Source organism: Thalassophryne amazonica, chromosome 7 (genome assembly GCF_902500255.1).
Source record: "Thalassophryne amazonica chromosome 7, fThaAma1.1, whole genome shotgun sequence".
NCBI classification, from domain to species: domain Eukaryota; kingdom Metazoa; phylum Chordata; class Actinopteri; order Batrachoidiformes; family Batrachoididae; genus Thalassophryne; species Thalassophryne amazonica.
Genome location: NC_047109.1, coordinates 59,292,889 through 59,364,977, shown reverse-complemented (window position 1 = coordinate 59,364,977; position 72,089 = coordinate 59,292,889). Strand labels below are relative to the sequence as shown.

At 40.7% G+C, this 72,089-nt stretch overlaps 2 long non-coding RNA genes across 2 annotated transcripts in view; one reads left to right on the top strand and one right to left on the bottom strand.

Moving 5' to 3' along the window:
- Positions 1-12,304, bottom strand: part of LOC117514009 — a 16,605-nt gene extending 4,301 nt beyond the window's left edge. The window contains exons 1-4 of the long non-coding RNA XR_004561769.1: positions 11,905-12,304; positions 11,312-11,497; positions 11,059-11,216; positions 10,852-10,934 (exon numbers count right to left, since the gene is read on the bottom strand). This is a non-coding gene — a long non-coding RNA (uncharacterized LOC117514009). The remainder of the gene's footprint in view (positions 1-10,851; positions 10,935-11,058; positions 11,217-11,311; positions 11,498-11,904) is intronic.
- An 18,523-nt stretch (positions 12,305-30,827) lies between these two features.
- On the top strand, positions 30,828-41,809 carry LOC117513301. Its single transcript, XR_004561545.1, has 2 exons — positions 30,828-30,868; positions 41,706-41,809. It is a non-coding gene; the product is annotated as an uncharacterized LOC117513301 (long non-coding RNA).
- Positions 41,810-72,089: the final 30,280 nt, after the last annotated feature.

Below are 72,089 nucleotides of genomic sequence, written 5' to 3'. Positions count from 1 at the left end.
TGTTGTGACAAAAAGGGAGCTGAGCCAAAGGTGAAGCTCTCAATCTACAGGTCAATCTTCGTTCCTACTCTCACCTATGGTCATGAGGGTTGGGTCATGACCGAAAGAACTAGATTGCGGGTACAAGCGGCCAAAATGGGCTTAGAGATAGGGTGAGAAGTTCGGTCATCCGTGGGGAGCTCGGAGTAGAGCCGCTGCTCCTTTGCGTTGAAAGGAGCCATCTTAGGTGTTTCAGGCAGCTTGTAAGGATGCCCCCTGGGTGTCTCCCTGAGGTGGTGTTCCATGCACATCCAGCTGGGAGGAGAGCCCGGGGAGGACCCAGGACTAGGTGGAGAGATTATATCTCCACACTGGCCTGGGAATGTCTCAGGATCCCTCAGTCAGATGTGGTCAATGTGGCCTAGGAAAAGGAAATCTGGGATCCCCTGCTGGAGCTGTTGCCCCCGCAACCCGATCCCGGATAAGCTATGAAGATGAGTGATTTATGTTTCATTTCTTTTTCTTTTTTAAATCATCAGTCATTTGTCAGTTGTTCCAGGATCACTGTTCATACAGTAGTGTTCAGAATAATAGTAGTGCTATGTGACGAAAAAGATTAATCCAGGTTTTGAGTATATTTCTTATTGTTACATGGGAAACAAGGTACCAATAGATTCAGTAGATTCTCACAAATCCAACAAGACCAAGCATTCATGATACGCACACTCTTAAAGCTATGAAATTGGGCTATTAGTAAAAAAAAAAAGTAGAAAAGGGGGTTTCACAGTAATAGTAGCATCTGCTGTTGATGCTACAAACTCAAAACTATTATGTTCAAACTGCTTTTTTTAGCAATCCTGTGAATCACTGAACTAGTATTTAGTTGTATAACCACAGTTTTTCATGATTTCTTCACATCTGCAAGGCATTAATTTTGTTTGTTTGGAACCAAGATTTTGCTCATTTACTAGTGTTCTTGGGGTCATTGTCTTGTTGAAACACCCATTTCAAGGGCATGTCCTCTTCAGCATAAGGCAACATGACCTCTTCAAGTATTTTGACATATCCAAACTGATCCATGATACCTGGTATGCGATATATAGGCCCAACACCATAGTAGGAGAAACATGATGCTTGCACCACCATGCTTCACTGTCTTCACTGTGAACTGTGACTTGAATTCAGAGTTTGGGGGTCGTCTCACAAACTGTCAGTGGTGGGCACAGTTCCAATAATCCGATAACAGATAATTATCGAAGATAACATTTTCATCATCGGATTATCTTTTCAGATAAATTTTAAAACCATTATCGGACCAATTATCTTCCGATACATTAAGTTCCGATAACGTTCAGTCCGATAACATTTTTTTTGGTGGTGAAGTGAGTAAGGTTTAACAGTCAAAAAGGTTTGTAAACAGCTAAAATCGTTCCTGTCTCCTCCAGGCTGTGTGCAACAGTCAGGCCGCTGTTGGAGCTCAGAAGGGGGAGGGCACGCTCACTGTGCCTTCACTGCACGTGGGTCTTTTCAGTTCTTCAGCAACAAGGTTATTGCCTCGTTTCTGCTTAAAACTGCGCTTCAGTCATCATCTATCTCAGCGACAGTTATCTGAAGCTTTTCTACAACAATCACTTCCCCATAAATTCATAATAACAGACGTGAGCACTCTCAGAGGCTGAGAGTTATAAATTTTACCATTCACATTGAATGCAACATGGGTGACGTTATACAGAGATAAACTGTGACTCCTGCGATTTACTGTTTTTTTTATAGAAATGGTCTTTAAGTTACATATATATATATATATATATATTGATAGATTAAAAACAAAATTACAAAATAAAAACTTCACTGCGCTCTGCGCATGCTCTGACTGGCTGTTGATGGCTGATGACGTCGACAGCCTCGTGTTTAGTAGTTAGTCTTCGTGCTTTTCAAACGTGACTAGCAGCGAGTGAGTGAGTGAGCCAGCCAGCCAGCATTATTATTTTTTCTGATCTTACAGTGGTTTTTTGGGGGGGAAATGAGTGAGGAAAACATTGTTTGTGTTCCACGGCCTGAGGATGACGTCCAAGAGGAGCCTGGATCGAGTGGGGAGGTGTCTGGAGCAGCTCAGGCTGAGGCCCAGGCCTGCCACGAGGTCCAGAACCCGTGGCCTCACCTGGAGGATTTCTTTGTTTTCCAATCGGTGGACAAGAAGAACGCTAGCGTCCTTTTTTTCCAGTGTGTCCTGTGTCACCCAAAGGAGACAACAATTAAAGGGCACACAACCCGCCTTTGTAATTTAAAGTCCCATGTGAAGAGGAACCACCCAGGCCATGCAATCCAATTTGAAGAAAGGATCAAGGCCGGTTCTTCATGTGGGAAACACAGACGTTCGTCAGCTAGCAGCAGCAGCAGCAGCCAGTCTTCATTTGGTGGGCAGCCACCCGCAAAAAAAAAGTCAGCTGTCCCAGTCTACTATTCGGGGGGCCTTTGCACAGTCGGCTGCTGGCACTGGCGTCCGCCTGTCTGTGGTGGACTCGAAGATCTTCGTATGCAACATGCTGCCGCTGCATGTTGTGGAGTCCCCCACATTCATCAGTTTGGTCAAGACCTTGAACCCCAGCAAAACGTCGATGACCCGCCGCACCCTGGGGAGGAAGATCTTAACCAGCCACAAACAGCTGGAGGAGTATCTTATAAGGTATTTTTTGCAAAACAAAGTGTATTGTATCTTGAAATTGAGGTAGAAGCTTGCTTAACAGTACATGATGATGAAATTGAAATTGTAAAAGATACTAAATTTCTTGGGAGTTATTGATGTTAAATTAATTTTGAAAACACACAAATTGTTAAATCCAAAATGTGAAAGTCCATTGCAATTGTGTACAAAGAGTACAAAAAGTGTACGAGATGTGCACTACTTGTTAAGATGAGACATTTAAGTTTATTAATATCTTCAAATGTTTGTGTTTTGCTTGTTCTGCTCTCTTTTTGCTTCTGTTGTGAGGAGTAAAATGCAAAATGGGGACTGAAAAGTGAAAATCACAAAATGCGATAAAATGTAACGAAACTGCGCAGACTACCCAGCTAACAATGGAACGTTGCCTGAACGTTGCCTGAATGTTACATCAAAGTGGCAGTAATGTTGCATCACAACGTTGTAGGAACATTCATTTGTAGACTCTCCAGAACGTTACTGGGATGTTGCCAAGAACGTTGCCAACCAACCAACCTAGAACGTTCTCAGGAGGTTGTGACACAACATTGCTGCAACGTTGTTGCAATGTCCCCCAACACAAAGGAACACTGTGAACACTGCATGAGTCTGTAAATTGCAAGTTTATTACTTTAGAAGTATTATTACAATAGCAATGCATTAAGCCATGGACAAGTTCTCAGTAACTTGATTAGTTCTCATCCGCCCTCCAGTATTATTACAATTACGATAGCATTAAGCCATGGATCAGTTCTCATCCGTGATGTGTGACCCATGACTAAGGTTCAAAGATTTTGTTATTTTCACTGTGCAATTGTATACACTAGAAAACGAATTTTCTTTTCTCAATCAGTGACTTCAGTGCAATAAAACTTCAATAGAATAATTTACCTTATATAAATAAATAAACACATAAAATAATACAGTCATTGAAACAGGTAAAATACACTCCAATCTCTCAGGTACTAAGCCAGGTGACATCATCCACTATTATTACAGTTACAATAGCATTAAGCCATGGATAAGTTCTCAGTATAAAATGAACTAGAAGGGTCAACGTTAAACAAAAACTGAAGATGTCTCCACTGCCCACCCTTTAAAGCAGCAACATCAGTCCCAGATCCAGACCGGTTTGGACCGATGTAGTTGCATCGGTCAGATTTTTTTTTACGCATTGTTCGTCATCGGTAAAAAACAAAAACAAAAAAAAAAAACTCAAATAATCCTGAATAGTGCCAAACGTGTCCCCGTGATGAACACAGCTTTTGATTTGTTCCTACAATGGTGGGTGGATCACAAAGGTGGATCAAAACAAACATAGCGTCAGTCCAGTCGAGTTGATGATCGTGGCATCCAGGAAAAAAGTTGTTGTGCAAGGAAAATTGGGCACTTATTTCATGTCTCCCCCGCACCTTACAGAGGGGGAGACATAAGTTCTCAGTATAAAATGAATCACTTCTCATCTGACCCATGACTAATTGTGGCATCATCACTCATGGCACTGCCGTCCATGGTGTCATCATTCACTACACAATGGTCCATGGCATCGGCATCCACATCGTCGCCCATGGCATCGGCATCCACATCGTCGCCCGTGGCTTCATCCACCCCAGCATCTGAGTCAGCATTTGTTGGGTTTGCACCCTGTTCCTGTTCTGAACTTCAGCACAGTGAAGTTCAAGGGCGCTCAACCAGTCCATGTATTAATATGCAGAATCCTTAATTCAATATCTCAGTTTTTACAATTCATATTTTAATTTTTCAGAAGATACTATTCAATGGTTTCAATCCTATCTTTCGAACAGAAAGCAGCGTGTTGTTGTGGATGGTGCCACATCCTCGTATCTCCCTAGTTATGTTGGTCTTCCACAAGGCTCAATATTAGCCCCTCTATTATTCTTTCTGTATAGAAATGATCTCCCCGATGTGTGCTCTGAACTAAATATGCAAATGTATGCAGATGACGCAGTAATCTTTACCCAGGGAAAGAGTGACAAAATATCTGTAGACCTCACAAATGCACTATGTAAAATACACAAATGACTACATAAAAATTGTCTTCTGCTGAACACCAAAAAACTGTATGTATGATGTTCACCAAAAGACCAATTAAGCTAGCCAGATCCCATGTTTTCTTGGAAGGGGAAGAACTGTGCTTGTGAACCAATTCAAATATCTCTCAGTGATATTAGACCCAAATCTTACATTCAAAAAACATGTCAAAAAGGTAAATCACACTGTAAAGTTCAATCGATCTAATTTTAAACAGATAAGACCGTTTATTACAATAGATGCGGCCAAATCTTACTTACATGTCACATATAGAGTATTGCATTACAACATGGTCCTTTGCAGGAACAACTGTACTGAAACCAGTAGAACAATTGTACAAAAAAGCCATAAAAATATTGGACCAAAAAAAAAAAAAAAAAAAACAAAAAAAAAACAGATTTCTCATCACTGTCCAATCTTACAAAAATATAAGCTTTTAAGTTTTGAGAATTTCATGCTATTTAAAATGTGTTGTGCTGTGTACAGGTCCCTACAAAGTTTGGCCCCACTCCCTCTGAGGAACTATATTAACAGGAAAAGTAACAATGAAATTAACACCAGATCCTCCGCTAGGTGTGATTGCGAGATCAAATTTTGAAAAACTGTCTTTGCTCAAAATGTACTCTCTATTAGGGGCAATAGCACATGCATTACTCTGCCAACAACAATCAGGTTCAGCCAGACATTTGCTTTATTCAAGACACAGCTTAAAACATGGCTGAAAGAAAACCAAACCTGTAATCATTACGAGTTAAAGACATGCAAAAGCAATATACTTTCATATACACGTACACAACAACACATAGGTAAGCTTATGCACACCAGCACTTTAAAGAGATACTGCATCTGTATCTAGCACTTTACTATTGCGACAAAGCACTTTAATTCAGCATCTTATAATAAAACTGACTGTACCTGTACATACCTACAACTGAATTCTACCTCAGTACTTTCCTGCACTTTATATTGAGACAACAGCATTTTAACCTCCATCTTGACCGGAACAGATAACTCCTCCTTTATATGGCTCTGGGTTATATTAAAATATGACAGTGTATTATATTGTAAAATTATCAATGTTTTTATGCTTGTTAAATGCTCTGTGTTTTATATTTTATATCTGGAGACTACGGATGGAAATTAGTATTATGCTAAAACTGGCATATTTACGTTAAAGTGTGCGCCCTATATATATATATATATATATATATATATATATATATATATATATATATATACTCTAAACTCTGTAAGGGAGATAGAGTATCTCGTCAATAGTTTACATCCTCATTGAAGACAACTTTGGATGCTGTAGCTCCTCTGAAAAAGAGAGCTTTAAATCAGAAGTGTCTGACTCCGTGGTATAACTCTCAAACTCGTAGCTTAAAGCAGATAACCCGTAAGTTGGAGAGGAAATGGCGTCTCACTAATTTAGAAGATCTTCACTTAGCCTGGAAGAAGAGTCTGTTGCTCTATGGAAGGGCCCTCCGTAAAGCTAGGACATCTTTCTACTCATCACTAATTGAAGAAAATAAGAACAACCCCAGGTTTCTTTTCAGCGCTGTAGCCAGGCTGACAAAGAGTCAGAGCTCTATTGAGCTGAGTATTCCATTAACTTTAACTAGTAATGACTTCATGACTTTCTTTGCTAACAAAATTTTAACTATTAAAGAAAAAATTACTCATAACCATCCCAAAGACGTATCGTTATCTTTGGCTGCTTTCAGTGATGCCGGTATTTGGTTAGACTCTTTCTCTCCGATTGTTCTGTCTGAGTTATTTTCATTAGTTACTTCATCCAAACCATCAACATGTTTATTAGACCCCATTCCTACCAGGCTGCTCAAGGAAGCCCTACCATTATTTAATGCTTCGATCTTAAATATGATCAATCTATCTTTGTTAGTTGGCTATGTACCACAGGCTTTTAAGGTGGCAGTAATTAAACCATTACTTAAAAAGCCATCACTTGACCCAGCTATCTTAGCTAATTATAGGCCAATCTCCAACCTTCCTTTTCTCTCAAAAATTCTTGAAAGGGTAGTTGTAAAACAGCTAACTGATCATCTGCAGAGGAATGGTCTATTTGAAGAGTTTCAGTCAGGTTTTAGAATTCATCATAGTACAGAAACAGCATTAGTGAAGGTTACAAATGATCTTCTTATGGCCTCGGACAGTGGACTCATCTCTGTGCTTGTTCTGTTAGACCTCAGTGCTGCTTTTGATACTGTTGACCATAAAATTTTATTACAGAGATTAGAGCATGCCATAGGTATTAAAGGCACTGCGCTGCGTTGGTTTGAATCATATTTGTCTAATAGATTACAATTTGTTCATGTAAATGGGGAATCTTCTCACAGACTAAAGTTAATTATGGAGTTCCACAAGGTTCTGTGCTAGGACCAATTTTATTCACTTTATATATGCTTCCCTTAGGCAGTATTATTAGACGGTATTGCTTAAATTTTCATTGTTACGCAGATGATACCCAGCTTTATCTATCCATGAAGCCAGAGGACACACACCAATTAGCTAAACTGCAGGATTGTCTTACAGACATAAAGACATGGATGACCTCTAATTTCCTGCTTTTAAACTCAGATAAAACTGAAGTTATTGTACTTGGCCCCACAAATCTTAGAAACATGGTGTCTAACCAGATCCTTACTCTGGATGGCATTACCCTGACCTCTAGTAATACTGTGAGAAATCTTGGAGTCATTTTTGATCAGGATATGTCATTCAAAGCGCATATTAAACAAATATGTAGGACTGCTTTTTTGCATTTACGCAATATCTCTAAAATCAGAAAGGTCTTGTCTCAGAGTGATGCTGAAAAACTAATTCATGCATTTATTTCCTCTAGGCTGGACTATTGTAATTCATTATTATCAGGTTGTCCTAAAAGTTCCCTAAAAAGCCTTCAGTTAATTCAAAATGCTGCAGCTAGAGTACTGACGGGGACTAGAAGGAGAGAGCATATCTCACCCATATTGGCCTCTCTTCATTGGCTTCCTGTTAATTCTAGAATAGAATTTAAAATTCTTCTTCTTACTTGTAAGGTTTTGAATAATCAGATCCCATCTTATCTTAGGGACCTCGTAGTACCATATCACCCCAATAGAGCGCTTCGCTCTCAGACTGCAGGCTTACTTGTAGTTCCTAGGGTTTGTAAGAGTAGAATGGGAGGCAGAGCCTTCAGCTTTCAGGCTCCTCTCCTGTGGAACCAGCTCCCAATTCAGATCAGGGAGACAGACACCCTCTCTACTTTTAAGATTAGGCTTAAAACTTTCCTTTTTGCTAAAGCTTATAGTTAGGGCTGGATCAGGTGACCCTGAACCATCCCTTAGTTATGCTGCTATAGACGTAGACTGCTGGGGGGTTCCCATGATGCACTGTTTCTTTCTCTTTTTGCTCTGTATGCACCACTCTGCATTTAATCATTAGTGATCGATCTCTGCTCCCCTCCACAGCATGTCTTTTTCCTGGTTCTCTCCCTCAGCCCCAACCAGTCCCAGCAGAAGACTGCCCCTCCTGAGCCTGGTTCTGCTGGAGGTTTCTTCCTGTTAAAAGGGAGTTTTTCCTTCCCACTGTAGCCAAGTGCTTGCTCACAGGGGGTCGTTTTGACCGTTGGGGTTTTACATAATTATTGTATGGCCTTGCCTTACAATATAAAGCGCCTTGGGGCAACTGTTTGTTGTGATTTGGCGCTATATAAAAAAATTGATTGATTGATTGATTGATATATATAGAGACGGTTTCTGACAGTTTGTGCAGAAATTCTTTGGTTATGCAAACCAATTGTTTCAGCAGCTGTCCGAGTGGCTGGTCTCAGACGATCTTGGAGGTGAACATGCTGGATGTGGAGGTCCTGGGCTGGTGTGGTTACACGTGGTCTGCGGTTGTGAGGCTGGTTGGATGTACTGCCAAATTCTCTGAAACGCCTTTGGAGATGGCTTATGGTAGAGAAATGAACATTCAATACACGAGCAACAGCTCTGGTTGACATTCCTGCTGTCAGCATGCCAATTGCACGCTCAATCAAATCTTGTGACATCTGTGGCATTGTGCTGTGTGATAAAACTGCACCTTTCAGAGTGGCCTTTTATTGTGGGCAGTCTAAGGCACACCTGTGCACTTATCATGGTGTCTAATCAGCATCTTGGTATGGCACACCTGTGAGGTGGGATGGATTATCTCAGCAAAGGCGAAGTGCTCACTATCACAGATTTAGACTAGTTTGTGAACAATATTTGAGGGAAATGGTGATATTGTGTATGTGGAAAAAGTTTTAGATCTTTGAGTTCATCTCATACAAAATGGGAGCAAAACCAAAAGTGTTGCGTTTATATTTTTGTTGAGTATATATATACAAGGTCTATTAGACAATAAACCGACCCTTTTAATTTTTTTTAACTATATGGATTTGAATGACGTGCGATTCCACCAATCATGCTTGAACCCTCGTGCGCATGCGTGAGTTTTTTCACGCGCGTCGGTGACATCATTTCCCTGTGGGCAGGCCTTGAGTGAGATGTGGTCCCGCCCTCTCGGCTGAATTCCTTTGTTTCACACGCTGCTCGAGACGGCGCGCATTGCTTTATCAAAATTTTTTCTGGACCTGTGAGGAATATCCGAGTGGACACTATTCGAGAAATTAAGCTGGTTTTCGGTGAAAAGTTTAAGGGCTGATGAGAGATTATGGGGTGTTTCTGTCGGTGTAAGGACTTCCCACAGAGCGGGATGTCCTGCAGCGCTTCCAGGCGCCGTCGTCGGCCTGTTTCGACCTGAAAACATCCTAATTTAAGGCTTAATTCACCCAGGACATCGTGAGAGAACAGAGAAGATTCAGAAGAGGCCGGCATGGGGACTTTATGCGGACATTCCACTGTTTAAGGACATTTTTTAATGAAAGACGTGCGTGCAAATTCGCCAAGTCATTTCCATGACGACTCGGCGAATCTGTGTGCGCCGCGACAGGAAAAACACCTCCGTGTTGAAAACCATTTGTAAAATTCAGGCGGCTTTTGATGGCTTTCAACAAGTGTGTAACTGAGAAATTGTTTAACAGCTTGGGCATGTTCCAACTTGCCTGTTAAGGTTTCCAACGGAGGTGTTTTTCCTGTCGCGACCCCCCGCGGTCGGGTCCGGCCCGACATGCGACTCTGCCCGCACGTTCTTTCATTACAAAATGTCCGTTAACAATGGAATGTCCGAATAAGCTCCTCATGCCGACTTCTTCTGAAAGTTCTCTGTTCTCTGACGACTTACTGGGTCAACAGAGCCTGAAATGTGGAAGTTTTCAACTTGAAACGGCGAGACGCTGCCGCCTCGAAGCACAGATTGCCGTCAGGCACCATGGGCCATCCTTAAAGCGACACTACCAGACCAAAATCTCTCATCAGCCGTTAAAATTTTTACCGAAAACCAGCTGAATTTATCGAATGGTGTCCACTCAGTTGTGCCTTATAGTTTTGAAAAAATTTTGATCAAACAAAGCAGCAGTCTCTGAGCCATTCCTAAACAATGGAAAAAACAATGAGAGGGTAGGCCACTCCTCACTCAAAGACTGCCCACAGGCGAATGACGTAACCGACAGGCGTGAAAAAACTCTCGCATGCCCACGAGGGTTCAAGCATGTCTGATGTAATCACACGTGACTCAAATCCATATGGTTTTTGAAAAAAAATAATAAGGTCGGATACTTTTCTAATAGACCTCGTATATATATATATATATATATATATATATATATATATATACTGTCCATAAACAATTGTACGTTCATTAATATGCACTGTCCCTGTCAAATAAACCAATAATGAATGAATGAATTCCCAGTCAACACAGCCGAGTGACAGTTACACTATGGAGGGAAGGTGAGCCCAAACAGATAGGTTTTAAGATGTTTGTGGAAACAGAATACAGAATGTGAGGAACTGATTGAGAGAGAGAGATTGCTCCAAAGAGCTGGGGTGCATGTGAGCCGGTCACGGTCTTCACTCTTGAAACAGTCACCAATGGACCAGGATTTGATTGAAGGGAATGACTAGGTGTGGCCATGGTGCTAGTACAAGTCACCAGTGAGTTGCTGATGCCATAAAAGTTTAACTCCTTACCCTCTTTGCTGCATGGCACAGTGTTTCAGTTAACGCATCATCGATAGCATCTGGTAAAATTTCCATCTTGTTGCTGAAGGCTTCTGTCACAAAAACAAAATAAAAAACGGTCTTGTATTTTCCTCTTTTTTAACTGGAGAAACGATAAAATTCTTTTTAATTGCTAACTAAAATTAAATGATGCAGTGAGACACCTTGATAACTTACTCTTCAAAACTCTAGAGAGTGAGAGGCTGCGGGGCTTTCTTCCCTTTCTATCCTTTGAGGCTGACACCAGCCTACAACCGCCACATCCCAGTTTCACCGAGCATCGTCCTGGCAAAGGAGTTCAGCATTGATCCAGATAGCTGTTTCAGCAGATTCACCTATGACAGAGTAAAAAGAAGTATGTGTGCAATGGCAATATGCAACTTTTATGAAAATAACCACTTCTGCAAAAGTGTTAGGAACAATAATTTACCACTGTCCTCCTAAACTCCTGGTCCTCCAGCGTTTTGCTGAATTGGTCCAGCTCCTCCGTTGTTTTAAGTCTGGCCTGCATTATCTCCAATGCAGTCAGCTTCTTCAGCAGCCTGATTCCTCCACAGTAGTTGTAGTATGCGGTCCACCTTTGACTCCAGTCTGTCGAGTCGTTGCTGCGTACCATCTGTTACAAAGTTGCTTCAAGTTTAGTATACATGAAACAGCTACAATGCTGCTGAAAGCAGGAACACATATATAAACACAACAGAACTACTCAATCAGTTAATAGGCCTCTTATGCAATGAAATTTGATGACATGGTTGTTTGTATAAATACATTATTAAGATGGCATCGAGCTGGCAGCTCGGTTATAGAAATGAGTTTGTAGAGGGGCAGCTGGCTCTTATTAACAAATTCCATAAAAACCTGAAACATATCTGTGCCTCTCGTGTGGCCTTTCAAAGGTAAAATGCTCAGCAGTTCTTCTTTTACATTCATGTTGTCAAAAAACATTCTAATAAAAACACAAAGCTGAGCCACGTCCACAGTATCAGTGGATTCATCGAATTGCAGAGAAAAACACTCACATACCTCAATATCATTCCTCAGTTGCCGATCAATATCCTCCGACATTAACTCACATCGTTTCACCATCCTTGAATGATTTCTTTCTTTTTCCCAGAACACGGCTGGCACGATAAGAAGCTGTGGTTGCAGCCTTACTGGTGGTATTTGTCCGGGGGAAAACGGCCTGTTGTGCTGCAAGCTGGCTTTTAGCCGGGAAGCTAGCATTGTAGCTCTTGTGGATCGTCTTAAAATGCCGCTCCAAATTCCCTTTCTTCGGTAATGCCACGTTTGCGTTGCAGGTAAGGCAGATGGATTTGCCATTTGAATAAACGAAAAAATAATCTTCCTCCCACTCTGGATGAAAATGATAAGTTTGGGATCGTTTTCCTCCGCCATTATATGCTTGCGTCACTCTCCACTGTAGCTTCTCACGACCTCTTGACCCTGCGCATGCGCAGATAGAATGAACCGCGGGAGTTCCCCCAATGCGATCGACCGGTCAATCCGGACTAGACCATCATCGGGACGGTAGGCCTACTAAAGTATCCCTGAGAATGAAAACTTTCGGAAAATTAAGTAAGTTATAAAATATAAGTGTTAAGAAAGAAAATACAGGAATCACTTTATTTAAATTTACAACAATACCAATTCACAATTCATATATAGTAGTTAATAGAACGTCCCCTCAACGTAAGTACAACGTTCCAAAGAAACGTCCAAAACTGTAACAAGTAAACGTTCCTGATGGAAGTTGCCAGGAGGTGGACAGAACGTTCCCAATTGTGCAACGAAAATGTAACCTCCCAGCAATGTTGCAAGGACGTTCTGTGTTAGCTGGGTGAGTCCAAATAAGCACTTTTATTCAATTGTTTGGTCTTTATTTTGCGCCCACTATAAATTGGGCCAGATACTGGTCGGTCTCTCTCTCTCTCTCTCTCTCTCTCTCTCTCTCTCTCTCTCTCTCTCTCTCTCTCTCTCTCTCTCTGTGATTGGTTGGTGGTTGAGACGCTGACGTCAGCGTTAGTGGGCCTCACTTTGGGCAAGTTTGGGCAAGTATGTGGCCCAATTCTGGGGTGGTTGTCAGTCTAATGTATTTGAGGCAGCAGCGCCATCTGGTGTTCAAGAGATAAAAGTTCAGCCACTGGGTCAGTCTGCTCCATTTCGTGATCAGCCCCCGTTTTGCTCCATTGGGTACTATTATTTTAGTATAGCTGGTAAAATTTACTGAGGTAAAATGGGTAGTATAAGTGTGTATAAGCTTTTTGCTGCCATATCGTTAATTAGGTCAACTGAGAAATCAGTTTGTGTATTAATTTTTATATATTTTTTAATATTATCATGTTTTCCTAATCTTCCTTTTTATCCAGATTTTTCGCATTTAGAAATGCAGTTTCATTACACTTAGGTTGATTTGCACACTTGATTTGCATAGTAAAGGTACTACAATAATAATCCCAAAATAATTTTGTATGATTGTTTTATTATTGCTATTCACCTTATTGACGTTTCAAATCCTGCAAAACCTCTGAGAGGTCACCGCACTGTGAGATCTCAGTAACACTGAGAACTGCATTGAGATGCTTTGATCACGCTGCACTTTAACCGCTGCACATGGACAACACCATTAACATCGCAATATAAAACTATTTTTATATTGTGTCTAAAACTCTTGTGAATATATTCTTTGCGTTTATAGACGTTGTTATTGTTTGTTTTATGTAAACATGCGAGAATCACAGTCTGTCTCTCCGTTATTTTCAATGGGAGCTGCTGAGCTACGCTCGCTTCCTGATCATGTCGTTGTGGGGGAAAGTGAAGTTTGCTCTTTGTCTTGATTATTGTTCTTTACAGCACTGTTTGTCCTCTTTGTTCCAGACTAATATATATATAATATGTCTGAAATTCGGTTTGCGTTTATTAAATTCCACGCAGATTAAACTTAACAGACACCGATTATTTGTTATAATTGTTTTAGCAAGTTTTCAGGGTAGCATGCAGCAGTCGCTTATTATAGACGTGATGAAAACAAAAGCATTAAAAAAATAAATTTTTGTAGTATAATATTATTTACAACTGTCATTGTGTTGATTCTCTATATTTGACTGCAGCGACTCTCTGGCACGCAAGGGATTATGGGATACGTCAATAGGGCAAATTCATTGTAATGTTGTCTAATGCTAAATTTCTTGTTTCAATTATTAAAAATAATTGATACAGATAGTCATTATTACATTTTAAATTTTACAATTTGTTTATTTATGATTTATAATTTTTAATTACAGATTGTTCGAGGATGTCCCCTGGGTGGCGACCACTGCGGACTGTTGGTCAGCCCACAACAGGTCCTACATGGGGATGACTGCACACTGGCTGGACCCCAAGACCCGCACCAGACAGCATGCAGTCCTGGCCTGCTCTCGGCTCAAAGGGCACCACACCTTTGATGTTCTCGCCGAGGCCATGGTGGACACCCACTATAAATTCCACCTGCAGGAAAAGGTGACCAGGTGCATCATAAAAGGGGAGCTGTCCACCGGGTGATGGCGCAGCTGAAGCTACAGAGCTTCACTGATTCCGAGGTCAGCTTCCTGAAAGAGTATGCCCAGGTAATGTCCAATGTTGCCAGGGCCTTGGAAAAAATTCAGGGAGAGGATCAAGCCTATCTTGAGAGTCTTCTGCCAACTGTTGCAACTACCATAATGAAGCTGAAGGAGGCCAAGTCCACAGGCCTCCTATACTGCAGTCCTTTGGTAGATGCAATACTGGCAGGCATCACAAAAAGGTTTGGGCCCCTCCTAGAAGATCAGGAGTGCCAGCTGGCAGCTGCCTTCCACCCCAAGTTTCGTCTGTTCTGGCTGGAGAAACACGACCATAGCCAGGTCAGCAGGGTCAAGAAGGCCATGGAGACCGCCGTGGAGACATCCCTGAGGGAGACCGTGGTGGAGGGCAGCAGCAGCACCAGCAATGAAGAGGAAGGGGCAGATGACTTCTTCAGCAGCATCACTCAGCCCCAGGAGTGCACGAGCCACAGGTCACTGAAGTTAAAGGCACAGAACCTGGTTAAGATCTGGCTGGAGACCAGCTCAAAGGACGTCTTGACAGATGCTGCCTTCTTGGGTGAGAAGGTGCTGATGGACCTCTTCATTAAATATAACACAGCCATCCCATCCAGTGCTGCGGTTGAGCGCCTATTTTCAATAGGCAAGGACATTTTGAGGGTCAAGAGAGCCACTCTCTCAGATGCCAATTTTGAGAGGCTGGTTTTCATGAAGGGCAACAAGCATCACCTCGAGGAGATGGAGAAGCAGCAAAATGTGTAATAGATGTGTGATTACTGGAATATCTCCCTAAATGTGAACGCAGGTCTTGCAAAACGTAACTATCATTCATAATTATTTTTTTCAGTTTAAGCAGTTTTATGGTTTCAGTTTACGCATCAATTACTGCAGAAATCTTGATTACAAACACTATCATGCAAAAATATTTTATATTTTTTGTATTTTGTTTGGTTTTTTTTTGGGGGGGGGGGGGGGGGGGGGGGGGGTTGAGTTCACTGCAGTCAGTGAGGCGGGGAGGTGAGCCCAGGACGGGTCTCGCTTCTGGTGACAAGCCCAACCCACTCTGTTGACAGCAGCAGGTGAGGAGTTTGACTGGGACGGTCCACTTGTCAAACGGTAACATAGGTGTCAAACTCGGGGAGGACAGAAACCTCCTTTGGAGATGTTAGAAAGATGGAGAAGCTAGAGAGATGTTCATGGCTCATAAGACAAACGTCATAGAAAAACAAACTGCAAATGAAAGGAGACACACCAGAAAAATAATCAATAAATTCAGGTGTGGTGTCATTAAATTCACTGAACACATCAATGGTCTGCTGGTTATACTTTAAGTGAATTTATGACTTATATTGCTCATTTTATTACTTATTTTAATGATTTTAAAAAAATCACTAAAATTCAATTTTTGCACATTTTTCCAAACTGAGTGCTGTAGTATAACCAGCAAGGGACCACTGACATGTGCAGTGAATTTCTAAACAGAAAAATTCTCTTAAATTTTGAAAAAGCCATTTTTCCAAACTGAGTGCTGTAATGAGACCAGTGATGATGTGTGCAGTAAATTTTGTCACTACACCTGAATTTATTGATTATTTTTCTGGTGTCTCCTTTCATTTTGCACTTTGTAGAAGTCACTGCTCGTTCAGATTAATATTATTTTTTCCAGCTCAGAGGACGGCTCATATGGATGAAAGTAAGGTTGGAGCTCGTTACTTCCTGAGGTTAGTAACTATGTTTATTTTTCTATACGCTTGACTTATGACAATCTGTGAACATTTTTCTAAATTTAGCGGCGTCTTAGGGGAGGTTTCTGTCCTCCCCGAGATTGACACCTACGTTACCATTTGAAAAGTGGACCGTCCCAGTCAAACTCCTCACCTGCTGCTGTCAACAGAGCAGCTCGGGCTTGTCACCAGAAGCGAGACCCACCCTGGGCTCGCCTCCCCGCCTCACTGACTGCAGTGAACTCAACCCCCCCCCCAACCACCACCACCAAACAAACTACAAAGAAAATTTTTTGCATGATAGGATTTGTAATCAAGATTTCTTGCAGTAATTGATGCAGAAACTGAAATCCTTAAACTGAAAAAATATATATTATCAATCAATCAATCAATTTTTTTTATAAGCGCCAAATCACAACAAACAGTTGCCCCAAGGCGCTTTATATTGTACGCAAGGCCATACAATAATTATGTAAAACCCCAACGGTCAAACGACCCCCTGTGAGCAAGCACTTGGCTACATGGGAAGGAAAAACTCCCTTTAACAGGAGAAACCTCCAGCAGAACCAGGCTCAGGGAGGGGCAGTCTTCGCTGGGACTGGTTGGGGCTGAGGGAGAGAACCAGGAAAAAGACATGCTGTGGAGGGGAGCAGAGATCGATCACTAATGATTAAATGCAGAGTGGTGCTACAGAGCAAAAGAGAAAGAAACAGTGCATCATGGGAACCCCCCAGCAGTCTACGTCTATAGCAGCATAACTAAGGGATGGTTCAGGGTCACCTGATCCAGCCCTAACTATAAGCTTTAGCAAAAAGGAAAGTTTTAAGCCTAATCTTAAAAGTAGAGAGGGTGTCTGTCTCCCTGATCTGAATTGGGAGCTGGTTCCACAGGAGAGGAGCCTGAAAGCTGAAGGCTCTGCCTCCCATTCTACTCTTACAAACCCTAGGAACTACAAGTAAGCCTGCAGTTCTGAGAGCGAAGCGCTCTATTGGGGTGATATGGTACTACGAGGTCCCTAAGATGGGACCTGATTATTCAAACCTTATAAGTAAGAAGAAGAATTTTAAATTCTATTCTAGAATTAACAGGAAGCCAATGAAGAGAGGCCAATATGGGTGAGATATGCTCTCTCCTAGTCCCCGTTAGTACTCTAGCTGCAGCATTTTGAATTAACTGAAGGCTTTCAGGGAACTTTTAGGACAACCTGATAATAATGAATTACAATAGTCCAGCCTAGAGGAAATAAATGCATGAATTAGTTTTTCAGGCATCACTCTGAGACAAGACCTTTCTGATTTTAGAGATATTGCGTAAATGCAAAAAAGCAGTCCTACATATTTGTTTAATATGCGCTTTGAATGACATATCCTGATCAAAAATGACTCCAAGATTTCTCACAGTATTACTAGAGTCAGGGTAATGCCATCCAGAGTAAGGATCTGGTTAGACACCATGGTTCTAAGATTTGTGGGGCCAAGTACAATAACTTCAGTTTTATCTGAGTTTAAAGCAGGAAATTAGAGGTCATCCATGTCTTTATGTCTGTAAGACAATCCTGCAGTTTAGCTAATTGGTGTGGTCCTCTGGCTTCATGGATAGATAAAGCTGGGTATCATCTGCGTAACAATGAAAATTAAGCAATACCGTCTAATAATACTGCCTAAGGGAAGCATATATAAGTGAATAAAATTGGTCCTAGCACAGAACCTTGTGGAACTCCATAATTAACTTTAGTTAATTATGGAGTTAACTTTAATTATGAATGATATTCACATTTGTGAGACTCACATTCATGTTTAGGGAGATATTTTCAGTATTCATATTTTGCAGTTAAAGGCTTGTGGATAATTCACTATTTGCAGTTGATTAATTTGTTTAATATTTATTTTGGGTTACATAGAACTTAATTGAGGATATATTTGTTTAATAAACTGTGTTTAATAAACAGTATGCTGTACTCCTTAATTTCATTTGTTCATGTTATTATGTGCATGTTGATCTTGATCATCATCTGATCTTGGTATGCTGCACCTTTTTGGAAAGTTCCGTGTGTACATATTAAAATTTCAGCTTTCTAGGTCTGTTTTTTTAGGGTTTTAGAGGGAGAAAATTAAGCTAAATTCACTGTTGGAAGTTGAAATTGCACGTATCCGGACAAGCCGAGGTCTTACATAGCACTGCTTAGCAACGCCGGCTGGTGTGAAAACGATAAGCCAGCAGGGGGTCAGTGCACACTTAGGTTAAAAAAAAAAAAAAAAAAAAAAAAAAAAAAGATAGCTTCCAGTTCACAGGTCAAAGCAGAAGCGCTGTTGCAACACTCGGTGGAGAACAAGCTGAAGAAGTTACACTGTGGACAATAACGGTATGTAACTAAGCAAAAGTCTATTTTTGTGCATTTGTTTTGTGAACCTAATATGAGCCATAGCTCCACAAACGGTTTAATATAAACTGACTTCTAATACTGTGATTTACTGCTTTTGATGAAGATAATGACAGTGTTTGGGGTTTTATTTATTTTTTTGTGCATCCTTTTGTGCTTGTTACTTAACCTTTACCCAGCAGCAGAGCCTGCAGTGCTGAGATTCAAAAAGTATTAAGCCATTAGTGTAATCCAATGTGGCCGTGCGGCGTGCGCCCCCTAGTCAACACTACAAGTTATCGGTTATCTGTATCTTCCGATAATCCCTTTATCCGTTTATCTTTATCGAAGATAACTTTTCAGTTATCTGATTATCTGTTATCGAAGTTAACTTTTAGGTTATCTGTGCCCACCACTGCAAACTGTCTGCGGCCCTTGGACCCAAAAAGAACAGTTTTACTCTCATCAGTCCACAAAATATTCCTCCATTTCTCTTTAGGCCAGTTGATGTGTTCTTTGGCAAATTGTAACCTCTTCTGCACGTCTTTTATTTAACAGAGGGACTTTGCGGGGGATTCTTGCAAATAAATTAGCTTCACACAGGCGTCTTCTAACTGTCACAGCACTTACAGGTAACTCCAGACTGTCTTTGATCATCCTGGAGCTGATCAATGGGTGAGCCTTTGCCATTCTGGTTATTCTTCTATCCATTTGATGCTTTTCCATTTTCTTCCACGCGTCTGTTTTTTGTCCATTTTAAAGCATTGGAGATCATTGTAGATGAACAGCATATAATTTTTTGCACCTGCGTATAGGTTTTCCCCTCTCCAATCAACTTTTTAATCAACTACGCTGGTCTTCTTAACAATGTCTTGAACGTCCCATTTTCCTCAGGCTTTCAAAGAGAAAAGTATGTTCAACAGGTGCTGGCTTCATCCTTAAATAGGGGACACCTGATTCACACCTGTTTGTTCCACAAAATTGATGAACTCACTGACCGAATGCCACACTACTATTATTGTGAACACCCCCTTTTCTGCTTTTTTTTTTTTTTTTTACCAATAGCCCAATTTCATAGCCTTAAGAGTGTGCATATCATGAATGCTTGGTCTTGTTGTATTTGTGAGAAATCTACTGAATCTACTGGTACCCTTGTTTCCCATGTAACAATAAGAAATATACCTCAAAACCTGAATTAATCTTTAGTCACAGTAGCACTACTATTATTCTGAACACTACTGTAATGCTTTGACCAGGTTGTTTCTGTTGCTTTGAAAAAAATAAATGTTGAGAATTACCAGTGCATACAGGAAAAAATATCAGCATTGTTCTCTGTAAGTTTCCATCAGCGTTCCTTCTTGGTTGTGCACTACACACACTATTACCAGTGTTTGTGTACGATGTGTTCAATCTGGGTTTCAGACATTTAAAATGAGGAATTTGTTCACTATGCAGAACCTGTCGCCATGACACTGACACTGATCCTTACAATGAACATCGCTGTCCGTTCCACTGAAGGTTCGCCACCCACTTAGTGAGCTGAATAATGGTCTGCAGCGGTGGCTGGTGTAAATGCAGCAGTCTAATGATGGGATGTGACAGCAGATCCCCGAGCATGCACAAAGTGTCCAAATGCATCTTTATCCCTGTCATACAGACAAGACCACAAGTACTTGAGCCTTCTTTGCTGTGTTTGTGCACACATGACTATATCGTTGACATTATATGAAGTAAATAAATATGACACGTATATTATGCACACTAATTGCACAATTATCAGAAAAGAGTTGACTAAGTAAGTGGCCTTTACCAATTGTCTGTGATTCACTTTACACCGTGACATTTTACTGTCACCTGACATGGACATAAATGAACTTAACCCTTTAATTTAAAGGGCTAAAGTTCAAACACTGATTACTGAACAGTGGCTGCAAGACAGTGATAAAATGTCACAAAAGTCTTGTTTTGAAAATTTATTTCTATTCTCTGATTACTTTTCATTTTGTGTACCAATGCTTAATGACTGTGAATTCCTGTAATTTCTATAGTTGTTATGCTGATCGACAGAGAGATAGATATACACAAATAGAAAAGCTGTTGTAGCTGCAACAGTGTGAAGTGGACCATGTTAAACTGTCAAATGTGTATTGCTTTAAGAAATAAACACCAACAAGACAGTGTATTACTCGCCATGTGAGTTACAGGAAAGACAACAACACTCAAAAAATGGCTCTTTGGATGAACACAATTCAATTATGTGCAGAATTTCCATCTAATGAATATATGTAGCCCCAACTAAAATAAAACATCCATGTAAGATAATACAATTTAATTGACTTGGGACTAGGGGTGAAAGATACATCTTGCAGTGTATCTTAGATGGAATTCAATCCAATGAGTAAGTTTTTTAGGTGGCTCACACAAATAAATGACTCACTGGATGAACTCAATTCAATTATGGGTAGGATTTCCATATAATAAATATATGTAGTCCCAACTAAATTAAATTATCTTGCATAGATGTGCTTTATTTGAGTTGGGGCTACATATATCTATTGGATGGAAGTGATGCACATAATTGAATCAAGTTCATCCAATGCATCAGTTTTTTGAATGAAGGGGAACTCTACCTGTTTTAACTGTCGACTCCCAGCCAATTGCTTCACTAAAAGCTTCATGAATCATAGCTTCACTTAACAGATTATTAGACAAGACTGGCCCTGTGGCACACTGGCTTCCTGTCCAGGGTGTACACTGCCTCACACTCTATGACTGCTGGAATAGGCTCCAGCCCCCCATGACATGATCTTGGAAAAGCGATTGAAGATGTGTGTGTGCGTTTGTGTGTAGACATGACTGGCATCTACTTGTGAAATAGCTTTCAGCAGAATATGATATTAGAAACTGAAAGCACAAGTTTCACAGACATGTAAAGTAACAATATTATAAAAATTATTGGCTAGACTTGACAGATTAGATAGAACAACTGCTACCCCCTCCCCCCAAAAAATCAATTACTCTAGGTTTATAGTAATTTTTTATGTAATATGCATGGGCTTCACACTGAATATATAAATGTCTATAACAGTATATAATAATCACTTTTAATGGACTTTAATTTATATACCACAAAATCACAAGTCATTTCAGGGCATTATACGCAGGCAAGTGCTAGAGTCTAGATCTTCCCCACCCCTTAAGCAAGCATGTTGGCAACAGTGGAAAGAAAAATTATTTTTTGATTAGAGGAAAAAACCTCAGGCGGACAAGGCTCTGCGACCATCTGCTTTGGTCATACTATCAAAATACAATAAAAGCACAACAAAGAATTGTTGGAAAATGCAGTGTAACAAATTTAAATAATATTGTGCTGCGTGAGGCACCAAAATAATTTAAAAATTTAAATGTTGGATTAATATACCTCACACAGAGGCTCCAGAATATGTAACAAATTGAGATATTAATAAATAGGAGACATATTTATTTAAATCTGAAATTTAATGAAACCTCAAAAAAGGGGCACCACCTGCTTAACTTTCAGATGAGCAGTTTGTCAGGTTAAATAATATTAATTAAGTCTCCGATCTGAAAGTCCTAATATGATTGACCAAACCAGTGTTTCAAATGAACACAATAAAATTGCTGGCGTAATATTTACACATATACAGGGAAACATAGGTGACTGCCATTTTGAGAATATGAAAAATGATTAATAGTTTTATTACAGAGACACTGTGTTAATAGTGAGCCATTAATAGATAAAGCAGTGAAAGAACAAAGTGTTAGAATTTAAAAAGAATAAAGCTGATTACAGTTTACATCCACATATTATTATGAATATTACCAAACAAATACGTATAGCCACTTTGTATCATCTGACAATAAAGCTCTTCCGAACACTTCGTGGGGTCACAAATCTGGGGTCCATTGGATTGGATGTGGTTTCCAGTCTGATTTCTTGATGGGCCTGTGCCTAAATTGGGTTAAACCGCCAGTTTCCCCAAATGACTACAGATGTTGGTCTGGCTCATTTTGCTGGCAAGACCGAATGATCGTTTGGTGGTTCCGGTGAAGCGGGTGGTGACCCACGGATGAGGTTTAGGTGCCCCCCCCCCCCCCCCCCAAAAAAAAAAAATGTTCCTGTGGCTTCAAAACTTGTGGAAGACAAAGTTCCAGTTTTCCAAATTCCAGTTTTAGAAGAACATTTGAAGTAAAAACTGTTGTGGAAGACTGGTCCCTCTTGTGAGACCACAAAGGAAGACAAAGAACTCCATAGGAATCCCCCTGTGGAGTGGTAACAGTCTTTCAGCTCAAGACATTCAGCCCTTCCAGGTTTGAAAAAAGGAGAACAATGTATTTTTGTGAAGATAAGTCTGAAGCCAGTTTCTCTACAGCAGTAACGCAAACATTACAGTTAAGCTACACAGTCAAATATTCACAGTGACTGAAAATTCCACGTGTCTCATTTATCAAACATTCATATGCATCATATTTGTGGAATTTACCAATTTATACTGTACTTAGATTTAGAAATGTGTATAAATATCTTCACAGCTCTGACAATTATTCACAGGCCTTATGTGCAGAGAGTCCAGGCTGCTGGGGGATGTAGGCTTGTGTTGGTTTTTGCTTTATTTCTGTCCTCACTAAACCAATCTTTGCAAGGGTCCCCTGTCACTGCTTTAGATATAGTCCAGCAGATTACAGAATATTTACAGAGGAATCTTTCAAATGGTGAAACAAGAACCAAATTTGGCACAAATACGCCTTAGACATCACTCTTTCCAGATGTGGCCACAGGAAACACCGAAGACATGAAGCAGTCAAGCTGAAAAGTGCAAACATACCATGTGCAACATATCTGTACAGACAACCATACAAAGACAATAGACCCACAACGGAGGACAAACTGGAATTATGATAAATAGCCTCACTGATCAGTTGCAGGTGCAGACCCAGGCAGGTGGTGACAATTAGGGACTAAGGATGCATAGGAACCATGACAGAACAGCAGAGGGCAACAGAGGGTGGAGAAACCAAGAGAAGACTAAAACGTGTGAGGACATAAAAGATCACAAGAGGGAGTTGGCGATAAAGACACTGCTTGACACTGAAAGTGATAGAAGGCAACTCTAAGGAAAAATGAAAGACAAGATAGAAGGTGAAAATGGCAAGATGTGACACCAGAAAAGGAAGCTGGGAGTGACTGTAAGAAGACATGACAAGAAATACTGAGGCAGAGGCAGTGAAGACAAAGGGCAGAACTAAAACCCAACACAGACAGGACCCTAACAGGACTGGACCACAACAGGTGACAGTGAAGAATCAAAACCAAATCAATTTTATTTATATAGCGCTAAATCACAACAAACAGTTGCCCCAAGGCGCTTTATATTGTAAGGCAAAGCTATACAATAATTACGGAAAAACCCCAACGGTCAAAACGACCCCCTGTGAGCAAGCACTTGGCGACAGTGGGACGGAAAAACTCCCTTTTAACAGGAAGAAACCTCCAGCAGAACCAGGCTCAGGGAGGGGCAGTCTTCTGCTGGGACTGGTTGGGGCTGAGGGAGAGAACCAGGAAAAATACATGCTGTGGAGGGGAGCAGAGATCAATCACTAATGATTAAATGCAGAGTGGTGCATACAGAGCAAAAAGAGAAAGAAACACTCAGTGCATCATGGGAACCCCCCAGCAGTCTAAGTCTATAGCAGCATAACTAAGGGATGGTTCAGGGTCACCTGATCCAGCCCTAACTATAAGCTTTAGCAAAAAGGAAAGTTTTAAACCTAATCTTAAAAGTAGAGAGGGTGTCTGTCTCCCTGATCCGAATTGGGAGCTGGTTCCAGAGGAGAGGAGCCTGAAAGCTGAAGGCTCTGCCTCCCATTCTACTCTTACAAACCCTAGGAACTACAAGTAAGCCTGCAGTCTGAGAGCGAAGCACTCTATTGGGGTGATATGGTACTATGAGGTCCCTAAGATAAGATGGGACCTGATTATTCAAAACCTTATAAGTAAGAAGAAGAATTTTAAATTCTATTCTAGAATTAACAGGAAGCCAATGAAGAGAAGCCAATATAGGTGAAATATGCTCTCTCCTTCTAGTCCCTGTCAGTACTCTAGCTGCAGCATTTTGAATTAACTGAAGACTTTTCAGGGAACTTTTAGGACAACCTGATAATAATGAATTGCAGTAGTCCAGCCTAGAGGAAATAAATGCATGAATTAGTTTTTCAGCATCACTCTGAGACAAGACCTTTCTAATTTTAGAGATATTGCGCAAATGCAAAAAAGCAGTCCTACATATTTGTTTAATATGCGCATTGAATGACATCCTGATCAAAAATGACTCCAACATTTCTCACAGTATTACTAGAGGTCAGGGTAATGCCATCCAGAGTAGGGATCTGGTTAGACACCATGTTTCTAAGATTTGTGGGGCCAAGTACAATAATTAATTGGTGTGTGTCCTCTGGCTTCATGGATAGATAAAGCTGGGTATCATCTGCGTAACAATGAAAATTTAAGCAATGCCGTCTAATAATACTGCCTAAGGGAAGCATGTATAAAGTGAATAAAATTGGTCCTAGCACAGAACCTTGTGGAACTCCATAATTAACCTTAGTCTGTGAAGAAGATTCCCCATTTACATGAACAAATTGTAATCTATTAGATAAATATGATTCAAACCACTGCAGCGCAGTGCCTTTAATACCTATAGCATGCTCTAATCTCTGTAATAAAATTTTATGGTCAACAGTATCAAAAGCAGCACTAAGGTCTAACAGAACAAGTACAGAGATGAGTCCACTGTCTGAGGCCATAAGAAGATCATTTGTAACCTTCACTAACGCTGTTTCTGTACTATGATGAATTCTAAACTCTGACTGAAACTCTTCAAATAGACCATTCCTCTGCAGATGATCAGTTAGCTGTTTTACAACTACCCTTTCAAGAATTTTTGAGAGAAAAGGAAGGTTGGAGATTGGCCTATAATTAGCTAAGATAGCTGGGTCAAGTGATGGCTTTTTAAGTAATGGTTTAATTACTGCCACCTTAAAAGCCTGTGGTACATAGCCAACTAATAAAGATAGATTGATCATATTTAAGACCGAAGCATTAATTAATGGTAGGGCTTCCTTGAGCAGCCTGGTAAGAATGGGGTCTAATAGACATGTTGATGGTTTGGAGGAAGTAACTAATGAAAATAACTCAGAACAATCGGAGAGAAAGAGTCTAACCAAATACCGGCATCACTGAAAGCAGCCAAAGAGAACGATATGTCTTTGGGATGGTTATGAGTAATTTTTTCTCTAATAGTTAAAATTTTATTAGCAAAGAAAGTCATGAAGTCATTACTAGTTAAAGTTAAAGGATTACTCGGCTCAATAGAGCTCTGATTCTTTGTCAGCCTGGCTACAGTGCTGAAAAGAAATGTGGGGTTGTTCTTATTTTCTTCAATTAGTGATGAGTAGTAAGACGTCCTAGCTTTACGGAGGGCTTTTTTATAGAGCAACAGACTCTTTTTCCAGGCTAAGTGAAGATCTTCTAAATTAGTGAGACGCCATTTCCTCTCCAACTTACAGGTTATCTGCTTTAAGCTACGAGTTTGTGAGTTATACCACGGAGTCAGGCACTTCTGATTTAAGGTTCTCTTTTTCAGAGGAGCTACAGCATCCAAAGTTGTCCTCAAAGAGGATATAAAACTATTGACGAGATAATCTATCTCACTCACAGAGTTTAGGTAGCTACTCTGCCCTGTGTTGGTATATGGCATTGGAGAACATAAAGAAGGAATCATATCCTTAAACCTAGTTACAGTGCTTTCTGAAAGACTTCTACTGTAATGAAACTTATTCCCCACTGCTGGGTAGTCCATCAGAGTAAATGTAAATGTTATTAAGAAATGATCAGACAGAAGGGAGTTTTCAGGGAATACTGTTAAGTCTTCAATTTCCATACCATACGTCAGAACAAGATCTAAGGTATGACTAAAGTGGTGGGTGGACTCATTTCCATTTTGAGCAAAGCCAATCGAGTCTAACAATAGATTAAATGCAGTGTTGAGGCTGTCATTCTCAGCATCTGTGTGGATGTTAAAATCGCCCACTATAATTATCTTATCTGAGCTAAGCACTAAGTCAGACAAAAGGTCCGAAAATTCACAGAGAAACTCACAGTAACGACCAGGTGGACGATAGATAACAACAAATAAAACTGGTTTTTGGGACTTCCAATTTGGATAGATGACTAAGAGTCAAGCTTTCAAATGAATTAAAGCTCTGTCTGGGTTTTTGATTAATTAATAAGCTGGAGTGGAAGATTGCTGCTAATCCTCCCCCTCGGCCCGTGCTACGAGCGTTCTGACAGTTAGTGTGACTAGGGGGTGTTGACTCATTTAAACTAACATATTCATCCTGCTGTAACCAGGTTTCTGTAAGGCAGAATAAATCAAGATGTTGATCAATTATTATATCATTTACTAACAGGGACTTAGAAGAGAGAGATCTAATGTTTAATAGACCACATTTAACTGTTTTAGTCTGTGGTGGAGTTGAAGGTGCTATATTATTTTTTCTTTTGAATTTTTATGCTTAAATAGATTTTTGCTGGTTATTGGTGGTCTGGGAGCAGGCACCGTCTCTACAGGGATGGGGTAATGAGGGGATGGCAGGGGGAGAGAAGCTGCAGAGAGGTGTGTAAGACTATAACTCTGCTTCCTGGTCCCAACCCTGGATAGTCACGGTTTAGAGGATTTAAGAAAATTGGCCAGATTTCTAGAAATGAGAGTTGCTCCATCCAAAGTGGGATGGATGCCATCTCTCCTAACAAGACCAGGTTTTCCCCAGAAGCTTTGCCAATTATCTATGAAGCCCACCTCATTTTTTGGACACCACTCAGACAGCCAGCAATTCAGGGAGAACATGTGGCTAAACATGTCACTCCCGGTCCGATTGGGGAGGGGCCCAGAGAAAGCTACAGAATCTGACATTGCTTTTGCAAAGTTACACACCGATTCAATGTTAATTTTAGTGACCTCCGATTGGCATAACCGGGTGTCATTACTGCCGACGTGAATTACAATCTTACCAAATTTACGATTAGTCTTAGCCAGTAGTTTCAAATTTCCTTCAGTGTCGCCTGCTCTGGCCCCCGGAAGACAATTGAATATGGTTGCTGGTGTTGCTAACTTCACATTTCTCAAAACAGAGTCACCAATAACCAGAGTTTGATCCTCAGCGGGTGTGTTGCCGAGTGGAGAAAAACGGTTAGAAATGTGAACGGGTTGGCGGTGTACACGGGGCTTCTGTTTAGAACTACGCTTCCTCCTCATAGTCACCCAGTTGGCCTGCTTTCCCGGCTGCTCGGGATCTGCCGGAGGGGAACTAACGGCGGTTAAGATACCTTGGTCTGCACCGACTACAGGGGCCTGCCTAGCTGTAGGATTTTCCAAGGTGCGGAGCCGAGTCTCCAATTCGCCCAGCCTGGCCTCCAAAGCTACGAATAAGCTACACTTATTACAAGTACCATTACTGCTAAAGGAGGCCGAGGAATAACTAAACATTTCACACCCAGAGCAGGAAAGTGCGGGAGAGACAGGAGAAGCCGCCATGCTAAACCGGCTAAGAGCTAGTAGCTGCGCTAAGCTAGTGGATTCCTAAAAACACACAAAGTGAATAATGTGTAAATAATTTAGAGGTGATTCAGCAGAGGGAGTGCTTTAGTTAAGGCACGTGAGGATTACACTGTGAAACAAATTGTTATCTAGTTAACTAGATCAATCTAACTGCGCAGGTTAAACAGCTAACAGATACAGCAAAACACTGCTGTGGTCCGGAACAGGAAGTGATACAATACCGCAGTGAGAGCCAACCATCAGTAGAAGCCGGGACATGGGAGGAAAATAAAGGAACACTCAGAGATGAAGAATCAAAATGGACAACATGAGGTAAGTGGGTAAATAAAACGTGAACACGAAATATAAAACCAAAAGTACACAAAATACAAATGTGGAACTGAGAGATAACACAATAGATGATAAACACTCAACCATGGATCAAATAATGAAGAGTGAAAAAAAAACCAAAACCTCAGTCACTGATACACAAAGGATAAACGCGGAACTCAGACAGAATGAAGTTATGACACAAATACTACATAAACGAACAGATGAGTAAATAACCCCAAGAGCATGAAAGACAGTGAACAGGGAAGACATAAGGGTGCATGGGAGACCACACAACTGACCCACACACAGGAGAGAGACACCACAGATGCAAATCCACAAACACATATACACAGGCGCAAATCTTTGTATAAATTTAGAAAAAGTTCAGGCTTGGCCAAGACAGTCGAAGAATTAGAGTTACATAAACACTTTCGGCATCAAGCCAAACACAGAATTTTGGGATGTTGCAAATTCGCTCTTAATATGAAAAGTTTGTTTTCCAAATACACCCTCAGAAGGAAGTTAAAGAAACTTTTCACCATGACAATTCATAAATAATTCAAGACATAATATTTGACATACATCTACAATCATAAAAGGCCTGAAATAGACATGTTAACAGATTAACTTGGAACATACAGTTTGTCTTTTGATTAATTATACAAACAGGGTGTCAGGGTCAAACACCTTTAGACACTTAAGAAAGAATGGACACGGGATGCAGCAAATCTTTTTTTGTCAGCTTTGCAAAGGGAAGAGCAGTCTCAGAGCACACAGTCTCCACCTTACTGTCTTTCTGACTCTCTTCGACTCTTCCTGTGCTCAGCATCATTTTATTCAGTCCAAACAGTGTGACATACAAGCAGGGCGTGATCATAGTGACATTGTCAGTCACCTTGAATAGAAGCAAACATCCTGTGCAGCTGGTGGATAAAGATTCATTACAATATTTAATACATGTCTTATCTGTGGGTTTGCTGTGATTGCTAGTCTATACTCCCTTCTCTTTCCATCAAACAACACGTCTCCAGGCAGGCTGTGAAACCGACTGGTACACATCAATTCCATTGTTTCACTGTCTTCCCACGAACACTTTCCTCGCTTCAAGGCTGCAATCCCAGCAGAGACGTGCAGTACTACATGGTGCAAAAATATAAGCATGCATAAAACATGTGATGCAGAACAAACGATAATAAGTGTTGTGATGGTATAAACATAATTTTTCTAACACAGGGAAAGATATTTGTTCCTTCTCTGGATGAAAAAGGTTATTTGTAGGCTCCTGACAATTCTGGATTTATTGGGCTGTTATCTGTAGGGAGAGTGCTAATGCTGGCCTGGGACATCTCTGTTTGAGACCGGTTGACATTAAACTGTCCAATACATCAGACTGAACTGGGTTTAACCCATTCCAGTTTTAGAAGAACATTTGAAGTAAAAAGTGTTGTGGAAGACTGGTCCCTCTTGTGAGACCACAAAGGAAGACAAAGAGCTCCATAGGAAGCCCCCCAGCTCAAGACATTCAGCCTTCCAGCTTTGGAAAAAAAGGAGAACAATGTATTTTTGTGAAGATAAGTCTGAAGCCAGTTTCTCTACAGCAGTAACGCAAACATTGCAGTTAAGCTACAGTCACGTATTCACAGTGACGGAAAATTCCACGTGCCTCATTTATCAACCGTTCATATGCATTATATTTGTGGAATTTACCAACTTATACTGTACTTAGATTTAGAAATGTGTGTAAATATCTCACAGCTCTGACCATAATTCATAGGCCTTATGTGAAGAGAGTCCTGGCTGCTGGGGGATGTAGGCTTGTGTTGGTTTTTGCTTGATTTCTGTCCTCACTAAACCAATCTTTGCAAGGGTCCCCGTCACTGCTTTAGATATAGTGCAGCAGATAACAGAATATTTACAGAGGAATCTTTCAAATGGTGAAACAAGCACCAAATTTGGCACAGATATGCCTTAGACATCAATCTTTTTTGGGGGGGGGGGGTCAACTGGCCACTGGAATTTTCAGTAGGAGGCCAGGTAGGGGTCAATCTAAGAATTACACAGGGGTAAAAATATTATGTTTAAGTTGCACAAACAAAACTGGACCCCAGAAGTAGGCAGCCAGGAGATCGGCAATAACCAAGGTGCTTTAATATTCCACAGTGATATGACAATAGTGACAGGGCAATCCAACGTGACAATCCAAAACTAAAGACTAGGTGAAAAACCGAATGGGGGGAAAAAGTGACTCACAGACACACAGAGTGCAAAACACTTATGTAGTAGAGAACAAGGTGAAGACTGACAAGACACATGATGGAAACAATTGACCATCCAAATGAGGAAGTAAAGGTGCGACTTAAACACAAACTCAACTAATGAACAACAGGTGTAAAGTTAGTGACAGTTACAGTTTGGAGTGGGAACAGCTAATTAAACCCAAGACTTAGGTAGACTGGGTAGAACTCCTAGATGCATTATCATCTTGAAACATCCCCAAACATCCTTTCAATTGTCCAAAATATCAACGTAAACTTGTGCATTTATTGATGATGTAATGACAGCCATCTCCCCAGTGCCTTTACCTTACATGCAGCCCCATATCATCAATGACTGTGGAAATTTACATGTTCTCTTCAGGCAGTCATCATTATAAATCTCATTGGAACGGCACCAAACAAAAGTTCCAGCATCATCACCTTGCCCAATGCAGATTCGAGATTCATCACTGAATATGACTTTCATCCAGTCATCCACAGTCCACGAATGCTTTTCCTTAGCCCATTGTAACCTTGTTTTTTTTCTGTTTAGGTGTTAATAATGGCTTTCGTTTAGCTTTTCTGTATGTAAATCCCATTTCCTTTAGGCGGTTTCTTACAGTTCGGTCACAGACGTTGACTCCAGTTTCCTCCCATTCGTTCCTCATTTGTTTTGTTGTGCATTTTTCGATTTTTGAGACATATTGTTTTAAGTTTTCTGTCTTGACGCTTTGATGTCTTCCTTGGTCTACCAGTATGTTTGCCTTTAACAACCTTCCCATGTTGTTTGTATTTGGTCCAGAGTTTAGACACAGCTGACTGTGAATAACCAACATCTTTTGCAACATTGCATGATGATTTACTCTCTTTTAAGAGTTTGATAATCCTCTCCTTTGTTTCAATTGACATCTCTCGTGTTGGAGCCATGATTCATGTCAGTCCACTTGGTGCAACAGCTCTCCAGGGTGTGTTCACTCCTTTTTAGATGCAGACTAACGAGCAGATCTGATATGATGCAGGTGTTAGTTTTGGGGATGAAAATTTACAGGGTGATTCCATAATTTTTTCCTCAGAATTGAGTGATTCCATATTTTTTTCCTCTGCTTGGTCTAAAAAAGTAACCGTTACTGACTGCCACAATCTTTTTTCTTGATTTCTTATAGTGTTTCTTAAAGCCAGAAAGTTGCCATTTGAAATTGCTTTAGTTTTGTGTCATGTCTGTGATCTGCTTTTTTTCTACAAAATTAAACAACTGAATGAACATCCTCAGAGGCTGGTGATTCCATAATTTTTGCCAGGGGTTGTAGTAGTCTGATGACTTTTTCACCTTTTTTCAGCATCATTATATGCAAATATTGCCGTTTTGTGCTTGTCCCACACCCAGACTTTTGATCTTCAGTGATAAAAATGAATGGTAAAGAAATGTTTTTTCTAATGTTTTAAAATATCTCTGAATAAAATATCAGTAAAATAATCAAAACATAATTGGGGTATTCAATGTCATACAACTGTTGTGATTTTTTTTAAACAAAATGTAGTTGTCCCACACTATTGCCGTAATTTCCACCACAACACTGTAATGTCCCTTTAAACAGTTTGTATGAAAGATTGTTTGGATAGTTTCTATGGAGATAAACAGTGACATCAGAGCACATGTATATAGCGCCAAATCACAACAAACAGTTGCCCCAAGGCGCTTTATATTGTAAGGCAATGGTGTGGTGGAAATTACATTTACAAGGCCAATAGTGCCCATAGTTAAAGAATCACCCTTGTATGTTCTGTTAATTCAGAGGGGAGATAGCACTGTCCAGGTCCTTCAGAGTGCTGGGTTGGCCTTGGTGGGTTGTCAACCATTCTGTAAGTAGGTTCAAGTTAACCATTACACAATATGAATGAGTATTGTATAGTAATTTTGTTTTGTAAAAACGCCAATTGAAACTGGTACTAAGTTGTGTCTTTCCTTCATTTTGTTTTAGTATAAGGCCACTGCTGCTGTTGTTTTTTTTTTTTTTTTTGGTTGTCTTTTATTTTTGTTTTGCAAAAAGTATTTTTTTTTTTTTTTTTTTTTTTTTTTTTTTTGTTATTACAAAGACCATAAAAATTGGAAATTGTGAGTCCTGACATTGGTAAGACGTTGAAGCCAAATCAAACCAAAATTAATGCTGTTCTCCTGTTGGGGGGGAATAGTCTGGAAATAAAGACCCACACTTTTTTCTTTGGGAGCTGCCTGTGTCTGGTCCATTATTGTTTACCTGGTCACACACGGCACACCCCCAACTCTTTTTGGTGTCAGAAGTGGGATTTCCAGGAGATTTGGCACTTTTTGAGTTCATTAGTTTTTTAAGACAACAGTAGTGGTGAAGAGGTGTCCCACCCAGCTGAAGATATCGCTGCTGTGGGACAATCTGCTGCAACAGCTTCAAGGGCTCAAGGACCAAGTTTGACTGCAACTTGACAGACATTTCAAGATGTCGGATGCTGAGGACGGACCAGACGTTTCTGCACCTGGGCTGAGCAATGCTGGAGTTGTGTCAGCAGGCGGGGATTCAGCTGCACCTCTATCAGGGAGTGGTAACCAAATATTAGAGTTACAAGCACGGCTTAATGAACTGAGTCAAAAACATGATGCTGTAATGTCAAGTATTGCTTCTTTGGGTGATGTGCAACCAAGGTCTATTGTGTATGTACCAAGAGAGAAGCAGATTGTACCTTTTAATGGTGACCCTGGTAAAGACGCTCACTCGGTAGACAAATTCATTGATGAGGTTGAGCGGGCTATGAGTCTTAGGGGTCTGAGGGAAAGAGACCAAGTAGATTTTATTCTGTCACACGTCAGAGGTTGTGCGTTAGATGAAATCAAGTTACGTACACATGGACAAACTGTTGGACTCAGGGATTTGTTTTCCTACTTACGTGAGGCCTTTAGAGAGAAACAAACAACACCACAGTTGTTACATGCATTCTATGCACATCGACAGTCAGAGGGTGAGGACTTAAAAGATTACTCACATGCGCTGTCTCAGCTGTTAAGGTGCATTTACACATAACCCAGACGCGTTATGAATGTCATTTTTCTGTCATTCCTGACACATTCCTGACATTCTTAATGTGACTTAACGCATCTGAATAGGTTTCTTAATAGTGCGTGTTGGTGCGTGATATTCTTGATATTCGTGGAGCATGTTTTTGCCTGTCAAAAAATCTTCCACGAATGTCACACACCACCCTCATTTCGTCTCACGTTGTGGAGGTCGCAACTGAGCATATTGATCCGTCTTAATGAGTAGTGATCCTTAATAGAATGTGACAATGTCCGTAGTGGTTCCTGTGATGGTTCTTGGAGCCCAAACTGTCACGCATTATTACGAAGTGACACGGAAACTGTCAAGTTTTGACACGACTTGTAACGCGGCATCACATTTCACTGCGCACCACGGCAATCAGTTTTCTGTCACGTGCGCACAATTAAACTCGGCTCCAAATGTCGTTCCACAGTTCCCGCTGAAGCTCCTCAGGACGCTCCTGCAGGTGTTCCACCTGCTGTTGTAACCGATGAGCAGGAGAACGAGTGTGAGCCAGAGGAACCAGAGGAGTGAGACTCACGTGCAGCCAGACATCTCTGCACCTCCTCAAGTCCGGCAGAGGAAGAAGCGTGCGCACAATTAAACCCTGCTGCACCGCAAGTCAGCTAAAAGTCTAATTTCAGTGCTCTTCAGCGCACTCCTGCAGGTGTTCCACCTGCTGCATGTGCCTGATGTTTGGGAAAATGCGTGAGACGACAGCCGCATGAAGCCACACATCTGGCTCTGTCCGTCTCCTCCTCTTCCTCCTCTCTGCGCCACTCCACGGCACAGAGCCCAACTATGCATGCAGTCACAAAGTTCTTCTGAAAAACTGGAGCGATCTGAATTCAGTTGGATGAATATGGGTGTGTGTGTGGAGACAATTCACCTCGTTCACAACGTGACAGAACTTAACGATGCGTTGTTACATCCAATAGCGCGCAACAACGCGGCACACTATCCTTGACCGTGCGTAATGGTTCCTGATAATTCTTCAGCAACACATGCCATTAATCGTAACGCGTGGTAACAGGTTGCAGCAGTTCCTGAGGACACCTGACGCCTCTGCCCCGAATCATCACATTCATGATCAGCGGCCAAGAATGTATACTTCGTGGCATTCGTGACTTGTCATTATGTGTAAATGCAGCATTACACTCCGCTCTGTTAACTTCTCCTAATGTTGTCACTAACCCGCAACTTGCAATAAGAGACCAGTTCATTGAAGGGGTGTGTGATTCTGCCATCCGCCACGAGCTCCACAGGCTTATCCGAGAAAAACCACAGTCGAGTTTGTTTGAGGTTCGGGAAGAGGCCATTATGTGGAGCCTTGAGGATCATAAAAGGACTTCAAATGGTGCGAGGAGCAGAAACCTGGTGGGGAAGAGTCTTGATGAATATTCTGTTAAGTCCAACAGTAACATGGAAAATGACTTGGCCTCCACGCTCCAGGAAGTTGTAAAAATAATAGCCCAGCAAGGTAAGGCTATTGGAGAATTAACAAATGCAGTAAGGGAACTTAGCACCCACAAAGAAAAGTCAAATGGACCAAACACAAACCACAAGCCACGAGTAACTCCCAGGTATACAGAAGATGGTCAGCCTATCTGTCTAAGGTGTGAGGGGGTTGGACACATGGCTAGGCAATGTCCCGCACGCAGAGCCCCTACCCCAACAACCACAACTGTCCCAGCTGTGCAGGGAAACGAGGGCCCTTGGTTGTTATGAGCCAGACAATGCGAGGGAAGTCTGAAGGCTCACCCCAGACCTTGACTAAAGAACACTTTTTGAGAAATGCAGTTGGTAAATGCCCAGTTGTTGACATTCAAATAAGTGATGTTCCCTTACAGTGCCTCATAGACTCGGGAAGCAATGTGAGCACTTTAACAGAGAGCTTTTTCAGAAATCATCTCCATGGGAAAGATCAAGATATGCACTGTACATCCAAATGGTTAAAAATCACTGCTGCTAACAAGCTACTACTACCTTACCTGGGCTATGTTGAGCTAGATATCCAAGTAATGGGAGTAACTCTACCTGAATGTGGGTTTTTGGTAATAAGAGATGACAATAAAGCAGACACAAAAGAGCTTGACCCAGCCCTACCTGACAGCCAACTGTCACATGTTTCCAGTTCAAGTTATTAACTTTTCCAAAGATGACATGTGGCTCCCAAGCAGAGCTAGATTAGGTCTTTTGACCCCATGTCAGTGTATTGAAAGTGACCCCTATGAAGTCAGGTTTCAGCGTATCTCAGCCACACACGAGGAAGTCAGTGTCAGTCAGAAGGACAAAAGCCCATCAGACAATGACATTCAGGCCCTGTTTAATAGACTGCATTTTAGTGGCACAAGTGAACAACAAGCAAGCATAAAAGCAGTGATACTTAAGTATGCTGATGTTTTTGCTGTGCAGGATGAAGACCTGGGTTACACTGACCGAGTTCAACATGAAATCCCAGTAATGGATGAGACTCCCATTAACCAGCCATACAGAAGGATCCCACCGAATCAGTACAAAGAGGTGCGAGATCACATTTCAGAACTGTTGAGAAAAGGTGTGATCAGAGAGTTCAAGCTCATACGCATCACCTATAGTCTTGGTCCGCAAACCCGATGGTAGTCTAAGACTATGCATAGACTACAGAAAGCTGAACTGGAAAACCAGACATGATGCATTTCCGTTGCCACGTATTGATGAAAGTTTGGATGCGTTAAGTGGTGCAGAGTTTTTTCGAGCATTGACCTTGCAAGTGGCTACCGCCAAGTTGCTGTCCACGAAAAAGACCCCTTTCGGCTTATATGACTATCTACATATACCATTCAGGTTATGCAACGCGCCCGCAACTTTTCAGTGCTTAATGCAAGCAACTATGAGTGACCTTGTCTTCCAGATTGTTCTTGTGTACTTGGACGACCTGCTCGTGTTTTCAAAAACTTTTGAGGAACACCTTGAGAAACTCAAAACTGTCCTGCAGAGGCTAAAAGAGACAGGCCTGAAGGTAAAACTTGAAAAGTGTCACTTTCTCCAGTCAGAAGTCAAGTTCTTAGGTCACCAGGTTTCAGCTCAAGGTATAGGAACTGATCCAGAGAAAGTAGCGCTTTTAAGACCTGGCCCATCCCGAGCTCAGTAAAGGAGCTCCGCTCATTTTTAGGTTTCTGTAGTTACTACAGGCGATTTATTGAGGGGTTTTCACAGGTTGCAGGGCCACTTCATGATGTTGTCAACACCTGTATCAGAAAGGGTAGTCCAGCTAAGGCCAAACAGTTGTTCCAGTCTGCCTGGACACCAGCATGTTCTGAGGCGTTCGAAGTGCTTAAAGCCAAGCTTACCAGTGCACCCATTTGAGGCTATGCAGACTTTCAGTTACCCTTTATCCTAGAGACAGATGCTAGCCACCTTGGTTTAGGTGCCGTGTTGTATCAGGTTCAGGGTGGGAAGAAAAAGGTCATAGCTTATGCCAGTCATAGGCTACGAGGAGCTGAGAGGAACGACAGAAACTACAGTAGCATGAAGTTAAAACTTCTCTCATTAAAGTGGGCGGTGACTGAAAAGTTTCACAGCTATCTCTTGGGGTCTAAGTTCATGGTCCTAACAGACAATAACCCGCTCTGTCACCTTTCCACAGCCAAGCTAGGGGCTATCCAACAACGGTGGGTTGCGCAGTTAGCGGTGTTTGATTTTGAAGTCAAGTATCGGCCCGGTCATTGTAACTCCGCCGCCGATGCCCTTTCCAGACAGCCAGCTTTAACAGAGACTGAACCAGATTCAGAGGATGCAGACTTTGATGGTTGTGTAGCTATCTGTGACAGTCTTAGAGCAGGCACCGCTGTAGGCCCAGAGTTTGCAGTCGCAAGAGTTGAGTACTGTAGGGTAAGACAGTTAAGTGTTTTAGACCCAGCTATTGAGGACAGTGATCTAGTCCAGATTAACATGCCAACTCTTCCCAGTTACACCAAAGCTGAGCTCCAGGCCTTTCAAGCTTCAGATCACACTCTCAAAGTTCTAAAGGAGCTCTGGGACAGAAAGCAAAAGCCCTCTGTGCAGGAAAGACGAACTCTGCCAATCCCAGTCCGGTCCCTGTTGAAACAATGGCCCCGTCTCAGAGAGAAAGATGGGCTCTTGTACCGAGAGATTTTTGATGTGAACCTTGGAAAATGTCACCAGTTGTTGTTACCTACCTGTCTCAAAGAAAAGGTTCTCACCAGTGTGCACAATCAGGTGGGACATCAAGACATAGAATGGACACTTGGACTCCTAAGACAAAGATGCTTTTGGGGAGGCACGCACGAGGATGTTGAAAAATGGATCAAAAACTGCCAAAGGTGCATTTTAACAAAGTTGCCGCAACCCAAAGTTCACGCACCTCAGATTCCGTTTTTAGCTACCCGTCCTCTTGAAGTTGTTGCTGTTGACTACACAATTCTCGACCGTGCAAGTGATGGGTGTGAAAATGTTCTTGTTCTCACAGACGTATTCACCAAGTTCAGTCAGGCCTTTCCTACCAGAAACCAGAGAGCAGACACAACAGCTAAAGTCATTTTAAAGGAGTGGTTCATGAAATATGGTGTGCCTGAGCACTTGCACTCAGAGCAAGGCAGGAATTTCGAAAGTGCGGTGATTGCTGAACTGTGCAGTTTGTATGGGGTGAAGAAAACTCGCACTACACCTCATCATCCACAAGGAAACCCCCAGTGTGAGAGGTTTAACAGAACCTTACATGACCTGCTCAGAACTCTTCCACCTGAGAAAAAGCATTGCTGGCCAAAACATCTTGCTGAACTAGTGTATGCTTATAATGTGACACCACACTCCTCAACTGGTTATTCTCCCTATTACATGTTGTTTGGAGTTCACCCCCATCTCCCTGTTGATGCTCTGCTTGGAAAGGAGGAGACAAAAGAGAACACCGACTGGCTCAAAGCCCACAGAGAGCGACTCCAGAGCGCACATGAGAGAGCCAGAGAGTTTGCTGAGAGAAAATCAGCAGAAAGAATGGCCTGCCAGAATGAAAAAGTGTACTGTCCACCTGTTGAAATAGGGCAATTTGTGTATCTACGCCATCGTCCCATTGGCAGAAATAAGATCCAAGATGCATGGTCATCCAAAGTGTACAAAGTCATTGATGTGCAAGGAACAACACACACCGTGGTTCCAGTGAACGGAGGTTCCCTATAAAGAGTTCATAGGTCCAACTTGCGTGCTTGTGTAGGTGCTATAACACTTAAATAAGCATCATATCTTAAGAAGTTTTGTTGTATGGATCTGTAGAGTTGACGGTTGATGTACATTGACTCGGGTCTTGAAAAGTGTGATTCAGCCAAATTGTCCACGAAGGGGAACGTTATTCTCCGTGAAGGCGTGAGTGTTTAATACAATGTGAATGTAATGTAACAAATTGTTTTAAGATTGAATTTATGTTTGAGAACAGTTTTGTATGTTCTGTTAATTCAGAGGGGAGATAGCACTGTCCAGGTCCTTCAAAGTGCTGGGTTGGCCTTGGCGGGTTGTCAACCATTCTGTAAGTGGGTTCAAGTTAACCATTACACAATATGAATGAGTATTGTATAGTAATTTTGTTTTGTAAAAATGCCAATTGAAACTGGTACTAAGTTGTGTCTTTCCTTCGTTTTGTTTTAGGATAAGGCCACTGCTGTTGTTTTTTTTTTTTTTGGTTGTCTTTTATTTTTGTTTTGCAAAAGTATATATATTTTTTTTGTTATTACAAAGACCGTAAAAATCGGAAATTGTGAGTCCTGACATTGGTAAGACGTTGAAGCCAAATCAAACCAAAATTAATGCTGTTGGGGGGGAATAGTCGGGAAATAAAGACCCACACTTTTTTCTTTGGGAGCTGCCTGTGTCTGGTCCATTATTGTACACCTGGTCACACACATAACGACAACAAGTCACGAATGCCACAAAGTACACATTCTTGGCCGCTGATCATGAATGTGATGATTTGAGGCAGAGTTGTCAGGTGTCCTCAGGAACTGCTGCAACCTGTTACCACATGTTATGATTAACACGTGTTGCAGGAGAATCATCAGGAACCATTACGCACGGTCAAGAACAATGTTCTGCGTTGTTGCGCGCTATTGCGCGTAACAGCGCATCGTTAAGTTCTGTCACGTTGTGAATTGTCTCCACACACACACACCCATATTCATCCAACCGAATTCAGATCGCTCCAGTTTTTCAGAAGATCTTTGTGACTGTATGCGTAGTTGGGCTCTGTGCCATGGAGTGGCGCAGAGAGGAGGAGGAGGAGACGGACAGAGCCAGATGTGTGGCTTCATGCGGCTCTCGTCTCGCGCATTTTCCCAAACATCAGGCACATGCAGCAGGAGAAACACCTGCAGGAGCACTGAAATAAGACTTTTAGCCGACTTGGTGTCAGCAATCAAATTGAATGTGGTGCAGCAGGGTTTAATTGTGCGCACGCTTCTTCCTCCGCCAGAGTGGAGGAGGTTCCGAGATGTCTGGCTGCACGTGAGGCTCCTCTCACTCCTCTGGCTCAGACTCATTCTCCCGTTCATTGGTTACAACAGCAGGTGGAACACCTGCAGGAGCATCCTGAGGAGCAACAGCAGGAACTGTGGAACGACACTTGGCTGACTTTGCGTCACTGTTCCTCTTCGGCATACTGCATCAAACTGAACGCTGTGGAGCTGAGTTTAATTGTGTGCACGTGACAGAAAACTGATTCGTCGTGGCGCACAGTGAAATGTGACGCCGTCGTGTCAAAACCTGACAGTTTCCGTGTCACTTCGTAATAAAGCGTGACAGTCTGGGCTCCAAGAACCATCACAGGAACCACTACAAATGCTGTCACATTCTATTAAGGATCACTACTCATCAAGACGGATCAATACGCTCAGTTGCGACCTCCACGACGTGAGGCAAAATGAAGGTGGTGTGTGACATTCGTGGAAGTTTTTTTGACAGGCAAAAACATGTTCCACGAATATCACGCACCAATACGCACTATTAAGAAACCTATTCAGATGCATTAAGTCACGTTAAGAATGTCAGGAATGTGTGACGAATGACAAAAGTGACATTTGTAACGCGTCTTGCTTATGTGTAGACGCACCTTAAAGTGGCAGGGAAAAAAACTGAGAAGTCTCATCATAAAAGGTGAGCATAAACAAAAAGACTAGGATACACCAAGGAATGTCTTTACATCTTGGATGTGAAATTCAAAACCAAAAACAGGATTCAACCAAAAAACTTTTCTTCTTACTCAAAGCAGGGTTCAACCAAAATTTTTTTCTTCTTACTCAAAGCAGGGTTAAATCCAGAGACACAAGTCAACTCATAAGGCCTTCTTTCTTAAAGAGTAAGTTCAACTCCAAAGCGCAAAAACAAACGCAATACTAACAATCCAGATGTGGCCACAGGAAACACTGAAGACATGAAGCAGTCAAGCTGAAAAGTGCAAAAATACCATGTGCAACATACTTGTTCAGACAACCATACAAAGACAATAGACCCACAACTGAAGACAAACTGGAATTATGATAAATAGCCTCACTGATCAGTTGCAGGTGCAGACCCAGGCAGGTGGTGACAATTAGGGACTAAGGATGCGTAGGAACCATGACAGAACACCAGAGGGCAACAGAGGGTGGAAAAACCAAGAGAAGACTAAAACATGTGAGGACATAAAAGATCACCAGAGGGAGTTGGCAATAAAGACACTGCTTGACACTGAAAGTGATAGAAGGCAACCCTAAGGAAAAATGAAAGACAAGATAGAAGGTGAAAATGGCAAGATGTGACACCAGAAAAGGAAGCTGAGAGTGACTGTAAGAAGAAATGACAAGAAATACTGAGGCAGAGGCAGTGAAGACAAAGGGCAGAACTAAAACCCAACACAGACAGGACCCTAACAGGACTGGACCACAACAGGTGACAATGAAAAAGCCGGGACATGGGAGGAAAATAAAGGAACACACAGAGATGTAGAATCAAATGGACAACATGAGGTAAGTGGGTAAATAAAACGTGAACACGAAATATAAAACCAAAAGTACACAAAATACAAATGTGGAACTGAGAGATAACACAATAGATGATAAACACTCAACCATGGATCAAATAATGAAGAGTGGAAAAAAAAAAAAAACCTCAGTCACTGATACACAGAGGATAAACGCGGAACTCAGAATGAAGTTATGACACAAATACTACATAAATGAACAGATGAGTAAATAACCCCAAGAGCATGAAAGACAGTGAACAGGGAAGACATAACGGTGCATGGGAGACCACACAACTGACCCACACACACACACATGAGAGAGACACCATGGATGCAAATCCACAAACACATATACACAGGCGCGCGCACACACACACGCACACACATACACACAGCAAAAAAAGACACGTCAGAAACACACAGATGACAGCAAGCACCAGCAATGACAGACACAGAAGGCACAACACCAGGAGCGCACAAACAGCAGACAGCACACATGCACCGGAAGTGAACGCACACACACCCACCAGACATGAACGAGGAACGCACACACGCACAGCAAAACCCATGACACACAAAGGAGCATGCAAACACATGCATACCAAGACACAAAGCCACATGGGAGACAGACATGACCTATGCACATGACATATGATGAGGAGATAACGCACAGACAAGGGGCTCAGCTGGACTACCGGGCATGTCCACAACACAGATTGAAAAAGCACCAATCATATTGAAAGTTATATAACGGCTGAGTGGATCCTTAACATTTTATTGGTGGGTTGAATGTAACATGACATGGATTATTATACCACAATTCCTACCATTTGCTATTGAGTTTCACTGACCGTGCAATAGTTCTTTTTATATAAGGGCTGAGTGGATCCTTGTCATTTGATTGGTGATTGATTGATCTCCATAGAAACTACCCAAACAATCTTTCATACAAACTGTTTAAAGGGACATTACAGTGTTGTGGTGGAAATTACGGCAATAGTGTGGGACAACTACATTTTGTTTAAAAAAATCACAACAGTTGTATGACATTGAATACCCCAATTATGTTTTGATTATTTTACTGATATTTTATTCAGAGATATTTTAAAACATTTTTTTACCATTCATTTTTATCATTGAAGATCAAAAGTCTGGGTGTGGGACAAGCACAAAACGGCAATATTTGCATATAATGATGCTGAAAAAAGGTGAAAAAGTCATCATAGACTACTAGAACAAATTTCTTAACACACTTTCATTGTAAAGATAACTATAAAAGTGTGAAATTTCCCCTTTTTTCCTGTTTTTCATACAATATGATCAAAGGACATAAGTGCCCGTAGACTAAGAATCACCCATTAATGTGGTATATGATTGGATCGTTTTTAAGTTTAGACTCCTGTGTAATTCATCAATAGTCCCCTACCTGGTCACCTATTGGAAATTCAAATGGCCAGTTTGGCTTTTTCAAAAGAGTAATGTCTAAAGAGTATGTGTTACAATTTTGGTGCTTGTTTCCATAAATCAACAATTGTTACAGTTATCTGCTCCACTAACAGCTATACAGGAAAACATGAATTACCAGATGAGAAGAAAATTAGTGGAGTAATCAGGTACTAGCTAGGTATAATCAAGTACTAAGACGAGTCTTCACAAACGTAGTCTTTAATGCTACAGTCTAATCACCTAAGAAATTTGTGTCTTTGGTACTCTTAATCAGAAATTATTTGATATTTGTCCTAGTAATGCGCTTCCCATAACTGTATAGTTTTGAAAGACTTTTCCCCCATCAATTTAATATAAAGGTCACCAATTCAGGTTGGACTGTGACTGTCCAGTCTAAGTTGAGAATTTCCAGCCCTGTGCAGAAACAAAGCTCAGTTAAAGCTTTTAAAAATTATTTGCTGACACTTATTCCATAGTCTGAATTTTGTCTTAGCAAAACAGTTAGCTTCATCTTCACAGATTTTAAAATTACTCAGTGTGAACCTCATCTGACTTGGTTCTAAATTCAACCAGGTTGTAAAGTTTGAGTTTCAGTCATGCTCTGAGTCAGCGGAGTTCACACTGATACAAAATCATCTGATTTATTTTCCTTTTGTCCTGCCTTATTTTTTTAATGACTTTAGTTGCCGTTCATTTCGTCGTTCTTCAGCAAACTGACAGCTCGCTCCTTGTTGTCATGCCACCGAACAACAGTCTGTCTCGATCTATCGTCTCTCCACCCAACAAACACTATTTAAACAAGCCGGTAAACATGTCTGTCTTCATTCATTACACCGCTTCTCATCATGATCAAGCCTGCCGATTTAATGAGGCAAATAGATATTTCTGCGGTGATTGTCTCGCTCTCCCACAAAGTATTAAGACTATTAAATGGACACATCTGTTTTTAATTAGGAGCTAAAGTCACCTCGATGCTGCCTTCCATGTTAATGGACTCTGATTCCATCAAGGCTCCCTGAGCCTGACAAACAATGCGGTGCAGTATGCTGTGCAGTAAACAAAGGGCCGAGGATGTGTTAAGTCAGGAAATGTTCATAATATCCACAGCATTCTAAAAATTCAACACAATAGCCTACATCTTAAACAATTTTACATTATAAAAAATGGATGAAGAATTTTTTTAACCAGTAGTGAGTACAGCTAACCTAAAAGTTACCTTTGATAATTGCTAATCCACTAACTGGAAGGTTTGATAACCCTAAACCTATAAAAAGCTCAAACATTTACCTGAAGCCACCCCTAATTTAGATTTAGGCTTGTGTGGGTTTTTTTTTATTTGTTTTGTTTAAATAGACCCTATAGACCATAGTGAGTACAGCAAACCTAAAAGTTAGCTTCGACAACCGCTAATCCACTAACTAAAAGGTTAACTTTGATAACCCTAAACCTATAAAAAGCTCAAACATTTACCTGAAGCCACCCCTAATTTAGATTTAGGCTTGTGTGGAGTTTTTTTTATTTGTTTTGTTTAAATAGACCCTATAGACCATAGTGAGTACAGCAAACCTAAAAGTTAGCTTCGACAACCGCTAATCCACTAACTAAAAGGTTAACTTTGATAACCCTAAACCTATAAAAAGATCAAACATTTACCTGAAGCTACCCCTAATTTAGATTTAGGCTTGTGGTTTTTTTTGTTTAATTAGATCCTATAGACCAATAGTGAGGACAGCAAACCTAAAAGTTAGCTTTGACAACTGCTAATCCACTAACTAAAAGGTTAACTTTGATAACCCTAAACTGATAAAAAGATCAAACATTTACCTGAAGCTACCCCTAATTTAGATTTAGGCTTGGGTTTCTTTCTTTCTTTTTTTTTTTGGCTCTAAAATCCCCAAAAAACAGACCTAAATTTTACTATATTGAAGAGTGAACATGGAGGCTTAGCAGGCCAAAATCAGATGATGACCAAGTTGTACATGAAAGATTGATCAAATGAAATTAAACAGCAGTTTCCATATGCAGTTTATTCACAACACAGAAAGTATTAAACAAATTATAAACATTAAGAAATAAAAATTTACACAGAAAAAAATAATGGCTTTATTTTGGCTCGACTTCCTGCTCATCCATCTGTTGACTATTCAATATCCCAAAGGCCCATCAAAAGTCCATCAGGCTGGAGGTCGAGAAGCAGGGGAGCATGCAGGCGTTCTCCCAGAGCTTTAGCGCTTTCCCACTGCCAGATAGAGCCAAACAATGACATGCCACAGAGAAACTTTCAAATCCCAAGGAAGATTAGCGAACAGAAAGGCGTTGCTGCTGTTTTGAAGAGTTTTGTTTTGTTTGTTTGTTTTGTTTCTTTGTAGCACTGCTGTTGCTGCATGCTGTTAGCCTGCTAGGTAATGAGCTGATCTGCCTTCTTTAGGGACCAGTGGACCTTCAGAATAATGATCCACACCCTGTCCATGTCCTCCATGTGATGTTTGTTACCTTCATGTGATATGTCACTTTCACTTACTCCAAAAGAAACAAACGTACAATTTTACACTTTACAATTGTTGAATGTTACAGTTTATTGTTGAAAAGTGTTCAGTCATGTGTGGGGAGCTCGGAGTAGAGCCACTGCTCCTTTGCATTGAAAGGAGCAAGCTGAGGTGATTCGGGCATCTGGTAAGGATGCCTGCTTGGGAGGTGTTCCAGGCACGTCCATCTGAGAGGAGGAAGACCCAGGACTAGGTGGAGAGATTATATCTCCACAGTGGCCTGGGAACGCCTCGGAATTCCTCCAGTCAGAGGTGGTCAATGTGGCACAGGAGAGGGAAGTCTGGGGTCCCCTGCTAGAGCTGTTGCCCCCGCGACCGATCTCAGATAAGCGGTTGAAGATGAGATGATGATGAGTTAGCTGACTTAAAGTTAGTGGAACTAAATTCAGTGAAACTTAAAAGTTCTATTAATCCTCAAGGTTGGTCATCCGGCATTTAACCTCGAGGGCCGGGTTTTGTCGGTGAAAACATCCCCAAACTCAATACAAATACATGTAATTTGTCAATTTAATGTACAAAGGTTCATTTCAGGTCAGCTTGGTGTATAAATCTCATTGTTCCATGCAATAAGAGCTGTCAGCTGGCTGTTAGAAGCAAGTTAGAGACAAAACAAAACTAGCTGACTTCAATAAAACAGCATACAGACCGAGTGTGTTGTCACGGAGCGGCCAGTCACAGAAGCGCAAATTCTCACCTTCGGATTGGCCACTTTGCCGAAGTGATGTAGCACCGACCGTGAGAATAGACAATTTCAGGGTTGGCATGATCATTTGTGAGCATGGAGTAGGATGGCATGGAGATTTGTTGTTTCCTTATAGTTATTGAGAATTTACAGACCTTCTGGAACAGGAATATCAATGGCATATCACCTGAGTGTGATTCCTCTTGGGATTGGAATAAAAAAAAAATCAATTTCTACAATAACTTACATTTGAATGCCTTCAGTGACCACATTTCATGCGTGCTGATTTGTGTTTCTTTTCCTCGTGTGACGTGAGGTGACGCCATTTTTGTTATTTATAACCAACATGTCAAACAGGAACCACAGCAAGTGTGCAGAGGATAATGGGACCTTGAAGGACTATGTGGTTTTCAAAATTACTTGAAAAGCTAATCTGTTAACAAAAATACTAACTTTTGCAGATAAGCTGAAGTGTGCCCACCGCTGCCTGAACAGAACAGCCCAATCTCACGCCATTTTGTGATGGCATCATGAACAGTAAAATAATCTATGGTTCATGATACTGTCATGAAAAGCGGCACATTTTCGTGATGGGAGCACGAAATGCGGGGTGACACGGGGGGGGGGTAGGGTCAAGGGAAGGTGTTGGGTTAAAAATAGTAAAATACAAAAGACTGCGTCAAGAAAATGTGACTTGTGACGGAAGCACAAAAAAGCAGAACAGAATCCCCAACATCTCATCTGGGAGTTCAGAATTTTCACCTTTTATTCATGCAAGCGTGTTGTGCAGATAAAAAGGATGTAAAATGAGTGTAAACCTCTCTGTCGTTCTCTCTCAAATGAATTGTCTCGGCACTTAATTAATTTCAGGTTGCAGCAACAGAGCAAAACTCAGGAGTAACACAAAGTGATTTTCCCTTCTGTTTCCGACACGGTAAAAAGTTTTAAGTCCCAGTTTACATATGTTTGCATATGAAAAATACTCTGCGCCGCTATCCTCAAAAGCAAAGTTTAAAATCAGCAGGAAACGTGTCGCCTGACATGGCAGAGACATCAGCGTCTCTCCGTCCCCGTGAGCCGCGCAGCCTGACAGCATTTACATACAAACATTTTGCAGGAAAGGTTAATTTCTGACTTATTTTGTTGTTTTTTTGTTTTGAGGTTTTTTCTAAGAAAGGAACATATGCTCACAGTGTTTCCTCACGGAGGGGAACTGCAATGCATTGTGGGAGTGGGCTACTGCTCCCCCCCTGGAATGAAAGCAAAAAAAAGGAAGCAGGCAGGTGTGATACTCCGGGAGGCAACTCCCAGCAGAATAAGACATGATTAGATAGAGAACTCCTGAGCGCCTTCTACGGGAAGAGGAGGAGGCGGCTCAGCCTCCGAGCTGAGACTGACATCTAGTGGAAATGACGCTTCTGTGCACAAATATAGTGAAAGATAAAAATGAATAAATTCAATGAAAATAAATGGGTGGTAAAGTATAATGAATGTTTCCATACAGGTCACACGTGCTGGTTTTGGCCCGCGCACACCCTGAGAGGAACGGGAACTGCTGATCCGTGCAAAGTTATTCTGTGATGGAAAGTTTCCCTCCACCAAGATGACCAGACCTCCGATTACAGAGCATTAAAGTTCAATTCAGCCTCGACCAATTAAAATGCTTGTGGGATCTTCTGGACCTGTCACACTCCCGTATCCACCAGCAGCATCTAAATATCAAACTAGAAACACACTCAGAGAGTGCATGTAATATTTCACTTTTTGTTTCTTTTTCACAGCTGTCCTTTGTTTGTCCTGACCTTTAATCCATGTTGCAGAATTTACATCCAGATTACTGTTGTGTTATCAGGAACAACAGAATCTGAATCAAAGATTAAACTCAGGCTTGAGGTCACAGGAGTCAGGAACAAATGAAAGGGATCAGAGGGCGGATACACCCCCTGCACACTGACATATAAGTTTATATGATGAATTATTAATTATTATCGCTACCCAGAGTGGTAGCAGAGATATATTGTAGTAAATATGTTTTGTGGGTTATGTTTTGCTTGACCTTTACCTTTGACTAATCCATTCCAAAAGTTAAACATCTGGAGACATATTCCATCCCCCCAACACACACACACACACACACACACACACACACCCAGCCCGTGTCAGCCTGGTGTCCTGTCCAGGGGGAGGTCTAAGCTCTCACCTCCTTCACCCGACAGAAACCAGAGATAAGCACTGGCACCAACGGGCCTCAAATATGGTAATTGTGTTATTTTTCTTATCTGCTTATAAAGGTGCGTTCTTGCAGTGCACTCTGATCCAAAGCAGAGCAAGTGATCAGAAGCTGCAAAGTGAGGGAACACACAGGAGGAGAGGCAAAAATTATCACATGGTTTTGTAGCTCTAATGCATGTGAACAGATTGATGTAGATACTCTACACAAAGGATCTGTATTAGGCCCACTACTTTTTAGTCTTTACATTAATGACCTTCCATAGTTTTGTCGTAATGTGGAGATGCAACTCTACTCTGATGACACTGTTTTATGTACCCATGTAAAGTCAGCTCAACAAGCAGCTGAAAAATTAAATAATGCTTTGGTTGGAGTGGCTGAGTGGTTAGACCGCTCCTGTCTCACTTTATATGTAGGTAAAACTAAAGGTATGTTCTTCTCCAAAACGAAACTGAACATCTCAGATGTAAAAGTCTGTATTGGGGGTGAACAAATTGAGATTGTTACTGAATTAAAATATCTTGGTGTGTTACTGGATCTGAATTTGAGCTATAAGAAACATATTTAAAAAAAAAAGACAAAATCTATTAAATATAAGCTGGCCCTATTTAGACAAATTAGATCCTTTTTAACCACTGAGGCTGCCAAGATATTTTTGCATGCTTTAATTTTTCCCCATATTTCATATTGTATTACTTGTTGGGGTCAGGCAACCCAGACAGCAATTAGGCCCTGAGAATCCCTGTATAAACAGGCCCTGAAAATGTTTGACAAAAAGCCACTGAGGTATCATCATTGTTGCATATTACACAAGTACAATCTATTATCTTTTGAAAATTGTAGGATATTTTCAAATTTATGTGCTGTTTACAAAATCTTAAACGGCTTGGCTCCCACCTGTTTGTGCAAGTTTGTCTATTATCGTGGCTTTATAAGAACTATGAGAATAGCTTCCATACATGACTGTGTCTTACCCCTTCACTACTCAGCATTTGGGCAGGCAGCCTTTTCTGTTAAAGCTGTTACACAATGGAATGCTGTTCCAGACAACATAAAAAATTGTGGCTCATTTGGTGATTTTAAAGTTAATATAAAAAAATATTTAAAGCGTTCACAACAGTGCACCCACTAATAAGTTAGTGCTCTTTTTTTTGTGATAAGGAGTGTGTGTGACTGGGGGCAGTGTTGTGTGCTGTGCATGCTACTACACCCTATGAATATGTATATGTTTGAGTGCTTATGAGGGGCATTTTATTTACAATACATAGTGTTGCTACATGTTTTTATCTGTTAAGTGATTTTTAACATCTTGGTTGTATTTATTCGTGATGTTGGATGTTTTTATATGTGTCATATTTATTTGTGATCAGGGACTGCAGATGTAAATTAGCCTAAGGCTAACTCTGCATCAAATGGTAACATTTATGTTTTAATTGCACATGGTCCCTTTCAAATAAATTGAAATTGAATTGAATTGAATTGAAATACAGTCACGTCAGAATGTAAAATTTCTTTCCTGTTGCTGTGTTTTGTTCCAGGTGCCTATTAGTGCCTACATAATGGAGCTACAATGCTAAAAACTCTTTTTGTCCACACAGTACTACCAGTGTGTCTGTTTGCAAGGAGTTAAACATATCCTGAGGTCATTTAAACTCATTGTTTAACAGAAGATAAAAGGCAGCGGAACGACTGTCTGGAAAAATGGAAACTGCATTCAGACTGGATAAAATCATTGAGGACCTCTAATGATTTGTGGGATAAAGTAATAATTAGGGTAAATATTACTTTACCCCACCTTCCCATGTTAATCTGGTTTATGCACGACAGTCTGGTATTAGTCCAGACTAATTGTTTAAAATGTATTGCACCACCATGATGCTTGCAGGTAAACTAGTTTTTAGAAGGTAACTGATTCATGCACATGCATGTGAATGAGCACCCCCCACACACACACACACACCAGCACTACATACAGCTATTTGATGGGATACTAAGCGGTGAAAGGTCTTGTCAGTTCTGAATGTCATCCATAATTCAAACTTTGCACCCACCATTTTGACCAATGACAAACATAACCAAGACCAGTAACATCAGTATCAATAGTGTCAATGAGCACCTGGTGGTGACCATGCTATGTAACATATGATACATTCAATGTTCAATGGAATATACAGTGCATCCAGAAAGCATTCACAGTACTTCACTTTTCCCACATTTTATGTTACAGCCTTATTCCAAAATGGAGTAAATTCACCCCCCCCCCCCCACCTCAAAATTCTGCACACAATACCCCATAATGACAATGTGAAATATTTTATTTCTAGATTTTTGCAAATTTATTTGAAAAAAGTAATAAATCACATGTACATAAATATTCACAGCCTTTGCCATAAAGCTCAAAATTGAGCTCAGGTGCATCCTGTTTCCACTGATCATCCTTGAGATGTTTCCACATCTTAATTGGAGTCCACCTGGAGTAAATTCCATTGATTGTACATGATTTGGGAACTCACACACCTGTCTACATATAAGATCCCACAGTCGACAGTGTATGTCAGAGCACAAACCAAGCATGAAGTCAAAGGAATTGTCTGTAGACCTCTGAGACAGGATTATCTCGAGGCACAAATTTGGGTAAGGGTACAGAAACATTTCTGCTGCTTTGAAGGTCCCAATGACCACAGTGGCCTCCATCCATAAATGGAAGTGGTTCAGGTCCACCAAGACTCTTCCTAGAGCTGCCTGCCCATCTAAACTGAGCGATCAGAGGAGAAGGACCTTAGTCAGGGAGGTGACCAACAACTCAATGGTCACTCTGTCATAGCTCCAGCACTCCTCTGTGGAGAGAGGAGAACCTTCCAGAAGGACAACCATCTCTGCAGCAATTCACCAATCAGGCTTGTATGATTGAACATCTCTGGAGAGATCTGAAAACGACTGTGCACTGACGCTCCTCAACCAACCTGATGGAGCTTGAGAGGTGCTGCAAAGAGGAATTGTCAAAACTGCCAAAATATAGGTGCACCAAGCTTGTGCTGTCATATTCAAGAAGACTTGAGGCTGTAATTGCTGCCAAAGGTGCAGCAACAACGTATTGAGCAAAGGGTGTGAATACATTCATGTGATTTCTTAGTTTTTTATTTTTAAGAAATTTGCAAAAAAAAAAAAAAAAAATCATGTTGTTATAGGATGTTGTGTGTAGAATTTTGTGGGGGAAAAAAAAATGTATTTACTCCATTTTGGAATAAGGCTGGAACATAACAAAATGTGGAAAAAGTGAAGTGCTGTGAATACTTTCTGGATGCACTGTGTCTATTAACGTTTTAATGGCTGCACGGTGCCCAAGTGTGAAGATCTGGCAGTAGCTCTGTGTGTCTCATTAGTGAGGACAACATCCTTTCCTTATTCACGGGACCCCTGAGGACAGCAAGTTGAATAGTTTTGTCTTGTTGTTGTCTACATGCATCCTTTTTTGCACATGGCTCTTGCTGCACCTTTCAGGCAGTCAAATCAAATCAATTTATGCAGCGTCAACTCACCTCAAAGCATTATTTATTATATAATGCTTTGTACATATATAGGTACATATATATTATATATGTACCTTATTCACCCCATACTTTGTAAGTATCTCTTATCTGACAGAATAACTATAAAATTTATTATTCTGCTTATCCAAAGCTGCTTTTAGCTCAAAGGCTTTTTCAGTGCGCTTAATTCCCGGTGGGTAGTTAGCATGGTAGCTTTTGTGACACATAGTAGAGTAGAGCCTGTAAGCTCTACAACATGTAACACTGAATTTTTTTTACTGTATTTTAGAAGCCATTAGCCATCACTTTCGGGGGGAAAGCAGTTATTAAAGCAGGTGATGTCAATAATCAGACCAGACTGCAAAGTATACACTCACAGAAATATTTAACCCTAACCTTTAAGATTTATGTAATTTTATTACATGTCAAATTCCCATTTACTTTTTTTTTTAAATAATTTTAATACAGACCTACCAAATAAACCTTACACAATGCATATTCATTACTGTAATAAATCCTATTTATTTGAAATGCATAATCCTCAGCTTTATGTATTTAGTATGAATAAAATATAATTACTCTAAATCAATAATAATGACAGTATTTATTTAAAATACATAAAGTATATTGTTTGAATTGCACAATACTTCTGTTACCTATAGGTAACATAATAATAACAATAGTTATTATTATGTTACCTATAGGTAACAGAATAATTATAACTATTGTTAAAATTATTATGTTACCTATAGGTAACAGAATAATTCTAACAATAGTTATAATTCAATAACAATAGTTATAATTCAAACAATATACTTTGTGTATTTTAAATAAATACTGTCATTATTATTGATTTAGAGTAATTATATTTTATTCATACTAAATACATAAAGCTGAGGATTATGCATTTCAAATAAATAGGATTTATTATAATGAATATGCATCATGTAATGTTTATCTGGTAGGTTTGTATTAAAATTATCTAAAAAAAAAAAAAGTAAATGGGAATTTGTCATGTAATAAAATTACAAAAATCTTATACTTATATATAATACTGTATTTCTGAGTGTATGTTGGTAAGTAATCCTCAACAACCACCAGGGGGCTGCAGAGGACCATTTTATTCGAGCTGCTGCAGAATATTTATTTATCCTGTATCACTGCAGAATTTACCTCATTTGTGACTGTTTAGTCAGTTAACTCTGAAATTGTTGTGTCCACACAGAACTCTTTCTGATGTGAACATATCTTGCAAATAATAATGATGACAAAGATGTTAATAATAGTATGACGAGCATAGACACTAGGCAGTTACATTTAAGTATGTGCCCATAACTTGTATATTTAAGTAGAGAAAGTGAGCCAGGATGTTCAACTGATCTCATTACTTAGTGTTGAAAGAAAACTGTCAAGTGTTAATCTTTCAACTGTATGTGTCTGCAAGATGTAATGGCCTGTGAGCTACATACAATTTAGTAATTCTGTCTCTTCTTTGATTTAGAAAGTCTTGCATAAAACAATTAATTCATAAAATATAGCCTTTAAATATCTTTCTAAATAATTTAGAATACTCCATTGGAGTGACCACATTATGGTGAACACGGCAACTAACTCACAACTAACATCTACATGGAGGAAATAGACAGTGTTTGTCACTTCAGTCTGTTTTTACATCAATTTATACTACAGTATTACAGATTTTTACAAAAATTAAGTATTGTGGTGTATAAACTAGCATAGAGAGCCAGTGTAGTGATGCTAGTTGGCTTGGCCATGGAAATATAGGCCTGGAAAGGACGTCACGTGACTAGCGGCTTGCCGCACAGCGGCCATTACTAAGGATGAAGAGAGCACCTTGAGCCAGTTAAGGCACCTGTTAAACAGAAGCGAAATTAGAGGAAAAAAGGCAGCCAGTGCTTCACCATCAACTGCACTAAAATGAACTGTACAATAGCCTTAATGTAGAGTAATTATGTAAATCAAATGTCTATTTTAAAGTTATTATATCGCAATTTAATATCGATATACTGAGACTAACTCAACACCATAAGTTCTTTTCACACGTGGTGGTCACAGGCAGTATTTAAATTTTAACAGTGTAGTTGGAGGGGATGGAGGTGGTACTTTTTACCCTGACTGAAGGTCAAAAGTCAGAAACTCTGAATGGCTTTATATCTACTTGTAATAAAATGTTAGTAAAAATCGTTGTCATTAAAAGACTAGCAATAATATTACAGTGGAAAACGCAGCAAGGTAAATGACCACAATGGCAAGACTTCAGATTTATATTTTAATACATAAGGATTTTTATCCAGGCATGTATGGGTTCATTGGAGCTTTTAATCAGCTTGAATACAACTTACAAGGCTTCATTTATAAAAATCCATCAAGAATTATGATGACAGGAAAAAACATCACCGTAAATGAACAGAATGGCATATTTTTCCCCAACTTTCCACACTTTACATAAAACATTTTTTTTTTCTACCCAGGCATGTATGGGTTCATTAGAAAGAGCAATCAAAGGGCTTTAAAACAAGCCTACTTTTATTAAAATCTGTTAGCAAATAGCAACAATAGAGTGAGAAAAGCAGCAGTTTGTCATAATTTCCCCAAATTTCTGTATTTTGCATAAAGTTTTTTTTTTCACCCATACATGCATAGGTTCACTGGCAAGAGCTTCCAAAGGGCTTTAAAACAAGCCTACATTTACTAAAATCTGTTAAGAAATAGCGAGGCTAGTGCAAAAAAAAGCGGTCAGTTTATTATTGATGATCTGCACATCTCTACCCTTAGCAATGGCGCCGCCCTGTCCTGAGTGACACTAATAGACTGAGGCGCGCACGTCCATTCCAGGTCTATATTTCCATGGGCTTGGCTAGCATCACTCTGCTCAGAGTGCCGCTCTCATTGGACCGACATCTCTGCTATTTTGGCATTGTGGGATACCTCGCCCACAGGTTGAGCTCACCGGACTACTTTCACCACCCTGCTCAGTGTGCCGCTCTCGTTGGAGCGACAACACACAGAATGTGTCTCTTCCCAGATAGATCGCTTTCAGTGCAGCTTCTTGTTCTGACTTTAACACGAAGTTAACACCCACGTCTTTCACTGACAACTGTAAATGGTAATCAAAACATTCCAGTTGTATCGTTCTGAACTCTTCCACATCACGCTCCATTGTGTCAATGTTTACAATGTGCTTGAGCATAACAGGTGAAGGTGCTTATAAATTTTATGTTTCTTAAATATTTATTATGGCCACTCTTAAAACTTCAGTTATCTTTATATTTTTATTACTAGTAAATTTTAGAATTGATTTAGATGAGATGTTATCTCACAGGAATATATCACAATTATCTGGGAACTACTTTTTGCACAGGAATTCATCAAGCACATCGGCCGCAGGCGCGTACTGACACAGAATACCCAGAAACTGGACAGTTGTTCAGCCATAACGAGAGCATCCACTTTTAGCTTGCCATAAGCTAAGCTAGTGGTGCTCGTGAGAGGGTGGGCTAGCATAGCATAGCACAACTGCTACCCAAGAATAAAATAATTATGTGAAGGGAATACTTGATAGTTCATACCATCAAGTATTACAACTGGCTGCAAACTGCTGGCCTTTTCTCACAACATTTTGTAAAATAGGAATGCAGAGTATTTCAAATTAAATTACGTAGCACAGCTTGCTCATGTTACTGAGACACCTGTAGTAAAGTTATACAATGGCATGTAACACTGTGTGGCAATCAAATACCTTATAGTTTTAACTATACAGTATTTATGTACACTTGTAGCTGGGCTAATAATGCATGATAGATGTGTACTATCCAGGAGGAATCGCAGACTCCAATCTGCTTCTTGCAGGGTATAAGCACAGGCATCGATGGGCCTTGGGCCTCAATGAAAAAGTTTTGTATTGTATGGGAGTTTTGTTCACACAAAACTGCCATTTTCAGACAGCTACTTTTTGAAAACAGGTACCTGACTGGATAAATCTGAAAAAGCAATGACAGGTCAGAATAAATGACTTTATGTTTACTCAGTGCTGCTTTGTAAAGTTCTAGCTTCTGCTGCTACATTGCTTAGGTCCTTACGCTGGTTATATGCATGCTCCACGTCGTCTCCATTTTTTGTGGAATCATTACAGCGCCACATACAGGCCTGGGACATGTGCTACAGCATTTTGAGCCGGTTTCAGCAGCTTCATGTGGATGCAAATATTTTTTGAAATGGTGCCGTGTCTACAGCAAATAAAAAGATTGTATTCCCCCTATTGACGTTTCAAATCCCACAAAACGTCAGAGAGGTCGCCGCGCTGCGAGATCTCAGTAGCACTGAGATCTGCATTGAGATGCTCTGATCGGGCTGCACTTTAACCGCTGCACACGGACAACACGTTAACATTGCAACATAAAAGCATTTTTATATTGTGCCTAAAACTCTTGTGAACATATTCTCTGGGTTTATAGAAGTTGTTATTGTGTTTATGTAAACATGCGAGAATCACAGGCTGTCCCCCCTTTATTTTCAGTGGGAGCTGCTGTGAGCTACGCTTGCTTCCTGATCATGTCGTTCTGGGAGAAAGCGAAGTTTGCTCTTTAACGTCTTGATTATTGTTCTTTACAACACTGTTTGTCCTCTTTGTTCCAGACTAATATATATAATATGTCTGAAATTCAGTTTGCGTTTATTAAATTCCACGCAGATTAAACGTAGCAGACACGGATTATTTGTTATAATTGTTTTAGCAAGTTTTCAGGGTATCATGCAGCAGTCTCTTATTAATGTGACGAAAAGGATTAAAAAATGACATTTTTGTAGTATAATATTCATTTACAATTGTCATCATGTGGATTCTCTATGTTGTTTGACTGCAGCGACACTCTGGCGCGCAAGGGATTATGGGATATGTCAATAGGGCGAATAAGAAAAGAGGCATTTCTGTGTGGACAAGGCCTATTTCTCTCTATAAACTCAGAACAGTAGCTTCAACCATGAATCACTAATTACAGTCACTTATCAAAGACGTTGGGAAGAACAGTGGTCGTTGCACAGTGGTGCACACGTATGACGTGGCACCGAGTCACTGAAGATAACACAGCAGAATCAGTGCACAAAAACAGGCTTTTGGTTGTTCATTAAAGAGTGGCTGCAGCTTCCTAGTGAATCACAATGTTCAGCCTTCATGCAGACTTCCTCTTTTTGTCTCATCAAATGCCTATTGTACATTAATATTAAATTTCTCTCTCTCTGTCTGTGCGACATGTTCATGCTCTCAACAATGGATCACAATTGTGACAGGAACCAGCTGCTGCAGCAGTTACATGAATTTGTCCCAGAGTTTATTGGTTTACTGACAACTCTCTCTTCAGATGAGAGGATCAGATAGTTCACCATCAGTCTGCATGATTGAATGGATGTCACAACTCCATTAGTACTGCATTCCTTTTTTTTCCATTACATCCAGGCCAGGTAAGAAATGAGAGTTATGATGGGCATTTCTAAACAGCTGTCACTAAATAAATAAATTAAACTCACAGTGCATCGTCTGCCAGAGTGCCTCTGAGCAAACAGACGGCGTTGACGACCACTTTCTTCGACTGAGAAACAGCAGCAACATGCAGCACAAGTGGAATATAGTCTGTGTGTTTGGGGAACTGGCAGGGAGAAATTCAGCCCTGATGGCAGAGTTATGGCGCCCAGCCAAACAGAAAGACAATGTTCAATAGCAACAACAAGCCGTCATTGTGTCACACTGACAAACACTGTGGGCTGGAGGGCAGCACTGTGACATTGTCACTTACTAACAGGTCATTCAACACTACTTCCTTCCTAAAATCTCTGACAGTGTGTTATTGTCAGTCTTCTTGGCAGCAGCATCAGTGCACGCCAGCGCTCGGCTCAGCTACACACGTTCCCTTGGACTTGTTGCAGTACAGTCGATTTATTTTGGACATATAACATGATAGGATAATGTCTTAAAAACATGCATTAACATAAACACTTCCTGTGAAACACGTTTTACCACTTTAAACTGTAGTTTGATATATTTTATTATCACAAGATTTATCTTGCAATTTCATCTTAAATTTGAAACATTGAGTAAAAAGGCTGTGTCAGAAACAAACACAAATAGTAAAAAGTCTGAAGATCATCAAGACAACTGTCGACAGTTTGGATCTGATAGTCACTCGACGGTTAAGCAGTGGGCTTTAGGATCCTCAGTTCAAACCCCAGTCTGGCCGGACAATCACTATGGACGTTTGGGCAAGGTCCTTAATCCCCAAGTTGCTCCCGGTTTGTAGTGAGCACCTTGCATGGCAGCACCCTGACATTGGTGTGTGACTGTGAGGCATCATTGTAAAGCACTTTGAGCTTCTGATATAGATGGAAAAGCTTTAAACCTTAAGTTTAAATGAGTTTATTGGGAAATGTTAGGAGTGGGTATTTAAAGACCAAACTGAAGAATAAGTACGTTAAAGCATAAAAGATCAGGAAAACAAAATCTAAAACAGAGATTCCACAGCATCATTTTGGATCTTCACAAGTCAGGTTCCTCCTTTGGAGCCATCTCAAAAAGATTCATGGCACCACAAACAATTGTGCAATCTATTATTCAAAAATATAAAAAAGCTTAGGCCAATGCTGTCCTGTTCTCACTGAGGAAGGAAGCCCAAATTAACACATGGAAACTGACAAACTTTTATTTTAAAGGTCCAACCGAACCTCAGCATGACAGCCAAGGAACTGTTGAACAAGCTGAAGGCTGACACCGTTCAACTGAAAGAGAGCACTCTTTCAGCATGACCGAAAACATTGTCGGGAAGCCTTGGTTTATTCATTAATTCATTTTGTATACCTGTTTATGCCCATCAAGGGTCACAGGGGGCTGGAGTCTATCCCAGCAGTCAAGGGACCGCGTCCCTCAATCGCATCACTCAAAACAAAACGGATCAGATTGAAACAGAATGTGACCTTATAACCTCTTAAAATAGGTCAAGGTTAGCCATCTTTGAAGTGTCTGACAGTAAGGACTGGATTTATGCTGAGCACAGACAGACAGACAGACCAAAAGCCTTTGCAATACCTGATGGCCATATTTGATATAGCCTCGGGCAAAAATATATGAAAAGTAAATAAAAACTTTAAATAAATGAATAAATCCTGCTCAGCTTCAGGATGTAACATTGTATCTGTTCCAGGGACACAATTCCAGGATGTTGCACATAAATCATTAATCAAAGGGCTTGAATTGCAATTAAAAAGATTTAACTTGGTCCTTCTCAGCATCCATATTTGACTGTCTTCCAGAGATGCAAATGGTTTTCATGAAAATCAATTTTATTAGCATATTTTACCTTGAAATAATAATAATAATAAAAGAGTTGCACAATTCCTGGATCAATTTATTTGTGCAGATCCGCTGTAGATATTTATGGTTTCTATTCTACTTCAGAACCAACATTCTAACAAGGTTTGGCAAAAATTGTCTGACTAATAACTGAGTAACGCTGCTGACGAACAAAAATAGGTGTAAACTTGGCTCCTCGTCTGAGGTAATGAAGGAAAAAAGAAGTGTGGCAAATTCTCATTTTGAGAATGTGAGAGGATAACTGATGGCTATATTAATAATAAAGAATTGTCAGCTGTCTATCATCTCGTTGAATTGTAATCCCAGATGTAATAAATGCAGATTAAAGTGTCGGTTTAATCAGAAAGAGTGAGTCCACTCATGGTTTGCCCGGAGGGGAACAAAGCCCTTTCCTGGCAGAGATTAAACACTTCATGGTTTAACAAGGCAACTTGTAAAACAGAGTTCTCTGAAGGCTATTGGTGATATAAATTTTCCTTCCATTAAGTATTTTGTGAGATAAGCCTATAAGCAGTATCTCATCCATCTGACTGTGGGGAAAGAACCTTTTCTGTCTGCTGCAGGAGCCTCAGCAGCTGCCAGTTTTGGAGGGCATGCTCGCCGTCTCTTTGAGCCTTGACTCAAGCACTTAGAGGAGCACGTCGTGTGTGTGCTTCCTCTGCCTCTGTGCCGCGGGGCTCATGACTCGGTCACGATCGTGGCAGCATTCCTCACTCTGCAGCTAAGGCATTAAGTGCTGCAGAAGAGCAACCACTTGCTCCCACAAAGGGGCAAAGACGGCGTTCTGGGACAGACAGTTTAGTGACTAGCAGAGCATGAAATATTCACTGAGAAAAGATTCACAGGGAAGAAAAGATAACTGGCGTTGCACGCCAGGTCTGGATGTCTGCAGGAGAGCAGATTGTTCACCTCCAGAAGACGCATAGACCAACAGGAAAAATGTCTGTGCTAAAATGCAGGCACTTTGTAGTACAGACACACTGTTGCAGATTGTGGAGGGAGGGGGCACTCAGAGTCAGTGCTCATAACATTTTTATTTGTTGCAAGTTGGTAAGTTGCTGGTATTCATTTCAAATGGTTGCATTTCTGTCCCAGTCTCTTCCATCTCTGTTTTTCCATAATCTATGGAAAAGCCGAGGTATGTGCCCTGGAAAATGCAGTCAGTGAACAAATAGATGCAGATGGGTAAAGACCTATATAGGTCCAACCCATCCTTAAAGAATAAATGCTATCATCATGTAGGTCTCCAAATTACAGGGACATACAGTCCTTCACTTTGTCTTGTTATGTTGCAGCCTTATTCCAAAATGGAGTGAATTCATTTTTTTCCCTCAAAATTCTACTCACAACACCCCATAATGACAAATGACAAATTTATTAAAATAAAATAAAAAACTAAGAAATCACATGTACATAAGTACTTTGTTGATGCATCTTTGGCAGCAATTACAGCCTCAAGTCTTCTTGAATATGATGCTTGTCACACCTATCTTTGGGCAGTTTTGTCCATTCCTCTTTGCAGAACCTCTCAAGCTCCATCAGGTTGGATGGGGAGCATCGGTGCACAGCCATTTTCAGATCTCTCCATAAATTAAATCAGATTCAGGTCTGGGCTCTGGCGGGGCCACTCAAGGACATTCACAGAGTTGTCCTGAAGCCACTCCTTTGATATCTTTGCTGTATGTTTAGGGTCATTGTCCTGCTGAAAGATGAACCGTCGCCCAGTCTGAGGTCAAGAGTGCTCTCGAGCAGGTTTTCGTTCAGGATGTCTCTGTACATTGCTGCATTCATCTTTCCCTCAATCCTGACTAGTCTCCCAGTTCCTGCTGCTAAAAAACATCCCCACAGCATGATGCTGTTACCACCATGCTTCACTGTAGGGATGGTGCCTGGTTTCCTTCAAACATGATGCCTGGCATTCCAGCCAAAGAGTTCAATCTTTGTCTCATCAGACCAGAGAATTTTGTTTCTCGTGGTCTGAGAGTCCTTCAGGTGCCTTTTGGCAAAATCCGGGCAGGCTGCCATGTGCCTTTTACTAAACAGTGGCTTCCCTCTCTACCATACAGGCCTGATTGATGGATTGCTGCAGAGATGTTGTCCTTCTGGAAGGTTCAACTCTCTCCACAGAGGAATGCTGGAGCTCTGACAGAGTGACCATTGGGTTCTTTGTCACCTCCAAGACTAAAGCCCTTCTCCCATGATCACTCAGTTCAGATGGGCAGCCAACTCAGGGAAGAGTCCTGGTGGGGCCAAACCTCTTCCATTTATGGATGATGGAGGTCATTGTGTTCATTGGGACCTTCAAAGCAGCAGAAATGTTCCTGTACCTTTCTCCAGATTTGTGCCTCGAGACATTTCTGTCTCAGAGGTTTACAGACAATTCCTTCGACTTCATGCTTGGTTTGTGCTCTGACATGTCCTGTCAGCTGTGGGACTTTATATGTAGACAGGTGTGTGTCTTTCCAAATCATGTCCAATCAACTGAATTTAGCCCAGATGGACTCAAATTAAACTGTAAAAACATCTCAAGGATAATCAGTGCAAACAGGATGCACCTAAGGTAAATTTTGAGGTTAATGGTAAAAGTTGTGAATACGTATGTACAGTAGTGTTCAGAATAATAGTAGTGCTATGTGACTAAAAAGATTAATCCAGGTTTTGAGTATATTTCTTATTGTTACATGGGAAACAAGGTACCAGTAGATTCAGTAGATTCTCACAAATCCAACAAGACCAAGCATTCATGATATGCACACTCTTGAGGCTATGAAATTGGGCTATTAGTAAAAAATAAGTAGAAAAGGGGGTGTTCACAGTAATAGTAGTGTGGCATTCAGTCAGTGAGTTCGTCAATTTTGTGGAACAAACAGGTGTGAATCAGGTGTCCCCTATTTAAGGATGAAGCCAGCACCTGTTGAACATGCTTTTCTCTTTGAAAGCCTGAGGAAAATGGGACATTCAAGACATTGTTCAGAAGAACAGCATAGTTTGATTAAAAAGTTGATTGGAGAGGGGAAAACTTATACGCAGGTGCAAAAAATTATAGGCTGTTCATCTACAATGATCTCCAATGCTTTAAAATGGACAAAAAAAACAGAGACGCATGGAAGAAAATGGAAAACAACCATCAAAATGGATAGAAGAATAACCAGAATGGCAAAGGCTCAGTCATTGATCAGCTCCAGGATGATCAAAGACAGTCTGGAGTTACCTGTTAATGCTGTGACAGTTAGAAGACACCTGTGTGAAGCTAATTTATTTGCAAGAATCCCCCGCAAAGTCCCTCTGTTAAATAAAAGACGTGCAGAAGAGGTTACAATTTGCCAAAGAACACATCAACTGGCCTAAAGAGAAATGGAGGAATATTTTGTGGACTGATGAGAGTAAAATTGTTCTTTTTGGGTCCAAGGGCCGCAGACAGTTTGTGAGACGACCCCCAAACTCTGAATTCAAGCCACAGTTCACAGTGAAGACAGTACATTTGCAAAAATCTCAACAAAACCCCCCAACTTTTTTCACATTGTCATTATGGGGTATTATGTTTAGAATTTTGTGTGTGGGGGGGGGGGGGGGGGGATTTCATCCATTTTGGAATAAGGCTGTAACATAATAAAATGTGGAAAAAGTGAAGTGCTGTGAATACTTTCCGGATGCACTGTATTTTACAAGATAAATTCATAGTAATATAAATAGTTACATCATGGTGGCTTAGTGTTTAGCACTATTGCCTCACAGCAAGAAGGTTATGGGACTGCTTTACATCTGATCCACTAATAATGAATGTTTTCTTTAATTTTGTCATTGACTGAGAATACTGAGCTACCATCTTCTGCCATCTACTGGGTGAACTCTGCCTATATAAAATATTCAGTCTCCTGGGTAACATATGCCATAAAGCATTTTGCACAGTTCAAAGTCCTCATGAAAACTGAACCAGTACGGCACATCAGAGAAGCATAGTGCAATACCAGACTTCCTGGAGGTGCAATGGCAGAAACATTATTCTTCCTATTATAAGTTGGTGTACTATCGACATGATTTTGAAGCCATTATTTAAGGTAACATGCCGACATAGCGTTCCAGTGAAGGGTTGGAGGAAGGATCACCAAGTTGAAGAACAAAGAAAGGAAGCTTTTTTATTTTTTTAAGAGCATATGCAGGTTGAGTGTGACGGATTCACTGACCTTTTGTCCATTTAGGACCTCGATCTGTAAAAGGCATGTGGAGGCTGTCAGAGCATGTCAAGTACACTTGGCTATGGAGAACTGTGAGCAAGGTAATAGCTGCCTCCTTCCACCTCACTAACAGCAGCAGCACAGTCTCCTGTCAGCAGAGCTGCTGTGGGGATTCAGACCCTACAAACAGAGAGCACCTTCACTGAGAGGAGCAGCACGGCTGTTTGTTTAATATCTCAGCCAAACACTTCCTGTTGAATTCATTCAAGTGCCACCGCTCTGCTAGAAACAAGCAGAGATGACGAATTAAGTTTGCACATATGCTCAGGACAAGATTCATCCATCCATTCAGCTGCAGCATGCTGTGGGTGCTTACCTAACAGTGTGTCCTTCTGGCAGCATGGACTCTGTGACTCACACCAAACAATGCTGAAATCCTTGGCAGTATCTCCAACATTGTGTTTGAACTTTTGAAAAAGCTGTTGAAGTTTCCAGTGCGAGCTCTTAACACTGAGAAATGTTTTCACAAGGGAACAGAGATTTATTAAATTTAAATACTTTTGGAGGGCACTGTATCCTAACCTTATGACGAGTGCAAAATGAGTGTGGTATTATTACTGTTTTGATTAAGAATATTTAATTTTCACTGCTGCTGCACCTTGTGTGTAATCACAGTCATATTGTATATCATATTGATATGACAATATTGAGATATGATAATTTGGCCATATTGTACAGCACACCTGTCAACTAGCTGAAAACTTTGAATATTAATTTACATCTACATTTAACAAAATGCTTAAAGTGGCAGGGGGTTAACAGGGCTGTGAAGCTGAAGCTGAAAGGCAAAAAAAAAAGTTTAAAAAGGGATCGGGGGGATGGTGTTGAAAGGTTTCAGCCATGCTAATGCTTCCCTGAAGCATTTGCTCAAAAAACAGTCCGAAGGACCTCAGTGACATGGTGAGATGCTGAAGAGCTTCGCTCGTACATGTCTGCGACATGTACATATTGATGAAGAATCGTATAGTAAGCTGACTGAACAGAAGGTGAGTATTATTAGCTGGCAGGTTTTTCCAGAGGAAAGCAGCCCTGAAATCCATGAACCCACAGAATAAAGCAACATGATAAGAGAAAGCTGGAAACCTAAATTACCTTTGGAACACAAAGTAAGGCTGCCATATGGGAACCCAGAGCTCAGGCAGGTATATAGGGTTCTACAAGTTTGGTAATCTACATGTTAACAACAGAACCTTAAAATACGATGTAGCATGCTTGTGTTTGTGTAGAGAGTCCCAGAACCAGCTGGCTGAGGGGGCATCTCTCTACAGTCTCTCTGTGGATCAGGGCTTTGTTATGGAGCGTATGGGGGTCACTATTTTTAAGGTGGTCATAAAATTTAATTGCTCTCTTTTGAACTTTAAGAATTAGTGGGTATCCTTCTATTTTTGCTGTCTGCATGCATTGTTTGGTGTTTTCCGTTGGACGCGGAGGATGGATTTGCAGAATCCTGCATACAGAGTCTCACTTTGGTGTTTGTCCCATTTTGCAAAATCTTGGTTGGCAAGCGGGCCTTGAAGAGAATGGGTTCTATAACGGAAGCCAATATTTTGAGCCAGATTTGAATTGGGATGTCTACTTTGATGTTCTTTTTGATGGTATAAAAAGCCATTCTTGCCTTGTGTCTCAGGTCATTTACAGCTTTATTGAAATTGCCTGTGGTGCTGATGTTTATTCTGAGGTAGGTGTAGTTTTTTGTGTATTCAAGGACCATCTTATCCAGGCAGAAATTCTATTTGTTTGACTGGAGGCTGGGTTCTTTCTGGAATATCATAATTTTTGTCTTGGTTATATTCACTGTCAATGTCCAGGTTTGGGAGAAATTGTGTCGGTCAAGTTGTATTTGTAGTGTTTCTTTGGTTGGAGACAGTAATATCAGGTCATTTGTGAAAAAAGGGCATTTGATTTCTGTGTCCACTAGAGTGACGCCCGGTGCTGCAGACTGTTGTAATGATTTCGCCAATTCATCAATGTATTTGTTGCAGAGGGCTGGGCTCAAATTGCATCCCTGTCTAACACCCTGCTTTGGGGAAACATGCTCACTCTCTGAGCACGTGCAGTGGGAGTTCTTTGATGTGCTCGAGGAATGCACAATCAGAGTGAATATGCAACATGCTTTTATCAAAAGCACACACTGCTCAGTTCCAGCTCCAACAGCGCACATATTTGTATTTAAACAGGGAAAATCTTTCTGTTAAATGCCGTGCTGTGGAAATGTGACATCATGTGTCCACCAGAGCCAAAACGCAGGAGGATGGAGGAGGATGTATCTGTGCCAAATCAACGTGCAGATCCACCTCAGACCTCTGTGAACACCCCTAGTGAAAACAAAAAACAAGGGAACAGCAAAAGGGTCTTGTGTTACTGCAAAATATTTATATTACTTTGCATTGGGAACAGTGGGGAATTTCCACAGTCTACTGACATGGATAGTAGCAGGATAATAAGAGCTGAAAACTTTTTGTGCAAACATGTCATTCGTGTTCAGCTGTGAGTGAGATACCAGCTGTGACACTGTTATTTTTCCCCCGGTTCTTTCTGTAACACTGCCCTTCACAAAGTACAAACTCAAACTATTCCGCACGTTTAAATTTATTCAAAGTCACAGTGAAAAAGAATATCAGGCCTGGATTCTGTAGAACTTCTCTCACAGACGAAATCCGCCCTTACAGAATCCCGAACAATGGACACAAACAGTTTTTATAAAACATTTCATACGCGTGACATAGGCGGACCTTATTTCACAAAATCCTTTCCTTATTGGCCGCCATGGGCATTTGGGGGAGGTCCAATCCCCTGGCCAGGACCCACGCAGTAATGGAACATATATGATTTATAACTTAACCTAACTCTCTTTGTACTAAATAGTAAAAAACAGGGTAAATCCAGTTTGACATGCACATACCAATAGAGAACAAAGGAAAGTAAGAATAAGAGTAAAAACTAAGAATACAATCCCAAGTAAGATAAGTACTTTAATACCAAAACGACTACAAAAAACAAATAAAGAAAACAATAATTGAACACACAAATATATCTAACAGACACTGTAGCTCGTTTGTGTGTTTGGTTGCTAATAGACCCCACGGACAGCTAGGCATTTACTGCGCAGGCAGCCTGGAACTTCCCCTCTCATTGGCTATCAATGGCAGAGCCACTGAAAACAAACTGCTGAGAACAAATCCCATTCAGTGATGTCACATTGCTAACCGGATGTGACGTAGCTCTGCACCCACCTATACAGTCGCACCCAATGAGATAGCTTAGTGTTTACTTTTGTAGGACTGACAGATTTGAGGGTTTTGTAAATGTTTGTGACTGGAGGACCCATCTCTGTGGCCGGGACTGCGGTGGGATTTGAACACTGTACTGCTGGAACTGAAGACCAAAGCTCTACCAGGTCAGCCAAAGGGGAATTTCCCACTAGCCAAGCTAGAAGGAACATCTTTTCAATCCGGACTTCACCTTACTACATATTTCCCCACCATTTTTGACTTCGTCCCGAAGTCACAGGTGCATTTAAGCATGTTCTGCGACTACCCACATCCTGCCGACAACACCAGTTTGTGACCGGCGGACCCATCTTTGTGGCCGGGATGGTGGTGGGATTCAAACACAGGACTGCTTGAACTGAAGACCAAAAGTCTACCAGGTCAGCCAAAGGAGAATTCCCCACTAACTAACAGGAACATATTTTCAATCCTGACTTCACCTTGCTACATATATTTTTATTATATGCATTAGGGCAGGGTGGTGGACAAGTTAGTGCGCTTGGATTCAATACAGAAGGTTCTGAGTTCAAACCCCACCCCTGCCACATTTCTCCATGTAATGTGGAGTTGCGTCAGGAAGGGCATCTAGTGTAGAACTTGTGCCAAATCAACATGCAAGCTGCTGTGGCAAAACTAATGTAGCAGCTGTATGAAGACTGTTATTATATGTATTAGACATTGTGATGATTCACATCATGCATTTATTAGCCATATGTGAAGTGGTGAGTGCTGGAGATTACTGACATTGACGCACCCTTGGAAAATTAAGGGTGACCGTCATCACTGAATGTCACTGAGAACTCCATAATCCACCTTCAATCATCCAAATCACCTTTAATGTCTAATATTAAGGAACACGTGAGAATGGCACTGACCTGTTACAGTTTCTTGCATAATTAGAGCTACAGAAATGGCTTAAAATAGCACCTGTTTAGTTCCAACTCTGCTGTGTGTAATAAAATCCATTTTCCTCCATTACTGTGTGACAAGCAGACACTCAAAGAACACTTTGAAGAGTCCATTAGAGGGCCATTCTCTTCCGTTTACAGGTTCCTAACATACAACTGGCAGATTTTAGTCATCTGTTGAAGCAGCAGTGTAGTCGAAATAGTCTGCACTTGTTAGTAACACAAGAGAAAAGCTTTTAACTGGAGATAAGGAGTGAGATTACTGAAGCAGAGTCCCTTAGGAAATAAATAAATTAAAAAAACCTGCCAGATCATTTAAAAAATAAACATAAAACACACTGCACAATTGCTAACAGAAATCAGCCTTGGCCAGATAATTATAAAAAAAAAAAAAAAAAATACACCATAAATGCTTTTGTTACACACTGTGAATTCATAGAGCATATTTTAACCACAATATAAATTTCAATAAATATACACAAAAAGTATATAGACATTTATTGATTACTCAGACAGTACCATGCATTCATTTTAGGCCTAATTAAACAACTTTTATGAAGGAAAAACAAAAATGTTGCAAGCATTGAATAACTTACAATAAAGAATGTGGACAGTACAGTATCTACAGTATAGAATTCTCTTGGTAAAGCACCTCATTGTTTTACAAAAAACATAATTCTAATAATTATTATCCTGTCTGCAATCTTAGTGGAGTCAAATGTTGAGCTGGAAGCCCTTTTTTATTATTACTATTAATAATCTGAAAAAGTGTGCTATAGTTCATTTAATATGTAAAATAGAGAATTCTCTCACTTTTTAAATTTAACATTTGGAAATTTCAGATGTCATTTTTTGCAGCTTTATTTATGAAGACAAAAAACTGATACAGAAACACCACACTAACTGCAATTTTGCACAGTATGGTGTGTCAAGCCAAATCTGGGAGCATGCGCTCGTGCTGCGCTTTGCCACATCCACAACACCACAGAACTGCCTTGAGTCCTGGATGGCAACCACCCAGGCAGACAACCGGTCCATTGTATGTTAATTTAAAGTATGCAACTTTCAGGGTTCAGGCGCCTTTGAAAAAAATCATTCTCCACGACATTTTCTACAAATTTTTCCTGAAATGTTGCTCACACACAGTTATATACAGTGCATCCGGAATGTATTTACAGCGCTTCACTTTTTCCTTATTCCAAAATGGATGAACAGAGTGGCTATACAGTGGTCCCTCGTTTATCGCGGGAGTTACATTCTAAAAATAACCCGTGATAGGCGAAATCCGCGAAGTAGTCAGCGTTATTTTTTTAGAATTATTACAGATGTTGTAAGGCTGTAAAACCCCTCACTACACACATTATACACTTTTCTCATACAGGCATTAACATTTTCTCATTTATCTCTCCTGTGTAAACACTCTCAAAGTTCAAACCTTAGTAGAAAAATAAGTCCAGTATTACAGAATGAAACCAAAGATCAAAACCTGTTTTCAGACCCAAACATTTGTTTGAGAAATAAAAATAGAACATTTTCCTATGAATAATTATGATGGCATTTAGAACTAACGAATTTAATTTTAACGATCAACCTACGAGGTTAGACACATAAGAAATTATTAATAGTGACTGACCAGTATTTCACAGTTCCTCTGATCGCGCCTCTTCGTCGTGGCGTCGCTCCGCAGTGTGTTTTTTCCACTGAGTCACACCTCGGTGCAGGTGTCTTTTTCCGAGTGAAGAACACAGTTATGGGTAGTTGTTGGCGCTCTTTTTTCTTCTGGGCGAGAAGATTCTTACAAACAAACACGCAGAACGCAATACGCGTGCTGTTTCTTCGCTCACCGCCTCCGGTGTTACTGTTGCGGGACGGATGCGGGACCCGCAAAGAATCCAAGTCATTAAAAAGATACAAACCTCTCTCAGTGGCCACGGAGCTCTGCGGCTGCAGTTACCGAGACCATGCAACGCTGTGGATTTCTCCGCAAGAATTCTATCCTTGCGGGCTGCTGGAGCGCTCTGCATCAAAACAGCGAGCGTAGTCTCTGGACCTGTTGCCAGATTTTGGCCACAACTCCGCACAGCAGACAGTGGGGCGGTGTGAGTGGCCCGCTGTGGCGCTACCGAGCCTGCAGACTCAGTAAGCGCATCGGAGGCAGTGAGAGCAATCGCGGTGATGCCGACCGGCTTGCCTGATGAAGACGCAGAACACAATGCGCTGTTAAAAAAAAAAGAAGAGGAAGAAGCATGCAAATCTGTACAAAACAAATCCACGAAACTGCGAGACTGCGAAAAGTGAACTGCGTTATAGCGAGGGACCACTGTACACCCAACCATTGGTTCAATAAATAAATATATGAGCATATAGCAAAACCACAACCGACTAATGTGCGCGCTTGTAAGTTCACTTCCTTTTTCAACGCGGAGGAAAAAGGGCGGATATTTTCTCCCCGGCTGCGGGAGGGTTCACAGCCCGCGGAGAGGCTGTGATCTAAAGCGCTTCTATTTGGCTCATCACACCCAGGGAACTGTGTCAAACTAACATCATCATACAGGCAAAAAGTAGTATTTTGTTCATAACAACTGTTTCGTCGTCGTTAACAGGCTTCCGTTCAAAATGCTTATGAAGTTTGCTTTCATCCATTGTGGTGTTTTCTCACAGTAATTAAAGACGCGCCATTAAATGTGTCATACATACGCAGCTTTTCAATGCCGCAATGCCTTAAAAAAGTGGTGTAAAAAATATAGTTTTGACTTCATGCTTGGTTTGTGCTCTGACATATCCTGTCAACTGTGGGACCTTATATGTAGACAGGTGTGTGCCTTTCCAAACCATGTCCAATCAACTGAATTTACCCCAGGTGGACTCCAATTAAGCTGTAGAAACATCTCAAGGACGATCAGTGGAAACAGGATGCACTTGAGCTTCATGGTGTTGGACAGAATGACTGTCTCACTGTTACCACCACCAAACACCAAGGATTCCTAAAAAAGGCCCAAATTCACCCAGGTCGGAGAGCTGTCTGGATTCCTATGAACAACAAAAGCAGGCACATGTCTGAAACAATGTTCTCCTGGGTGGCTAGCAGCCCTCTGGTCTAAACCAACTAGTCAAATTAGATTTGGATTTAATTAAATATTTAATTTAGCATACTCATAATGTACAGTTATGGTGGACAGTTATGGTCATGGTGAATGATTGTTATCGTATACGTATCACACCTCTTGCGAAAGCTCTGAGAAAACAGACTTCCTCCACAGGTGTCCAGGAAACAAGGGGCCTTCAAATGAACCTATTCATTCATGTTTCTATTATATACTAATCAGGGTTCTAGCTAGGACCATATTAGTGCCAGGTAAATTACGTGATCGCGGCTCATGGCCAAGGGTGCAGGGGCCCCCGGCAGTAGTCAAGGGGGCAGAGCCCCCTGAAACTATACGGTTTTATACCTCTAAAATGTTATTAGCAAGCCCTATTTTAACCAATTTTGAGTGGTTTTAGATGCATTGAAAGCAAGAACAATTGACAAAAAAAAAAAATTACATTTATGTTGTAATATTTGTAATACCAGTTCTTTCTAAAATGTCTCTGTCAATGTCTAAGTTAATGAAATAAATCATGTTGAAAATGTTAATACATTAATATTTGATGGGCATATAGCATTTGCTCTCTTCTTTCATTCAGTGAAGCAGGCAGAGTTTTTCTGTCATGAGATTTTTGTTTGAGCAGGATTGCATTACATAAAAAACAAAACAATATAATTGTCTTGTTTGAACAAGAGCTGGATGACGCTCCTCTCACCCCTCCTCCTCCCCTCTCTCTCATGCATGCTCTCTTCTTCCCCTCTCACTATCAATGTAGTTTTCCTCTGAGCTTTTTGGAAACGGGAGCCTTTAAACTGTAAAATAAACCATAAACTTCTGAATGTATCAGCATCTACGGACACTCAAACATCTTGATGGAGTTTTTTTTTTCCTTTCAGTCAGAGCGGAGAGATGTGTGTCTTCACTCTGATCTGCTGATCTCTGACTCCTGATCTCTGCTGTTTGCAGCTTAGATATGAAGAAAACGAAAAATATATTTATTT